We start from the raw sequence: 71137 nt of genomic DNA, 5'->3' as shown, positions 1-71137 counted from the left end.
GAAGCTGAACTCAAAGCACCTGAGGAATAATTGGACCTCCTTTCTGTCGTCAGAGAGCTTTTCTGTTCTGCCTGTAGTCAGAGGCATTAATGGAGGTCTGCTATGGTGGCTGACAGTGACATTATCTTTCAATGGATCCTGCTCCATTACAACCGCTACGTCAGCAATAAAATGACCCGTGATAAAATCAGAGCACAGCTGGACAGCTTAATGCAGCTGTGATGTAGCTTCTTTCATAATGTCTGTGGGAAGAAACATCTGGAAAACATCTTGGGTTTGGTGCCTTTATTTCTATTTTACACCTAAACCATGAGCATAGAGTAGAAAATACATTAAAAAGGGTCACGGTTAAAGTAGTTAATTAAAATTAGAAATAAGATGGAGAGAAAAAGAAAAGACCCAAAGATTTGAAACGATCTATACACATATATACATACACATATATATATATATTATATATTAATAGATAGATATATAGATATATATTATATATATATTATATATATCATATATATATATATATATATAATATATATTATAGTATATATATCATATATATCTATATCTATATACTATCTCTATATAGATATATATATATATTCTATATATATATAATATATATTGTTTATTAACCTACAACTTTGCAAAATTAATAAGCATGTAATTGTAGTTTAGCTTGTTTTTGTATCAGAACCTAACAAAGTGAGTCTGGTTCAGGTTACTGTAAGTTTTTATCCAGCTGAGTCGGTTGAACATCTCACAAATATATTTCATATTTTTATTTATCAAAATTAGCCCAAGATAAAACAACTGAAAATAAAAAACATATTAAACAGCAGCTGAACGCACAGTGCAGAAAGGATCAGTGCTAATAATATTCAAAGGCCTGACAGAGAATGTGTAAACAGATTTTGGATTGGTCAGCATTGTAGCCTTGCAGCAACAAGGTTCTGGGTTCAAATCCCGGTCCGGCCTGTTTCTGCATGAAGTTTGGATGTTTTCCCATCTATGTGTGGCGTCTTCTCATGGGACAGTTACTTATTTTGTTACTTTAAATTAGCCATAAACAAACCTAAAAACTAACCCATCAAAGCATGATTTATCACATAAAGCATAACAAATAAAATTTATGCACTTCTGCTTTTTAAATGACCAAAGTTTTAACAGAGATCAGATTTGACTCATTTTAGTTCATTTTCATGTTTTGAAAAGAAAATCCATCCATCCATCCATCCATCCATCCATCCATCCATCCATCCATGCTTTCTAAAGGTTTCTTTTTAGTTTTTCTTTGAACTTTCACTTTATAAACCATAAATCAAGACCACTGAAAAGATAATAAGAAAATCTGGCTCCTTGTAAAATAAAGAAATTACATTTAGCTTAAAACATCTAGACATCCCGGGAGTTTGAACAACACAAAAGTGAAATATACAGAACGTTGAGCTCACACAGCCAGAAATCATTAGTATGATTTAAAATCGGTCCATAAACGTCCTCAGACCCAGTGTGAGAGGTTATCAGTGTGAGAAACATTCCTCATGGAGGTGAAACAACAGAAGAACACACTTAGGTAAAAAACAAAAAATCCATAGACTGAGTTAGCACAAGAGTTTCTGATCAGTCTCTTATGTTTCTTGACACTTTATGCTAAAAACTCAGGAGGAAATAGAATGGGATATCTCTGATCTCACACTTCATAGTGTATTTTTAATTAAAATAAAACAACAGTGGGAACAAATTGTTACAGGATATTGTGTATTTCTCCTGTCAAATCAGTTATAAATGATGTAATTTTCATATGAAGATTCTGTTGTTTCTGGTTCACTGGAGCTCTGAAAAAGAGTTTAAATAAAAGGAAATCACATAAGACAAAGACAGGATCTAAGTATGAATGATTTAGTTTTTGTTAAATGGAAATAACAAAATGTTTTGGCCTGAATGGCCTGCTTTATGTGAAGCTAAGCTAATGGCGCTGGCCCAGATTCTGCATGTCTGTGTGAGGCACGGTGTTCTGAAAAAGATGGTGAATAGAATGATTTTAAACCTTTCTTGAAATGTATGCTGGGGAAAAAAAATAAACTAACTTTACTTTGGTTGCATATCTGGGATAACTTGTTCATTTCTGCCCAAACAAAAAATTTTAAACCCAGGATTTAATGTAAAAAGTACATAAACATAACAAAATAACACAATTTAATGTGTTTAGTCAGGATGTATGGATGATACAAAAATATGACATGGTATATTTTCCATAATTTACCGAGTTTTCTTCTTTTTTGAGGCTTTTCAGAACTTTGATGGCCAAGACGGCGGAGCTGATGGTGACGCAGAGCTCCAGGACAGACAGGGCAATCAACACGCCGCTGATGCCCTCATAAAGAACCTGAGGACACATTTAACAAGGTTAACTTTAACTGTTTTAACAAACAGTAGCTCATGCAGAACTTCATTACTTTGCATCATGTACTGATCAGGGTGGAAACATGCCATTTCATTTCAAAGAATGTTTGACTCTTCCCTGAGTCTCTTTCTGTTTCATTACCTATTCATACCGTCTCACTTATTCTTTCTGTTTTTTATTAATTTGAACTCTGGATTTTTAATCAGTTTTGGTTGATTTAGTTTATGGTGTTTATGTTTAAATAAAAAGATCTGTTTTCAGCTCTGCTGGTTGAAGGATCTATCCATCATCGGTTACGGCTTCATAGCCACATATAAGCCACCACTTCATGGCTGAGACTGTCTGCTGGTTTGTAAAACATCTGCTGTTATACCCCTGATGTCTTTGACCACTTCTGTCTGAGAGGATGCATTCATTTGTTCAGGTCCAGCCATGGATGGAGAACAAGGACAGAACTACGCTGAGAACAAAAGAGACGAGTAAAGTCTCTAAATTCCACTAAAGATGGGTACCTTTCATATTTGAACCGATACGATCCTTACCGGTATTCAGCGGTTGTTCAAGGAAGCATTCCCTTTGATAAATGTTCCCATTTTAGACACGATTAATCTATCCCTACTAAATGTACCGCAGGCTTTTAAAGTGCCTGTGACATGAATGGTTTATCAATCTGATACATATTTACAGATTAAATAAAAGGTTGTTGAGATATGTTCATAAATCTCACTAAAAATTACTATTTTTTCAGATTCTGTTGTGCTCCTTTGTGACATAACAAGGGAACCCTGGCACATAAACTGACTGCTGCTACGATGGATGACAACACAGAAAGCAGGGAGGAGTATCACTTCTCTGTAGAAATAACTCAGTCAACTATCAGCCTATCAGAATTTGACGGTATAAATAAATTTTCATTGAAAATTTAACTGGTTATTGGTTTTAGTTTTCCTATCTGTTACATTTTCCAATGTTTATTATTATTATTGGTTATTTTTAGTAGTTTAGATGAAGGTTGTTAGCTTAGTTAAAGAGCTCATTGACTAAAGTAATTTAACTGAAAGTTATTTTGTTTATAAATTCTTTTAGCATAATTTGGAGAGAAACTGTGTGTTCATTCTTTATATATGTGCAAAGCTTGTTGTTTGAGAACCCCAGAGCACAAATTCACCCATTCATCTATTGTTCTGTAGTACCACTCCTCACCTGGCAGGTGCATATTAATAATTGACAGAGCCTGAGAACTTTTTGGCTGCTATTTCCTGATAACTGGGGGTCCCCCAACTTGGTAATTTTGATCAAAATGACAAACGTTGTTCACATTTACCTGTCATACTCATTAACAATTATTCATACCCAGACTGAACCTTTTGTTGCTCATCTGTAGTGAATTGCAATATATGTGTTTCAGCTTCAGAGTATCTTTTCATGCTTTTACACAATAATGCTTATGAGCTTAAATTGTCCAAGCAGAAATCCAAAAGTCCAAAAAAGTAAAACAGCTCCAAGTCAACATATATCAGTGATATAACTGCAGAGATTTTAATGCCGGAGAGATCATTTCTAACTCTTACCTTGGAGGAACATTCAGAATAAGATGTACCATAATACCATCCACAGGGGGGATAAGGTTCTAGTATATACAAGATGTAGAGCACAGTGGCCACAATGGCCACAATAATCCCAACCAGGTTGAGAACCACACTGGAGATCACCTGAAATGCAATAATGACTTAATGTAATGAAAAACCAAAGGTTCAAGCAAATATAGTGACATAGTATAATGAAAAAAACGTTGTTCATGGTATGATATTGTAAGGATTATCCACTCACCAGACATGAACATGGGAACCTCTCAGACAGAATACACATGAGGCCAAATATAACGAACTAGACAAAAAGAACACTGAATAAATGTTCATTGTTCACATTTCCTGTAATGGTGAGAGGCTTTGATTTCTTACCAAAGGTCCCGTCCAAAACCTAAATCCAGATACCTCGAACCACCACCAATAGTCACTCTGAACAAAGACGATGTTGAGACTAAGACTTAAAAGCCCAATCATAATGTGCAAAGTCTGTGAAGTGGAACGAGAAGGAGGATCATCAAACATCTGTGGGGGGAAAACTCTTTAACTTTACAGTCTTTACATGTCTTTAAATATTAGGATCTATATCCATCCTGGCAGAGACCCTGCTCCAGCTTCTTCTGGGAGACCCAGTGGGGTTCCCAGGCAGCGTAATCTGGGTCCGCCCCATGGCCTCATGGCCTCTTGCTATCGGGATATCTCTGGAAAACCTCTGGAAGGAGGAACCCAGCGGAAACAATGATCAGACACCTGAGCCTACTCAACAGCTCCTCACCTTAAGTCTAAGACGAAGCCCTGCCAGTCATTAAATCAGAATCCATTCCTCAACACCGTAGAGAGTCAGAGCGTAGCAGACGTGTAAATAAAGAACTTTGTATTTTGGCTCACCTCCCTCTGCTCCAAAACAGGCACAAAGATAAGGGTAAAATCTGGCTAACCATCCTAACATCACCCATGAACAAGACACTAAGATATGTTAAGACCGCCACCTGAGGTATAAACAGAACCCTCAACCTGGAGAGAACAATCCACCATTTTCTGATTGAGAACCACGGCATCAGACTTGATGAAGTGAGTCCTTAATGCCAGGTGGCTGCCCACTCCACTCTACTCAGAGGTTCACAACCTGAAGACACCAACAGAACAACATCATCTAGAAAAAACAAAACAAAGAGAAGCCTCTTCTCCTCTCTACAACTACCTTGGGATCCAATCCGAAAATAACACAAACTGGATGAGTGACGGGGGGCAGAAATGATGATTAAGTCCATCTGCACCCGAAAAGAGTCTGAGTTTGTGGCCAGAGTGCCGAGTCAGCTCTTGCTTTGATGATTTGAGGACAGGGTAGGTCTTAAAAGCTCCTGCAGCCCCACTAACAAAAAAACCTCACGGCCGTAGGCCTTCTTTGGTTCTGAAACAGACGCAGACATGTCAACCAAACCGTGTCCCCAGTAGTTCCTGATTAAATGAGACATTTACACTGAACTAAAAATGACAGTAAAGCAAAGATTACAAATTTGGAAATAATTTTGATGAAAGACAGTTTCCTTCTTACCCCAAGTACTGTCAGGGGGGCTGGCTGGACCTTCCTAAGGTGCTGGGGAACTGAGCAGCACCCCGAGCTGGAGTAAAGGCCCTTCAGGATCTGACACAGAGGAGGCCAGGGACAGTTAGGGTCAGACACCACCGTGATCACAGTGACGCCGTCCTCTTTGCTCACGGTCACAGACATCTTTCCAGTTGCTGGAGGCTGACGTAGAACAGCAGAGCAGAGCGGGGGGGAGGAAAAGATATTGGGTCCGGACTGTGGCCCTGCGCATGCGTGGATCCATGGCGGAAGAGAAACGGGTCACGGTTTCTGGTCTTCACACACCAGTGACCATCACAACAGTCCTAATCTCTTCCTGGATGTAGATTAAAAGAAACAGGTAAAAGAGCATTTATTATAGAAATCATGCAAAGACAAGCTTCATTTGTTTACAGCAATTCATATCCTTTTCACTGAGGTTGTTAATAAATACAAATAAACTGTCCCCTGAGGGCTATTCATTCACAGCAGAGTCCAAAAAATTCACACACACACACACACAATGAGCAGTCACTGAAAAGTAATCCAGACATTAAACATTAAAGCAGCATTTACAGGATAATACCAGAAAGTTAATGTTTTAACGACAGTTCTGAATCGTGTTGTGTTCCTGATACTCTCAGTGTTTGTTTCCCCTCCGGTCAGGCAACGGCCCACGCTTTGGAAGCGTTGTGTCTCTGTCTTCATGCACTAACACGACAGGGGGAAAGGAATTACGATAGTCCTGCCTGCTTGGTGTCCAAGGATGGTGTTCTGCAAGAGGAGTCCTCTAGGAATAAAACATTTCACCTGGTGGGCACAGAGAACTGAGAAACCAGCAGAGAGACCCGGAAAACCCAACTGAGGGACATTTTGGAATGCCAGGGAGGACCTTTGACGTCCCAGAGACCTGGTGAAGCAGGACTTTTAGTTTGCCTTAGCTAAAAACAGTTAAACCTGCTTTCAGGTGGAGATACTGCAACCTGCATCGTTTATCGTATTGTGGAGAGAAGAATCACTTTGAAGCTCTCCACAACCCGTCCAACATGTCCGCTGTTGGGACGACATGGGTCCGAAATACATTTCAGCCTCAAAGGAAATCTTGAGCCAGTATTGTTGGAGAGATGCTTCCGCCAGATATTTGGACCTTACGTCTAAGAACCGGGTGGGTTTCACCCATTCCAGGGCTCAGTGGTCTGGGTCTTTATCCTAACGAGGCTGATTAGGGGTTACAGGAATGGGATTGCTACGTTGGTTTGAGGATCTGGAGACCTTGCTTCTACGTAAAATAACTCACGCTCAGGTCCTCCTGCAGATTACAGTGTGATTCAGGGCAGGGCTTTGACTAGACCACTCCAACATAAATGCTTTGGTTAAAATGTTGCACTTAAACAAGAACCTCAGACTTAGTTTCAAGTCCTGCTGCGTTCAAACTGATCTAATCCAGGGTCGCTCTGTATGACTTCATGATTAAGTTATCCTGTCAGAAGATAATTTTACCTTCACCGTGGGTCTCTGCAGCTCCTCCAGAGCCACCATGGTCCTCCTGCTTCTCTGATCAATGCTCTCCTGGTCCAGCCTGTCAGTCCAGGTGGACGTCCATTTCCTGGTAGGTCTGCAGGTGGTCCATCCTCTTTCCAGGTCCACATGATGATCAGAACTCTGGGAGGTTCTGTAGAACCTGATCTGCTTTAAACTGGACCAGAACTTCCTCCCTGACCCGTCTGCTGGGTTCCCTGGTCTTCGTGATTGAACTGAATTCCTTTATTGTCACAGTCAACATTGTCACCAAGATTTACTGTGAAAATTTGTTTAATGACTCCACATGGAATTAAGGCCTTTAAAAACAGTATGAACCCCCCAAAGAAATAAACAAAAAAAAAAAAACTACAATATAAAGTTTAAAAACCGTGCTTCCATAAATATGAAGATGCATTTAGGTGCAGTAATACAAAAAGCCCCCATTGCTTTTAGTGGCAGATTTTATTTGGCAAAATGTGAATTATGATGGTCGATCACATGAAGACTAAATTCAAAACAAGAACTTTGAGCTTTCAAGGTTACGGATATGACAAGGCAAATTTATTTGTAGAGCAGCTTTCAGTACAAAGACAATGCAAAGTGCTTTACATGATTAAAATACAGGAAAATAAAACAGAATAAAAAGCAAGTTGGAATAAAATGTAGAAACAAAAGACAATACACGATGCTAATTATTAACAATTACAAACAACCATGCGGCTCTCACTTATTTTTAAAAGTTAATGCATAATTTCCAGGAACATTGAGGAAACAAGTGAAACTTTAAGTTTTGACTTTATTTCCTTGAATCAACTCAACTGAATCTAAAGACTCTTTGTTCAGGTAGACATCAAAAACTTCCCCCGACCTGTAGAAATGTCAAACATTTACTTAAAGGGGGCTTTTTAAGGACATGTAACACTAAAAAAAATCCCCTTATAATGTAACTTCAAACTTGACCTAACAAAATATGAGACAAGATGTGTAGCAAGTTTTTGTTTTCATAGCCATTTGGATTTATTTATCAAATTTCTACACGGTTTAGTGCTGGAAAACTGGGATTACATAGAAAAAATACCTCATGCACAAATGTTCACCAATTCCCAACTTCAGAATACAAAAACAGACCAAACCCAAAGCAGCAACGATACAGAGAAGCAGCATTAAATGACCAGATTTAATTCAAAAGTGCACAAAACAATAGAAAAGCAGAATTTTTGGGAAAAAAAAAACTACATATATAAAAAATAAGGTGACTATAGTAAATGATTAATGTGGCTTTTAACCTCATCAGAGGAGCAAAGGTTAACAGGAAGTGGAAGATGTTCAGGCTGCAGGCTCAGTGGCGACTTCCTCCAGCAGCGGCTTGTAAAGCTCTGGATCTTCTGGGGTCTACAGGAGTAAAAATAAAAAAACACGTCAAGCAAAGAAAAAAAATTATAAAAACATAAAAAGACACAAACCAATGTTGTGTTCTCAGCTAATGATGGAGGTGCCAGCTATCATGTTGATGGTTTACCTCAGCCAGAACTGCTGACCTCATTAGAAGAAAGAAATTGAGATCATTTGATTGGTTGTTGCTTCTTAAGTTTGATTTCACAGAAGTATGATTGACTCGGAGTTATATTGTGTTGTTTACGTGTTCCCTTTATTGTTTTTGAGCAGTGCTTATTCAGACCTGGACACAGCTTCTCCTGCTACAGACATTTCCTTGCAGCAGCATCCAAACACGTTCATGGTCAGTGATGCGCGGCCTCAAAGAGGCACAACAAAGAGACGTGTCCCTCCAGCAGTGGGGAAACCAGATTCAGAGGGTAAATGGTGTTTCTGCTTTGTTTCTACACAGGGAGCATGATGGTGGGCAAACAGATGAAAGTTTACAAGGTTTGACTGAAACAGAGATAATCCGCAGAGGACTTAGGATAATGACGGCAGGTACATCCAGAGATATGTTAACCAGAAACTAGGGTGGTGATGTTTCCATAAAACTGTAGCCATTTAACTTCCTCTGACTTCTCCCAGGTCTGGAGTCTGTACCATTAGCATTTGTTTTCCAGGAGGTTTACTACATCACTGCTGCAGATATATGAGCTTTTCTGACCTTTTTGCATCAAACATCCGTGTTATAGTGTCACTTTGTAGCATCGTTCAGCATTTTGTTGTTTTTTGTGTTTATCCTGTCGATAAATGAGGTCTGGTCTGTTTTTGCTGAGCTTAAACCTCCAGCAGCAGAGCTTTGCTGAGATGAACGGCTGCAGAGAGGCTGAGCGTCTGTTATTGCAGCGCTGCGGTCGGAAGACGGGCGACAATTACAGCAAACATGAACGGGTCAGTTTGTATCAGATTTGAAGAATTAAATATTTTGTGTACGGATTTTATCGAACTACTATTTATTTTGACAACCATAGCGTGAAAGCACGTACCGTTACATGCCTACACGTTCCTCATAAATGCATTAAAGGTTTTCCACATTGTTTGGCACTCAAAAATCACCCATTAATGTTTTTGCCATTTAATATTTAAAAGAAATCTTAATTGTCCCATAGTTCACCTTGTCCCCCTTCTTGCTGGAGCGTTTCAGAGCTTTGATGCCCAGCACAGCGGTGCTGATGGTGACACAGAGCTCCACGGCTGACAGGACGATAAGGACACCAGTGATGCCTCTCATCAGCATCTGCAGCACACAAACAGCAGGGTTACTTTCAGATCTATAAAATAATCTCTCTGGATTACCTTCCTTTGGTTCCTTCTAATGAATGTAGAATAATCTCCTTCAGGCAAGCGTTTTATTTACGAAGATGATGTACACTGACACCATCTTTGACCATTTTTACCTCTAGATGCCCCAACATCACATGTCTAAGATCTGAAGTGCCCAGAGGGCGCCCAACAGCAAACATCGTTTTCTTTGTTAAAATAACTAACCCAGCAGTCCCAAGCATCAAAACATTCAGTTTAGGAAGTTCTGCAAATCTGAAAACATGGAATCGTCTTCAAAAGATCATTATAATGACTCTTTAACACCTTAGAAATATATAAAATAACACAAATAGTGTAATGTTGTATTGTTTCTTCTGTTTTACCGCAGTCAGAGCTCTGGCCTCCAAGCATCTTTCCTTGATGTACTGAGTATCAATAGCTGGACTTGGCGTTGTGCGTCTATATGACCAGTAGTAGTCGTCACTCCGCTCACAGCCCAACCAAGGATATATGTCTCCCATCGTGAAGCTGTAGAGCACTATGGCAGTAATGGCCAAAGCAACTCCAGCCAGGTTGACGATCACGTTGATGATAACCTGAAAGACCAGACGGATCACTTTATGTACAAACACCACCAATCATTTTGATTAATATTGAATAAAATCTAAGAATAACCGCTGAGACCCTGAGGAAACAGCAGAAGGTTGAACATTAAATCACTCACCAGACATGGACTTGGATACTTCTCAGACAAAATGCAAATGATGCCAAAGACAATGAACTAGAAAAAATAGAAAGGAAATCAAAATAGTCAAATTCTCATGGTTTTATTAAAGTGAATAAATGTCTCAGGGCGAGTTGGCTCCACATTGTTACCATGTGTTTCTATCAGGAAGTGAACCTCAGTCGTCATGGTAACGTGCGCTAACCTGACTCCGCCAGCTGTGTGTCGCTCCGCCTAGCTTAACTCACATAAATCTGGGACACCTCCCATAGGAATTGCCTTATCAAAAATCCTTGCATATGATTGGATAAGCCACTTGTCTGTCATCTTTATCGACGTGCTATTTCAACCACTCACACCGAAGCTAACCCGTGACGCTGATGAGAGCGACGCAGGAAAATTTTTTTGCCAAATCCGGTCGGGAGAAGGGCGAAAACATGGTTTCCACCAACAAAAGCCTTCAGAGGCGTTCTCTGATGTTCTTTTAATGAAACAATATTAGGTAGATTGGACAACACGGAAGAAATAGCAGCATCAATGTTAACGATTGCTTCCTCAACGAGCCGCCATTGCTATCCAAACAGTCTCACGTCATGGTCGAGTCTCCACTACGTCACATCTATGAAACTCCAGCCCTGCGTCCTGATTGGCCAGACCATAAAATTGGTTGGAGAAATCACTTTCAACGGGCGATGTCCCAGATGTATGTGAGTCAAGCTAGGCGGAGTGACATACAGCTGGCGGAGTCAGGAAAATAATTACTTTTTTTTTTAGTTAATTAGGCAACGAAAACTTTGAGGAACGAAATAAAACCAGTATTAACCGGTTACCATTATTTTTAAATAAGTGTTCCAGTTCCAGAACATAAAAAATAATAACGTTTCCGGTTTCGTTTCTATTCCCTGTAAAATACAAAAAGTTCCCGGTTTTCGTTTTCGTTCCTTGAACTGGTTTAAAGCCCTGGTTTCTATTTTGCTTCCATTTCATATGTATGACCAAACCATTTTAGAGCTTTAGTATTAAACCACAGTACATCTGTTTATTTCTCCTGGTTGTTCGATCTTTGACAGTTTGCAGAGATAATCAAAAAAAGCTAAAATGTCACATGCATTTTAAATAATGTGTATTTTTTTAAACTGAATTTTAGATTTTGCAATATTTTTATTGTTTGTGGTCCTGGTCCTGGTTTGAACCAGTTGATGTTTGTAAAATATGATTATGACCCCGAAGCAAATCAAGACAAGCACGAGTGACTTCCTGCTGGCAGATATTATTTTTTTAGGTTCACATAACTACATTTTTATGCAGTTGAATAAAAGGAAAATTTAAATGCAAACACCATAACATCTTTTGTTTAGGCCCAACAGGCTTTTTAAAGCTAGAAATGTGAAAAAACGACTAAATTACAAAAAGCAAGTCTTTTATTTTAAAAGCTAAACAACTCTTTTTCTTCATGGCTGCTTGTTTTTTAACTAACTTATAATAATCCTAACTAAAGGTGGGCATTTAAAATAATATTTATTTTTATTGTGAAATCTTTTATCATGATAAGATTTTTGTTTTGATCTTGGCAACAGATCAATCAAAATTGCCAGTATTGTCAATTTTCCTATTTGCATTATCAATAAATAAAAAAAATATGATTAAACGCAGTTACTGTGAGCAGTTTGGTGATAAGAACCACCGTGTAAATTAAATGTAACTAGCGTCCTGATGAAGTCTATTTTGAATGCAGTTTTTTTAAGAGCAGTATTTGGGTTTATGAGGCTATAATTGCTGCTACATGCAGGCTCCACAAACCTCCATCAAACTCTGGAGCCGAGGAGGGAGAAGAATCCCCCACCAGATGTCACCCTGGTCACTCCATGCTTCAGCATCCTGACTGCGGTCCCGCTTGTACCCGCATGTAGACTTTTAAACTTTGGTGACTTTGTTCTGAATTTGTCTGGGAGTTAAGCCTTTACATCGAGGCGAGTTACACTTTAAGGTCCTGATACGTAACAACCAACGCTGACAATCTGTAAAGCAGCAGCTCATTTGCTCACCACAGATGAAATCCCAAACATGACTTGGAGCAGATCATACATCCAAGGACCATAGTAAGTCAGGAAGAGGATGGTGCTGAGGCCAATTTGAAGCAGCCCGATCATAATGTGAATGGCCTGTGACAGAGAAAAGATGATCAAACCTGACATGCATGCTGGACAGCTTGGGATGATAATTATTAGTAATGAAAACACTGAACAAAAATACAGGACAAAACTAAAAAGTAAAATCATGATAAAATATGTTTATTTAGAACAAAACTAGCAGCTTCATTATATTAGAATATAAAAACTAAAATCATTAGCAGTGTAACAAATCATCCACATCAATTAAACGATTAACAACGATGCTAAATGAAAATAACGACCCGTTTTGTCATTTTTATCATATGCCTTTATTAGGAAATTCACAAGAGCTTAGAAACAAAATAGTCAAATCAAGGGCTGGGTGATATGGCTTAAAAAAATCTCTGCTTTTATTATACAAAATCCAATTAATTTATTTTTTTACCTCCTTGTTTCACAAAAAGAAATTAAAAACTTGTTGTTAAGTCTAGCAGTTCGTCTGAGAGTTGACCTGAATTCAAAGTGCAACTATATAGAAGCTGTAAAACAAGATGGCCGCCCTGCTGTAGTAAACAAAGACTGTAACTATGCCTAAACATATTCAGCTTGAATGAATGCACTGGCAAAATAAAATCCAGGTTTTACAAAAATCTTAAATTGTAAATTCAAATCAATCGATTAAATTGATTTATCGTCCAGCCCTAGTCAAACCATACATGTTTTTTGTTGTTGTTTTTGAGTTGATATCAATGTAAATAATAGACTTATAAATTGAATTTAAGGGTGAGAGGTAGAGAACCAGCACCCAGTGGCATCGCTTACACCTGCCAGGGAGGTGAACCCTGGAGTGGACCCATTCTCCCTGGTGGCCCTGTTGGTCCTGCCCCCCCCCCCCCCCCCCTTTGTAATAACTGTGTAAATCAGAAGAGAAAATGGAAACAGAACATATGTGAAGCATAGAGGCTGCAGCTCACCCCGAGCACGGACTGAGACGTCCCCAGGACGTTCCTCAGCGGCTGAGACAGGGAGCAGCACGCCGGGCTGTAGCACAGGCTCTTCAGGATCTGACACAGAGGAGGCCAACGACTGTCAGGGTCAGAGGTCAACGTGAACACGGTGACCCCATCGGCTCTGCTCATGGTCACAGACATCCTTCCTGCTGCTGGAAGCTGATGATCATAGTACAAACATGTTAAACAGGCGTTATTACTGATTTTATTAAGTTAAATCACATAACAAAATATATTACAAAAAGTATTTATAGTTCTTGAACATTCCCAATCGTAATATTCTATTATATTTGTAAGGTTTTAGATACAAATCACTGATTTTTATTTTCAAAATAAGACAACTGGGAGGGAAATGAAACACGGTTCTTAGAATAAGACACTAATATGAACCTGTAACCTGCTGCGCATCGTCGCCCCTTAATGTCGGTACGGTTCCCTCCAAAAGTATCGGAACAACGAGGCAAATTCCTGTTTTAGTTCTTCACTAAAGACATTTGGGTTTAAGATCAAAATAGGAGCAAGACGCCTGAATATCAGCTTTTATTCCCTGATATTTAACAACTCTGGACACGTCAACCACTTTTCAAGTGAGCAAAACCACTGGAACATGTGACTGACAGGTGTGTCTTGCTGACCAGGTGTTGCCTTTAAGGTTGACGGTTCAAACATAACAGCTCTGCATCACTAGCCTACGTTTCAGCCTGAGTTTAAACCTATAAAGTATGCATTTCTTGTTAAAGTGGATGAACCAACATGGGAGGAAAACCATTTCAAAGCTGAAAATCAATCACAGCCACTGGACAAAGATTGCGCACAACATCTGGAACGTCGGGAATAAGAAAGAAACTGCTGGAGCAACAGACGTCAAACAGGTCGGAAAAAAGAAAACAGCAGTAGTTGATGACAGAAACATTGTGAGAGCTGTGAAGAAACCCCCCAAAACATCAGTAAGCGACATCATGAAGGACCTCCGCAGTGAAGGAATCACTGTCCACTGTCGGAAGAAGACCCAGAGCGCAGAAACATGGGAAAATGGCAAAGACGCTCTGGGACACAATCTGATGAACGGATGAGACCAAGATTCATCTCTACCAAAGTCATGGAAAGGCCAAAGTGTGCAGGAAGAACGGAACACGTGATCCGAAGCACACAGGAAGGAACGTCATGGCCACTCCTGGATCAGGCTCGTTGATTTTTCTGGATGGCCTAACAGACGACGGTAGCAGCAGTGCGCAGAAACATTGTCTGCTAACTTCAGAGAAATACATCCAAACTAGTCGTGAGGAATTTCATCACGCAGCTGGACACCCAAAGCACTTCATGGGGGCCAAGGCCAACAATCGGCTGCCTTTACCCCCACAGAGCACGCATCCCCCTCCGGTAGAGGAGGCTGAAGGGAGAGAACCTCCTGAAAACAGACAAGAACTGACAGAAACTGCGATAAAAGCCTGAAATGCATTATTAAATGATTAATCGCTGATAATTGACACCTCAAAGGGCATTATTTTTATTATTTTTATTTCCTTACTGCGTATCGAGTCTGGAAACTTCAGGGAAACCACGTTAGTCAAAGATGAGTAAGCAAGATGGCGCCCTCTAACTAAAGTCGCAGGAAAACGGAGTAACTTCTGTTTACTTTCTTCTGCGTCTTAAACCGAAGAACTTGATCGCATTACATACCGTTTGACCCCAAGAAAAAGTTGAACAGCACAAACGTTCTCGTCACAAACTTTCAGCGTACTTCCTGTTCGGGGGAAAAAAAAAACAACTTCTTCTTCTTCTTCTTCTTCTTGTGATTTTTGTGGTGGGTGGGGAAACAACTTTAAGGCGCATTACCGCCACCTTCTGGATCAGCGGCGTTGTACAAAAATATTCTTCTCCACATACCTGTTAAAAACTAAAAACACCCTCAAAAACAAAGTCACCCGATGATCTTTATTATTATTATTATTATTATTAGGTAAGGTAAGTTTATTCATAAAGCACTTTTCAGTAACATGATGATTCAAAGTGCTGATAAAATAAAATAACAAAATAAATCATTAATTTTATTCCTTTGCAGTTTCCTGACTAACACTTCTCTCTCATGTGACTCTTTATTACACTCCAATAAATCGAGGTCTTTGGTTTCTGGTTGTCCACAATACTTGCAAAGGTCTGTATGATGTTTGTGAGTGGTCAATTAGGATTAATTTTAATCCTATGTGACCAAATCACATCCTTGATATAATAAAGTACAGTTCTTTATTCTTTTATATTTCCAAAACTCACCCACTTCCCTTTGGATATATAAACTATATTATTATCTCCTTACAACTTGTTAGTGCACTACTTGAGTCTGAACAAATTAGGACCTTTGTTTCCCTAATTTCCTCAACCCATTCTAATGCCATCAGAATTGCCATTAGTTCTCCTCTGTACACCGTTAATTTATTGTTTATTTTTTATTACTCATAATATCCAAATCTAGAACCACAAAAATGTACCTACTGTATTGGTAGTGTATGTATACCTACTTTGTTTTTCCCTTTTACACCACATGTCTATCCATTGACATATATTGCTGTTGAATTAATATCAGGCTGTAATTCTGTACCAGTAATGAAATTTTTGTGAAATACCGGCTCAGAATTCACATATAATTGATTGATTGATTGATTGATTGAAAGCAGCATCATCAAAGAGAATGCTCTGGACATTTTAGGAACATTTTAAGGATAGTTTTCAAACAATGGACGCAGATTCTCAGCAGAGTTACAAAAGCAGAAAATCTTCTAAGCAGCAGTCCTGACCAAAGTGGCAGACTAGTATAATAATTCTACTTACTGCAGTTAGATTTTTTTCTCGTAATGAATTTCATCTCCAAATTCATTTGTTTTCATAGCCATTTGTATTTATTTATCACATTTCTACATGATTTAGTGCTGGGAAACTGGGATTACATAGAAAAAATACCTCATGCACAAATGTTCAACAATTCCCAACTTCAGAATACAAAAATAGACCAAACCCACAGCAGCAACGATACAGAAAAGCAGCATAAAATGATCAGATTTAAAGTGCACAAAACAATAGAAAAGCAGAATTTGGTGGAAAAAACCTACATGTATAAAAATAAGGTGACTATAGTAAATGATTAATGTGGCTTTTAACCTCATCAGAGGAGCAAAGGTTAACAGGAAGTGGAAGATGTTCAGGCTGCAGGCTCAGTGGCAACTTCCTCCAGCAGCGGCTTGTAAAGCTCTGGATCTTCTGGGGTCTACAGGAGTAAAAATAAAAAAACACGTCAAGCAAAGAAAAATTATAACAACATAAAAAGACACAAAACAATGATCATGCAGAGAAGCTTAAAAGGATTTTAGTGAGATTAAAGGCCATTTTGTTCCTGTAAAAGTGTCAGACAGAAGTTATATGACTCCTTTATAGTATAACGCTAACAAATAAGGCCCAAGTTAAGTTTAAGAAGTTATGAATTCCTGGCATGAGTTCATTTTAGATCAGACTAGTTTGCTCGGTTTTTCTTCCTCTTTTCATTCAGAAACTAGGGTGGTGGTGTTTCCATAAAACTGTAGCCATTTAACTTCCTCTGACTTCTCCCAGGTCTGGGGTCTGTACCATTAGCATTTGTTTTCCAGGAGGTTTACTACATCACTGCTGCAGATATATGAGCTTTTCTGACCTTTTTGCATCAAACATCCGTGTTATAGTGTCACTTTGTAGCATCGTTCAACATTTTGTTGCTTTTTGTGTTCGTTTGCCTTATAGGGAAAGTTCTGCCAACGCTTTTGTGTTTATCCTGTCGATAAAGAGGGTCTGGTCAGTTTTTGCTGAGCTTAAACTTCTAGCAGCAGAGCTTTGCTGAGATGAACGGCTGCAGAGAGGCTGAGCGTCTGTTATTGCAGCGCTGCGGTCGGAAGACGGGCGACAATTACAGCAAACATGAACGGGTCCGTTTGTATCAGAGTTGATGCAAATGAGAGTCCTTGAAGAGTTAAAAAAATTTTGTGTATGGATTATATGGAAGTACCAGTTATTTTGACAACCATAGCGTGAAAGCACGTACCGTTACATGCCTACACGTCCCTCATAAATGCTTAAAAGGTAAACTTGAACATTTTCCACATTGTTTGGGCACTTAGAATTATTCATTAATGTTTTTGCCATTTAATATTTAAAAGAAATCTTAATTGTCCCATAGTTCACCTTGTGCCCCTTCTCGCTGAAGCGTGTCAGAGCTTTGATGCCCAGCACAGCGGTGCTGATGGTGACACAGAGCTCCACGGCCGACAGGACGATAAGGATACCAGTGATGCCTCTCATCAGCATCTGCAGCACACAAACAGCAGGGTTACCTTCCTTTGGTTCCTTCTAATGAATGTAGAAGAATCTCCTTCAAGCAAGCGTTTTATTTACAGAGATGATGCTGGTTGTCTTTATGTCGCTCAGGTAAACCAATACAAAACCCAACCCCATGAGTTGGTGCTGCGCTAGAAATTATAATCTTCAACGAGTGGCCACACAAAAGATCTAGAGGTAGAAATTCCAATGCGCAATTTAAAATAATCTACACTTATTTGTATTTTATTCTATACCCCTAGAATAAAATCTGAGAAATAAAATACAGAGAATTCCAAAATGCTAAAACCAAACAATCGCAGCAATAAAACAGTTAAGACCATCAAACAATAAGGACAATAAAAGCCAAAATATAAAGTTAAATTAAAGGACAAAGAAGAAAAAAAAGAGACGATGATGTAAGGATGCCTGTCTGAATGCAGATGCATCCACAGTCTGGGGCCGTGGTGGAAAAAAACCTGAAGCTGGGTGAAAAATGCGGCAGCTCCAATCAGGAAGCTGAGGCCTGACTGCACGACACGGGAGCGGCACGGCAAAATGAAACAGCGTCACACATCTCCACGTTAAAAACGGGAGTTAAAACGAGATCTAGAACGCGCTCACTTTGTAGCGTTGGACCAAACACAAACTGAACAAGATTAAAAGAGTCAATGAGACATTAAAAGTCTTTGGCCAAGGGTTTTACTGTACATCACGTCTATTAACACTCGGTTTCCCGTGGCGTCTGAACCTTTTTCGTGTCGGTGGCGCCGGGCTAAGGTAAAGGTAGGCCGATATTCCAGAGAGAAACAAACAGACCGTTTTCTGGCTTTCCTGAGCCAGATTTCCCACACAGGCTCAAAGATTTAGCAGAGCTTGGCGGCCATACACCCACAGGAAGTTGGTATTTCAAATGAGAAACAACAAAAAGGTTTCCAAAGATGGCCCACGTACACCGACACCATCTTTGACCATTTTTACCTCTAGATGCCCCAACATCACATGTCTAAGATCTGAAGTGCCCAGAGGGCGCCCAACAGCGAACATTGTTTTCTTCGTTAAAATAACTAACCCAGCAGTCCCAAGCATCAAAACATTCAGTTTAGGAAGTTCTGCAAATCTGAAAACGTGAAATCATCTTCAAAAGATCATTATAATGAATCTTTAACACCTTATAAATATATAAAATAACACAAATAGTGTAATGTTGTATTGTTTTTTCGGTTTTACCGCGGTCAGAGCTCTGGCCTCCAAGCATCTTTCCTTGATGTACTGAGTATCAAGGAAAGATAGACTTGGTATCGTGCGTCCATATGGCCAGTAGTAGTCGTCCCTCTGCTCACAGCCAAACCAAGGATATATGTCTCCCATGATTAGGCTGTAGAGCACTATGGCAGTTATGGCCAAAGCAACTCCAGCCAGGTTGACGATCACGTTGATGATGACCTGAAAGACAAGACGGATCACTTTATATACAAACACCACCAATCATTTTGATTAATATTGAATAAAATCTAAGAATAACCGCTGAGACCCCTGAGGAAACAGCAGAAGGTTGAACATTAAATCACTCACCAGACATGGACTTGGATACTTCTCAGACAAAATGCAAATGATGCCAAAGACAATGAACTAGAAAAAAAATAGAAAGGAAATGTATAGATTAAAAAAAATAATAATCAAAATAGCCAAATTCTCATGGTTTTATTAAAGTGAATAAATGTCTCAGGGCTTCATATCATTACCATGTGTTTCTATTTTACTTCCATTTCATATGTATGACCAAACCATTTTAGAGCTTTAGTATTAAACCACAGTACATCTGTTTATTTCTCCTGGTTGTTCGATCTTTGATGGTTTGCTCAGATAATCAAAAAAAGCTGAAATGTCACATGCATTTTTAATAATGTGTCTTTTTTAAACTGAATTTTAGATTTTGCAATATTTTTATTGTTTGTGGTCCCGGTCCTGGTTTGAACCAGTTGATGTTTGTAAAATATGATTATGACCCCGAAGCAAATCAAGACAAGCACGAGTGACTTCCTGCTGGCAGATATTATTTTTTTAGGTTCACATAACTACATTTTTATGCAGTTGAATAAAAGGAAAATTTAAATGCAAACACCATAACTGTCATGATTTGTTTACCGAAGAACTCAGGAAGCGCACACGGGACTAAAGTTTAAGAGTTTTTATTTAAAGGAAGTGTGCTGGATGGCGGATGATGAAGACCGGAGGTTCAGAGCTGCAGAAGGTCAGGGATGTAGGTGATGGCAGGAGCTGACGGCCCGGAGCGAGAGTCCATAATAATCTAAGTGGCCAGGAAGCTCAGTGCTACTTAGTTAACAGATTACAGGAGACACCAGGGCACTGAGCTGAGCTTCTCCAGGGCGGCTAGTCAGGTTAGCAGATCTCTGGAGACACTGTGGCACAGAGCTGAGCTTCTCCAGGGCGGCTAGTCAGGTTAGCAGATCTCTGGAGACACTGTGGCACAGAGCTGAGCTTCTCCAGGGCGGCTAGTCAGGTTAACAGTTCTCTGGAGACACCGGGGCACAGAGCAGAGCTTCTCCAGGGTGGCTAGTCAGGTTAGCAGCTCTCTTAACAACAGGAGCAAAAACAAATCTTCCAAGGCAAAACGGGGACTGGCATGGAGAGGTGGATAACTGAAGACGGTCCAGTGCCGAACTGAAGGCAGAGGGAGGTTTAAATAGAGCACTTCACAGGTGGAACAAGGGTCTGGCTAATGACTGGTAAATTGTTAACAGGTGTGACTGACTGCTGAGGAGGTGAAGTGAAGATGACAGAAAATAACAGATGACAATGAAAACTAATAAATAAAGTCAAACCAAACCCATATGAGATGAAAAAATGAAAATAACAGAAAAATGAAGTCAAACCAGAACTCAACCATGACATTACCTCCCCCCAAGGCCGGACTCTGGACGGCCTAAAAAACAAAACAAACTACAAAGTGACCGAACCAGGGTGGGTGGAGGGAAGGCAGGATGGAGGGCCAGGGTCAAAACCAAAAACTGATCTAACCAGGGTGGGTGGAGGGAAGGCAGGATGGCGGGCAAGAGTCATAACCAAGCTGATCTAACCTGGGTGGGTGGAGGGAAGGTAGGATGGTGGGCTAAAATCAAACCAAAACTACCCACTAGGGCGAACTAAAAAGGGTTTCTAACAATCCCTGATAAACCAAACAAAGGACATCTAACCGACGTTGACAGGCGAACATCGCCACAAGGCTAATGGGAAGGAACAGGCGTTCTAACGCCAGAGGGAAAGGACAGGCGTGCGACAACGCCAGAGGAAAGGACAGGCGTGCGACAACGCCAGAGGGAAGAACAGGCGTGCGACAACGCCAGAGGGAAGGAACAGGCGCACGACAATGCCAGAGGGAAGGAACGGGCGCACGACAACGCCAGATGGAAGAACAGGCATACGTCAATGCCAAAGGGAAGGAACGGGCGCACAACAGCACCAAAGGGAAGGAACGGGCGCACGACAGCGCCAAAGGGAAAACCCGCCGGGGCGTGAGGGAAACGCCGGGGCGCAAGGGGAACCGGAAAACCTAACACTATAGGTACCTGAAGGCATCTAAACACGCCGAGAAAACTGGATCTAAATGCCAAGAATCTAAACACCAGGGAACCAAGAAATCTAAACACCAGGAGTCTGAGGGCGTCCTAACACGCCGGGAACACTAAATCTAAACACCAGGAATCTAAACACCAGGGAAACGGGAACAAAGGGCGTCCTAACACGCCAGGAAACAAGAGCGGAGGGCGTCCTAAAACGCCAGGAGACAAAGGGCATTCTAACACGCCGGAAAAAACACAAAATCTACAGGGGTCAGAGGGCGTCCTAACACGCTAGGAAACCAAAATACCAGGAACTAAGGGCGTCTAAATTCCGGAGAATTGAGGGCGTCAAACACGCCAGGGGACTAAGAGCTAGGGGGCCAAAACAAAACTAAGAAGCGCTGGGACCTAAAGAGCGCTGGGAAACTAAAGATCTAAACCAAAAACTAGAAAACCAGGCATGAACTAACCTATAGAACAAAACCAGAAGAACTAGGGTAGGGATAACAAAAGAAAAACCGAAGCAAAAGACTAGAAAATCAAAATAAAACAAAAAAAAAACTAGGAAAAAGAGCAAGACATACAAGAAAAAAAAAACTATAAAACTAATGCAAAAACCAAAATAAAGAAACTGGGACAGGAACGAGTAAACTATTGTAACACTAGATAACTAAAGCTAGAAAAAAACTAAAACTGAGAGAACAAGGCAAAAAACTAGGATTCTAAAGCAAACAGAAATAACCAAAGCAAAAACCGGAAGACTAAAGGCAAACCTGGAACACCAAAACAGAGGTGGAAAAACAAACGAAAATAGAAACTCAAGTACTCTAAGAAAAACAAAGAACCCCCTAAATAACTCTAAAACCCCAAAAATCCTAAGTAAACCAAAACTGAAATCGAGCCCAAAAAATAACAGAAGGCACTGGCCTTAAGGGCTCAGGCAAGACGGCTGCTAAGCCACAAAGAAAAAGTCTTTGTGGAGGTCGTCCTGGACGAGGCAGGCGGCGGAGCAGCATCGCCCTACTAAACCCTCGAGGAGGGCGGCCCTGACGAGGCAGAGTCGAGAGGCTCGAAGTCCGCGGTCTGCGGCTCCGGCCGAACAGATCAGTCGTAGGCGGTGCCAAGCTACAGGTCTCGGCGGAAACCGAGGCCAGAGGCGGATCGTCCTGGACCTCCTCTTGAGGACTGGGCGGAGGCAGGTCCTCCTGGACCTCCTCTTGAGGCTTGGGCGGAGGCAGGTCCTCCTGGTGGGACTTGGATGGAATACAGACCTCGGAGGGTAGCGCCGGGCTACAGGCTTCGGAGGGCGGCGAGGTTGGAGGCAGAAGCGCGTCCTTGACGGACCTTCCGTGCCGGTGGTTCTGCCGTCCTTGCTGGGAGGAGCCAGATGAGGAATCCAGAGCCGTCTCGGGGGTGGCAGCTGGCCAGCAGGGCAGAAGGTCGTCTCGGTCACCATAGTAGAACTCCCACAGCTGGCTCTCCTTAATGCGTGGGGCTCTGCTAGGTGGAACGATGAGCCTCACTCGAGGGCCCAGCTGCGAGTCATGGAGGTGATGTCCGAGACGACGAGAGGCTGATCGGCTTCCCTCCCTGGGCTCCGGGGTAGCCGTAACAACGCCCACGTGGACCACCAGGGGAGTGGAGTCAGCCAGGATCGTTGGCGTAGGGTCCCGGGCAGAAGCCATCTTGGCATATCTCTCCTTCATCTGGCGTTTGCACATCTGCACATATGCGAGGATCTCCGGGTCGTCAACCCCTGCAGGTAAGCCCCATGTGGTTCCTGAGTTCATCTTTTGACTGGGCCGTACTGTCATGATTTGTTTACCGAAGAACTAAAGTTTAAGAGTTTTTATTTAAAGGAAGAGTGCTGGATGGCGGATGATGAAGACCGGAGGTTCAGGGCTGCAGAAGGTCAGGGATGTAGGTGATGGCAGGAGCTGACGGCCCGGAGCGAGAGTCCATAATAATCTAAGTGGCCAGGAAGCTCAGTGCTACTTAGTTAGCAGATTACAGGAGACACCAGGGCACTGAGCAGAGCTTTCTCAGAGCGGCTAGTCAGGTTAGCAGATCTCTAGAGACACTGAGGCACTGAGCTGAGCTTCTCCAGGGCGGCTAGTCAGGTTAGCAGTTCTCTGGAGACACTGAGGCACTGAGCAGAGCTTCTCCAGGGCGGCTAGTCAGGTTAGCAGATCTCTGGAGACACTGTGGCACAGAGCTGAGCTTCTCCAGGGCGGCTAGTCAGGTTAGCAGATCTCTAGAGACACTGAGGCACTGAGCTGAGCTTCTCCAGGGCGGCTAGTCAGGTTAGCAGTTCTCTGGAGACACTGAGGCACTGAGCAGAGCTTCTCCAGGGCGGCTAGTCAGGTTAGCAGATCTCTGGAGACACTGTGGCACAGAGCTGAGCTTCTCCAGGGTGGCTAGTCAGGTTAACAGTTCTCTGGAGACACCGGGGCACAGAGCAGAGCTTCTCCAGGGCGGCTAGTCAGGTTAGCAGTTCTCTGGAGACACTGAGGCACTGAGCTGAGCTTCTCCAGGGCGGCTAGTCAGGTTAGCAGATCTCTGGAGACACTGAGGCACTGAGCTGAGCTTCTCCAGGGCGGCTAGTCAGGTTAGCAGATCTCTGGAGACACTGTGGCACAGAGCTGAGCTTCTCCAGGGTGGCTAGTCAGGTTAACAGTTCTCTGGAGACACCGGGGCACAGAGCAGAGCTTCTCCAGGGCGGCTAGTCAGGTTAGCAGCTCTCTTAACAACAGGAGCAAAAACAAATCTTCCAAGGCAAAACGGGGACTGGCATGGAGAGGTGGATAACTGAAGACGGTCCAGTGCCGAACTGAAGGCAGAGGGAGGTTTAAATAGAGCACTTCACAAGTGGAACAAGGGTCTGGCTAATGACTGGTAAATTGTTAACAGGTGTGACTGACTGCTGAGGAGGTGAAGTGAAGATGACAGAAAATAACTGATGACAATGAAAACTAATAAATAAAGTCAAACCAAACCCACATGAGAAGAAAAAATGAAAATAACAGAAAAACGAAGTCAAACCAGAACTCAACCATGACAATAACATCTTTCTTATTACATGTTTAGGTCCAACAGGCTTTTTAAAGCTAGAAATGTGAAACCTGCCTTTATAAACGACTAAATTACAAAAAGCAAGTCTTTTATTTTAAAAGCTAAACAACTCTTCTTCTTCATGGCTGCTTTTTTTTAACTAACTTATATAATCCTAACTAATGGTGGGCATTTAAAATTATATTTATTTTTATTGTGAAATCTTTTATCATGATAAGACTTTTGATTAATCGACAAGGGAGTTACGCCTTTACATCGAGGCGAGTTACACTTTAACGTCCTGACAGGTAACAACCAACGCTGACAATCTGTAAAACAGCAGTTCATTTGCTCACCACAGATAAAATCCCAAACATGACTTGGAGGAGATCATACATCCAAGGACCATAGTAAGTCAGGAAGAGGATGGTGCTGAGGCCAATTTGAAGCAGCCCGATCATAATGTGAATGGCCTGTGACAGAGAAAAGATGATCAAACCTGACATGCATGCTGGACAGCTTGGAATGATTTTCATTAGTAATGAAAACACTGAACAAAAATACAGGACAAAGCTAAAAAGTAAAATCATGATAAAATATGTTTATTTAGAACAAAACTAGCAGCTTCATTATATTAGAATATAAAAACTAAAATCATTAGCAGTGTAACAAATCATCCACATCAATTAAACGATTAACAACGATGCAAAATGAAAATAAGGACCCGTTTTGTCATTTTTATCATATGCCTTTATTAGGAAATTCACAAGAGCTTAGAAACAAAATAGTCAAATCAAGGGCTGGGTGATATGGCATAAAAAATCTCTGCTTTTATTATACGAAATCCAATTAATTAACCTCCTTGTTTCACAAAAAGAAATTAAAAACTTGGTTTTAAGTCAAACAGTGGAAGCCCAATGAATGCACTGGCAAAATAAAATCCAGGTTTTACAAAAATCTTAAACTGTAAATTCAAATCAATCGATTAAATTGATATATCGTGCAGCCCTAGTCAAACCATACATGTTTTTTTGAGTTGATATCAATGTAAATAATAGACTTACAAATTTAATTTAAGGGTGAGAGGTAGAGAACCAGCACCCAGTGGCATCGCTTACACCTGCCAGGGAGGTGAACCCTGGAGCGGACCCATTCTCCCTTGTGGCCCTGTTGGTCCTGCCCCCCCCCCCCCCCCCCCTTTTGTAATAACTGTGTAAATCAGAAGAGAAAATGGAAACAGAACATATGTGAAGCATAGAGGCTGCAGCTCACCCCGAGCACGGACTGAGACGTCCCCAGGACGTTCCTCAGCGGCTGAGACAGGGAGCAGCACGCCGGGCTGTGGCACAGGCTCTTCAGGATCTGACACAGAGGAGGCCAACGACTGTCAGGGTCAGAGGTCAACGTGAACACGGTGACCCCGTCGGCTCTGCTCATGGTCACAGACATCCTTCCTGCTGCCGGAAGCTGATGATCATAGTACAAACATGTTAAACAGGCGTTATTGCTGATTTTATTAAGTTAAATCACATAAAAAAATATATTACAAAAAGTATTTAAAGCTCTTGAACATTCCCAATTGTAATATTCTATTCTTTTGTAAAGTTTTAGATACAAATGTGTAATGCCAGTTCAGATGTGACGACTGCATTCCCCATGATGCAATGTGGTCAAGATGGCCACCAACTTTTAATTCCCTCTGATCAAAAGACTGGGAGCCGCCTTATCTCCCAGTGATCGAAGAGGACCCCGCTTTGTCTGGCCAACAAAGCGACTGTAAGCCCGGAGGAAGAGACAAAGGAGCCTCCTCATTCCGTCCCCGCTGCTGTTCGCTCCTGTCTGCAACCGCCGCCGCGCAGTCAAGACGCATTCAGGACGCCGCATTCAGGACGCCGCGTTAGTCGGAGCGCTCGCGGACCCCGAAGCCGGGACTTCACTCCTGAAACACCTCAAAGTATTTCTTTTTCACCCACAGGGTGTTTAGAAGTGCCTGGGCAGGTGTAGGAACTTTGTAGGTGTAGGTTAATGCTTTTTACCCCAAGACGAAGTTGGATTTATTTTGCTGAATATTTTCTTTGTATGTGCATGCATTTGTGAAAGTGACTTGGCTGTTGTTGGTTGTTTGTGGTCCGTGGAGACTCCGCCGTGAGTCGATTCTTCAACTTTTTCATCCTTTTCCTCTCTCTTTGTTCCATCTTTGCTTTGCTTATCAGCGGGTGCAATCTTTTTGTCCGAGCTCAGTTCGCGGTCTCCGTTTAAACTCCCCAGTTAGCCACGCCCTCTCGAAGCGAGGTATTACCCCATCAGCGTAAGCGTGGTTACGTCATTAGGACCTCCCCTCACGCATCACGCAAATTGGTAGATCATACGTCATCATAGTCGCCATCTTGGAAGGGTGTCGGGTGACTGAGATGTGGTGTTAAACGACCGTGAGCTGGACTTAGATTCGCTAGCCGCTCATGTTAATCCATTTGTTTTTGTTTGTTCTTTTATTTCCACATATATATTTTGCATGTGTAGTTTAGTAGTGAGTAAGATTTCCAAAGTCGTTGAATCAGAGAATTACTGTAACAGGGAATTGCTTTTGGTTCAATAAAAACAACAACTGCAGAATAGAAATTGTTTTGTGTTCAATCTAATTCACAGTTGCCTGGTTATTCAGAATTCAGAGCTAACCTCCTTTGGAGTTAACATCTGATATTAATACAGAGACAATATCATTGGATGGTGATAAGGAATAAGGATTTAAACTCTAATTGCAGTTATATTGGGGTTCTCACAGCCTGCTGGATAAACCTCGTCGGTTAAAAGTCCGACCAGATCATTTATTCCAGCATAAATGAGTTCATAACAGCTGATTAACTAATGCATTAGTGGTATAAATTCTTACAAGCTTCTAGCTAACATCACCACCATTTGAACTATATTTTGTTATAGCGGAATTTTGAGTTGAATGATTACTTAAATTATAATACCAAATTATAATTATTAATAATAATAAGCATATTCAAACAGCTTCTGGCATAACAAATCACTGATTGTATTTTCAAAATAAGACAACTAGGAGGGAAAAGAAACACGGTTCTTAGAATAAGACACTAATATGAACCTGTAACCTGCTGCGCACCGTCGCCCCATAATGTCGGTAAGGTTCCCTCCAAAAGTATCGGAACAACGAGGCAAATTCCCGTTTTAGTTCTTCACTAAAGACATTTGGGTTTAAGATCAAAATAGGAGCAAGACGCCTGAATATCAGCTTTTATTCCCTGATATTTAACAACTCTGGACACGTCAACCACTTTTCAAGTGAGCAAAACCACTGGAACATGTGACTGACAGGTGTGTCTTGCTGACCAGGTGTTGCCTTTAAGGTTGACGGTTCAAACATAACAGCTCTGCATCACTAGCCTACGTTTCAGCCTGAGTTTAAACCTATTAAGTATGCATTTCTTGTTAAAGAGTTTAAACCAACATGGGAGGAAAACCATTTCAAAGCCGAAAATCAATCACAGCCACTGGACAAAGATTGCGCACAACATCTGGAACGTCGGGAATAAGAAAAAAAACTGCTGGAGCAACAGACGTCGAACAGGTCGGAAAAAAGAAAACAGCAGTAGTTGATGACAGAAACATTGTTAGAGCTGTGAAGAAACCCCCCAAAACATCAGTAAGCGACATCATGAAGGACCTCCGCAGTGAAGGTGTAACCCACCTTAAATCTTAAAAAAAAAAAAAAAAAAACTTAAGTGGGGATAATATGATATTGTGATCAATAATTGTCACAACACAAAGTATAAGTTTTCTATGTTTACCCTATAAATCAGACACCAATAGTTCAGGTTACGCCACTTTGTGTTAATTAATTCTAATTCTCAACACTTTTCAGCAGTGGTAAACATTTTGCGGTAATGCCCACTAGGTGGCCACTGTGCAGCGCTGGTGTTCTTTTCTGAACCTGTTGTGGAGGGAGTGTCTCTACCCAATCCGTACCATCAGCTCATTTGCGCGTGCGTGAACAGAATAACTTCCGGTGGGAAATATTTCGTTTTTCTTACTTTTTTATTCTTTTGTATTTTTTCGAGGCAGGGGTTTCTTTTTGTATATCTTTGTATTTGCGGCAATAATGCATATTCTAAAAAATGAACAACAGAAATACATAAAAAAATACGTTGTTTTTTGTTTTTTAATAGCAAAAATGTTTCCTAGTTGAGGTTAGGGAAATAAAAATATATAAACCATTTCTTAAAGTACACAAACCCCCCGCTATAAACACATATAGTAGTACAGAAATGTATTTTATTTTGAATTTTTTTGAAGTTTGAAGTTTCTTTTATCATTTATCTGAATTGCATATGTATGTATTTTGTGCCTAATAAATGTATTTTAATAAGGTATGTCTTCGCTTTGTGTGTGTTCTTTGTCCTATTCCCTGTTCGTTTTTGTAAAAAAAAAAAAAAAAAAAAAACAATGCGGCTACTATAATCACGAGGTCTTCTCTAGTTTATTATGTGTACACTAGAGGGCGCTAATTTCTCAATCGATAATTTTAACTTTCTAATAAAATAAATGTTTGTTTATGTTTAGAACAAGATCATTTGTATAACGAAATTCACCGTATAATTAAGGATTAAATATTTTTTTCCAGTCCTGTTTTAACAGAGTGCATTCAGACACGTACAGTTAACGTACAGATAAACGTTATGCAATGATAAATTCCCGGACTGGAGGATGCTGGAGCATAATCCGATGATGACGTCAAGCAATACAATGGAGAGAATGTAAAACGTTTCAATTTCTTTCAGAAAAGTCTTTAATATTTTATTTACGATATAGTTTAGCATTTTTTAATGATTTAAGTATAGAAATAAGTATTTTCATTACCGTAATTACATTATTGTTTTGGCGACCCGGAAGTTATTCTGTTTGCGCTTGCGCAAATGAGCTGATGGTACGGATCGGGTAGTGACAGGGAGAAAAAGCGAAGGCGTAGCTCTGAAAGAAGAAGAGAATAATATCCTGAAGAGTTAGAATTATTTTATTCTTTCTTTTGATGGCGGCATCTGAAAAAAACTTTTCTGTTAACATAGGACATATATCATGGTTATTCCTAACTTTTATCCTGTACAAGTTTTAAAGACTGCTGTTCGTGTACAGTTGAAAGGAGGGGCACCATCTTAATGGCTGCTGTACTGACTCCTTCTAGAAGTGTGGGTCGTATGTTGATGTCAATGTAGTTGCTAAACTGTTTCATTTTATACAAATTATTAGTTAAGACATATGTGGCCAAATGTTAAATTTCATTGCTGTGCTGACTTTAGAGTTGAGTTCATAGTATGCCTGTATACTGCTGTAGTTTGATCTAAACGTAAAGAACTGTATTTTCTGTTAACATAGTTATAGGCTACTGAGGGATTGAGTGGCGGACTGTGAGCGAGACAGTGGGTACGACAGAGGAGCGGTGTGTTTCCATTCCATAGCGGGTGAGAGAGAGAGCGTGATGGACAGCGGGCTGGACTCTGAACTTCAGGCCTGAGTTTGGAATTTCATCTTTACCGTCTCATCAAAGGAGGATTTTTTTTTTGTTTTCCTCTTGTGGTGTTGGAGGATAATATCGGATTACATTTTTTTTTTACTGAGCTCAAAATAGGTATTGGGTTGTGCACAACTAAACTAAATTGACTATTGCTGCAGCAAAACTTAAACAGGTAGTTTTGTTTTGTTCGTTTGCTTTATTTTTTTTTTTTCTGGCTAGAATATATGTCATTATTATCTGATATTTTGGATTAGTAAGTGACAGTGTCACATTTATTTCTGGACATTGGAAAATATATATTTTTTTCTTCAAAAGAGTTAAAGTGCAGTTGTGTTTTCATTTCTATGTGTGAAGTCAATAATCATTGACAGTCAAAGACTAAATGGTTATTAAGTGCCAGTTCATTCGATATCTATTTCATCTTTAAATCCCTCAAACCGGGACATTGCTCAAAGTATTTAAGTAGTGATCCCAGACCTTGAGGTTATTTTTTTTACAGGTAATGTTGGAGACTGCACTGCAAAAAGAACTAAAAATGAGTAAAATTTTCTTGAAATGAATGTATTTGCCCTTGATATGAGCAGGTAAATAAGATTATTTGCACTTAAAATAGGACCAGTTCATTGATTATGTTTTCCATGTGATTCTTTTATTAAACCAAACCCCTAAAAATTCAAATTGCTTCACTCTTTCTATTTCTTGATTATATAATTTTAATTTACCATAATTCATTTTATTCCTTGAAAAGAACATTGTTTTAGTCTTATCTACTGAAAATTTAAATCCCCATTTTAATGACCATTCTTCAACTTTAACAATAGCTTGTTGCATCTTTTTAGTAATAAATTCCAAATTTCTCCCTCTCTTCCACATAGCTCCATCGTCAGCAAAAAGAGAAAAACCCATTCCATTATCTATATTTTGAAACACATCATCTATCATTATCGAAAATAATAAAGGACGTATTATACTTCCCTGTGGAGTACCATTTTCAGCAATCTATTTCTCAGAATGATATTTACCTATTTGAACTTGTATTTGTCTTTTAGTTAGAAAATCTTTGATCCACCAATACATCCTACCTGTAATACCCATCTTCATAATTTTAATTAATAAACCTTCTTTCCATAACATATCATATGCCTTTTCAAATCAAAAAACACTGCTATAATACTTTCTTTACTAATTTGAGCTTTTCTGATTTCAAATTCTAAACTCAAAATTGCATCCATAGTATTCCTACCCCTCCTAAAGCCACTTTGGTATTTTGATAAATATCCGTTTGATTCTATATAATAAATCATTCTTTCATTAATCATTTTCTCCATTATTTTACAAATATTTGATGTTAACGCAATTGATCTATAATTTTCAGGTTTTGTATAATCTTTTCCTGGTTTACGTATTGGTATTATTACAGCCTCTTTCCAACTTTCTGGTAATTTTCCATTTTCCCAAACTTTTTTATAAAGTTCCAATAAAATTTCTTTAGATGTTTCACTAAGATGCTTTAACATTAAATAACAAATTTGATCTTTTCCTGGTATAGTTAATTTAACTGTCTGAAGTGCTCGATTTAATTCCGATTTTGTGAAAGGAACATTCAATAAATCATTTACATTCTCTGTCTTCTCTAATATATGTCTGCTTTTTAATATTGTCATTTCTCTCCCCCTTTTTCCTTCCAGAGTAATATTATCTGAACTATTTATTTTACTAAAAGTCTTTGCCAACATTTCTACCTTTTCTTCATCCTTAACTGCTATTACCTTACCATCACCCAGGACTGGATAACCATATTCTCTTTTAATACCATTCATTCTTCTTATCATTGACCATACTTTATTAATCTGTTTCTCTTCCCACCGAATTACAAAAATTCCTCCAACAATCCTTTTTTGCATTCTTTGTAGTTCTTCTCACAAGAGCCTGACATCTTTTATATTCTATAAGATTCTGTACACTGTGATTCCTTTTCAACCTTTTAAAAGCTTTATTATGATTTTTGATTACTGTATTGCATTCCTTTGTCCACCAAGGAACAATCTGCTTATGGATCCTCCCTTCTCTTTTCTTTATGGATTCATTAGCAGCTTGTAAAATAGCATCACAAACATAGAAGTTGAAATGATCAATTTCCATATTCAAATTAATTTGTCCCAGTTCCTGCTCGCTTATAAATCTAAATCTTTCCCAATTGGCACTACTGAAACACCATTTCTTTAAACCCCCCACATCATACTTTTCAATATTCAAGTTTATTTCTGTCACTATAGGATAATGATTGCTTCCTATTGTTACTTCTTTAATTATTTGCCATGAACCTACACCTGCCAACGAATTTGAAATAATTGTTAAATCTATTGCCGATTCTCTACCTGTTTTTATATCAACCCTTGTACCCCTTCCATCATTCAAATATACAAGATTTTTATTCTCCATTAATTCCTCAATAACTATTCCATTTAAATCATTTTTAATACCCCATAACGAACTATGTGCATTAAAATCACCACACCAAACAACCTTTCCATTTAAATAATTATCAATTTCATTCAGTGTTTCATATTGGATCCTTTTCCCAGGATTATAAAAAATTATTACTTTATTACTTTCGCTATTGGTCTGTAATTTTGTGGGTTTGAATTATCTTTTCCTGGTTTAGCTATTGGTACTATAATTGATTCCTTCCAGTTCATCGGTAATTTTCCCTCCTCCCAAATTTTATTATATAATTGCAATATTATATCTATTGATTTTTCACTAAGTTGACTTATCATTCAATACCAAATTTCATCTTTACCTGGTGCTGTATTTTTTGTCTTTTTAAGTGCATCATTCAATTCAACTTTTGTAAACTCAACATTCAATAAATTATTTGTTTCTTCAATACTTTCTAATAAATCTTTATATTTAAGTTTTGTATTTTCTCTTCCTTTTCTTCCCTCTTCACTAATATTATTTGAACTGTGAATTTTACTAAATGTTCTTGCCAACATTTCAACTTTATCTACATCTTTTATTATATTTATATTATCTATTTTTAATATACAATATTCAAACTCTCTTTTTATGCTATTCATTCTTTTAATTATTTTCCATATTTTTTCTAATTTTGTGTCTCTCCCTATTGTGCTACAAAAACTTCTCCAATACTCTCTTTTTGCATTCTTAATAGTTCTCCTTACTATTGTTTGCTTTCTTTTATAATCAATTAAATTCTTATGAATTGGATTGGTTTGTAATACTTTAAATGCTTTATTTCTTAACTTTATTGCTTCTTTACATTCATTTGTCCACCACGGTACCATTTTCTTATTTTTTTTACACCCTGTTTTCTTTATAGAATGACCTGCTGCTTCCATGATTATCTTACAAATGTTTAGATTTACATAATTTATATCCATTCTCATATTTTTTCCAAGTTATTTTGACTCAAGTACCTATTTAATCCATTCTGCCTTATTGAAATTGAGTTTTTTATTGACCTTTATATTCTTATTATTTAAATTTAATCCTACTCTAATTGTTATGGGATAATGATCACTACCTATTGTTGAATTCTTATCAATGAACCACTCACAATTACCAGCTAAAACATTTGATACTATTGTTAAATCTAAATCTGATTCCATCCCTGTTCTTACATTGATTCTTGTTCCCCTCCCATCATTAATACAAACAAGATTTTTCATTTCCATTAATTCTTCTATAACTTGTCCATTTTTATCATTACATTTACCCCATAATGTACTATTTGCATTAAAATCCCCACACCAAATTACTTTTCCTTCCAAATATTCAGTTAACTACTCAATTATTTCAATTGATAATGTTTTACATGGATTATAAAAGTTTATAATTTTAAATTTACCTTCTTGTTCCCATATCTCAATTACTATATATTCAAGTTCTTTGCCTTTCCCTAATACATGGTATTGTATCCCTTGTTTTATAAATTTTCCACATCCTCCTCCACTCCTGGCGATCTCTTCTTATACTATTATATCCTTTAATCACAAAATCTAACGTTTTTAACCATGTTTCCTGAACACAATTCTCCATTTATTGTTCTAGAATCTAGACAATCTCTTCAAGTTGTTCACTTTTGCACCCACAATACTTCTCTTAAGTTTCTCAAGATCTTCATCTAGACTCTAGAGCACACGTGTCAAACTCAAGGCCCGTGGGCCGAATCTGGCCCGTCGGAGCAATTTATCCGGCCCTTCCAGAGCCAAAAAAGGCATAGCATGTCATAAAGTAGAGGCATATATACTTTTAAAGTGTATAAAGTGGCTAAAATTATGCCTCCTGTAGCAAATGTTTTTTTAACTGTGTAGTTACAGCATCCTGCCACTAGATGTAAGTTTTCCCACAACACATTAAAACCCCCGAAAAGAGAAAAAAACCATGCAGAATTATGAGTTTAAAGTGCAACTGATCCCAATATCAACCTTTTTTGTAGATAAACTGTATAAACTGGGCCTAAGGGTGCTACTTTTATGTTACTGTGCATTTTTTTATATTTCTATGTGAAGAGAAATGAAATTCTGAAATCAAAAGTATCATCTATTCACGTGTAACCGGCCCTTTTAATGACTTCTTGATGCCAAAGTGGCCCGATATAGAAATGGGTTTGACACCCCTGCTCTAGAGGGATCCCATAAATCACTCCTCTAATCTTTTTATTTTCTCCCAGCACTTTTTTCTCCAACACAGTTTTTTAACAGATATTATCCACATTTAAAGCCTTATTCATTTGTTCTTCGTTTTTACAAACTACCGATAGGTTTCCATCTCGCAAAATCTTTACCATTTCGACATCTCCAATTTTCTTTTTTATTTCTCTTGACACCACAATGGGGCTGATGTTATCCCTGTTCCTGCTCATTTTTAAGTTTTAATATTATTTTAAATTCCTCCCTCACAAGTTTCCTCCTAACTATCCTTTCTTCATCCGAACTACTTCCTTCCAGTTCTCGTTTACTGCCTTGACTTCCCTTTCCTTCATCTGTTTTATTTCTACCACGTCCTCTTCCTCTTCCTCTCCCCACTGGCGTCCACCCTTCTAAATCCATACCTTCCTCAATTTCTACCTCCATTTCCACCAGAACCATTCACATACCAGTTTATGCCAAAATCCGCCTTTTCAAAATACGATATAGTTTATATTTTGTGTTTCCCGCGCCGCTCCATTCCACACCTTCTCACTCCACGCCCTCGCTCACCTGAGTCCCCAACAACCTCTTCTTCTTCTTCTTGTGATTTTTGTGGTGGGTGGGAAACAACTTTAAGGCGCATTACCGCCACCTTCTGGGTTAGCGGCGGTCTACAAAAATATTCTTCTCCACATACCTGTTAAAAGTCACCCGATGATCTTTATTATTATTATTAGGTAAGGCAAGTTTATTCATAAAGCACCTTTCAGTAACATGATGATTCAAAGTGCTGATAAAATAAAATAACATCAAATAAATCATTAATTTTATTCCTATGCAGTTTCCTGACTAACACTTGTCTCTCATGTGACTATTTATTACACTCCAAGAAATCGAGGTCTTTGGTTTCTGGTTGTCAACAATACTTGCAAAAGCCTGTATGATGTTTGTGAGTGGTCAATTAGGATTAATTTTAATCCTATGTGACCAAATCACATCCTTGATATAATAAAGTACAGTTCTTTATTCTTTTATATTTCCAAAACTCACCCACTTCCCTCTGGATATATAAACTATATTATTATTTCCTTACAACTTGTTAGTGCACTACTTGAGTCTGAACAAATTAGGACCTTCGTTTCCCTAATTTCCTCAACCCATTCTAATGCCATCAGAATTCCTATTAGTTCTCCTCTGTACACCGTTAATTTATTGTTTATTTTTTATTTCTCATAATATACAAATCTAGAACCACTGTATTGGTAGTGTATGTATACCTACTTTGTTTTTCCTTTTTACACCACATGTCTATCCATTGACATATATTGCTGTTGAATTATTGTCAGGCTGTAATTCTGTACCAGTAATGACATTTTTGTGAAATACCGGCTCAGAATTCACATATAATTGATTGATTGATTGATTGATTGAAAGCAGCATCACCAAAGAGAATGCTCTGGACATTTTAAGAACATTTTAAGGATAGTCTTCAAACAATGGATGCGGATTCCCAGCAGAGTTACTAAAGCAGAAAATCTTCTGAGCAGCAGTCCTGACCAAAGTGGCAGACTAGTATAATAATTCTACTTACTGCAGTTAGATTTTTTTCTCGTAAAGAATTTCATCTCCTAATCATTTCCTGAATCCGTTTCACGTGAAGGCGGTACGGATGTGATCTGTATTCTTCTGCAGCCTCTGTTGGAGGAAAAATCACTCAAGTTTCTGCTCAGCCGCATAACTTTACTTATCAAAATACAACCTGCCGATGGAGATCTCAGCTTCTGCTTTTGGTTTTTGTTGATAAAATCTGTTAAAAGGATTCGTTCCTGCATGTTTGAGAATAATGGCTCCCCCTGATGTGTCACTTATTAAAAGGTAAGATTGAAGAGCTGTTGGTGAAATAAAAACAAATAAACGTTTGATATTTTCTAAAGCAAAAAATGTTTTTTATATGTCAGGAGAAGCCAAAGGCAGGAGGTACTGTATGATCCAGAACCGAGTGCAATAACTGATCTTTCAGTCTCACTGAATAACAGCTGCGTGTTTGGATTTGATACCATATCAATGTTTACTTTCCTGACTTTGAGACATTCCTGAACTAACTCATTCTCCTCTGCACATACCAAACTCCTCCACATTCATAAGAAGCATCTAACTTTAATCCAGTGAGAGTCGATCTGCTGCAAACCTTCAGAGAGAGCTCTTAAAGTCTGTAGATTATCTAATTCCTGATCAGTTCTCTGATGATTCCCAAAATGAACCCAAACTTAAATGTTTGAGCCAGGCACTGACACCTCAGCTCAGATTTCATTTACGGTTCACTTTTTATGCTCTTATGCTCATACAAGGAATTGAATTACAGGGAATTCTGTACCTGGGGGTCTTTTGTGGAAGCGAGCTTTTAATTTGAAGTAATAGTGACAGGAAGTGTGATTTTTGTTTCTGCTGCCTGAGCCAGATGTTGTCAAAGCAAACTGTTGGAGGCGACTGAAGTAGCTCACCAGGTAAGTTTACTGCATCAAAATGCTTTTATAAAAAATAATTATAGTTTATTCCTGACTTTTTGAACCATGACCCAGGAACTAAGTGACTTTTTTTTCATGCGTCATCCGCTGCATAGAATAAACAGGTGGGGCATTTAAAAGATGTATTTGTTATGTATTATGTGTTTTTACATTTTTGTTGAAGGGAAATTTTAGACTTTTATTTTATTTTGTGAAATAAAATTAAATAAATTTTAATACAATCATTAAGACGTGAGAAAAGTAGAGTATCAACTTCTTGCAAAGTTCACATTACAAACCTGTTTGGGCTTTACCTGAATGATCTTACACAGCAAGACCTTCACAAGTAATTCAAAACTTAAATAGGTGCCACGACGGGGGCTGAGAAAAAGACCATCAGGTGATCCAGCTACACCAGCTGATCACTTTTTTAGGTAAATACGGTGAATTGCTTAGGGACACAAATGGTGGATAATTTTCTACCACATCAGAATGCGGAAGAAAGTTACCGAACGTGTTCTGCCTGTTTGTGTCAGGCGGGCTGTTCCTTCTCTCAGGTTTACAGAGAGAATTAAAAAAATGAAACTAGCAGCATTAAGCAGCTGCTTTGTGGATGAAAAAGCATTGGTGATGTAAGAGGCCGATGGAGAATGGTTCCAGATGATAGAAAAGGTAAAGGTAGATGATAACAGAATGGAAACATCCTGGTTTGATGCAGGATCACAACTTGGTGTAAAATATATAACATATTGATCCATGCTGCCCTGTGTCAACAGTCCTGGCAGGTTTTGCTGCTAATGGTGTTGGAGATATTTTCTTGGAAAACTTTAAGCCTCTTAGCATTCGATTAAATTCTGTTTCAGTTCAGTATTCAAAGTTATTCATAAAATAAATCTAAAAAAGTAGAATATACTGCAATAATCAAATAGGGTAGCTCAAATTATTAAATAAAATAAATTATTAAATTAACAATTGGATAATACTTATTGATTTTAATAAGATAAGAATTCCTTTATTGTCCTGCAATGGGAAAATTCAGATGTGACAGTGGCAAACACACAGACTGTTGCACACAATTATTAGCGTTGGCAAGAGGAAGAAAAAAAATGTCTAATCAAAATTAGCCAAATTAAAGGACTGCCAGGAATAGGAGATAAAAAGTAAATACGATAGTAAAATATTGCACAGTGTAAAATAAAAACAGTGGAAAGACTCCAGCCTTTTTACATAACATACGATAATACGATATGCATTGTGCGTGATGGTGCAGGGTCCTCACGAAGTAGCTGAAGCGTGTGCAAATTACCTCAGCATCTGGGAACGGTGTCAACGTTTAACGATCGGATCAGAACCCCTGCAACCATCAGCATGATATAAACAGTTATTAAGTTTGATGGGAGCGGCAGATATTATAAGGTCTGACAGCAGCTGGGAGGAAGGACCTGCGAAAACGCTCCTTAGAGCATCTGGGATGCAGCTCTGCAGCAGCTCCACGGATGAGCAGGGAGACACTGTCAATACAGAAAATAACTACCCTGGAAACCATTTCTTTTAAAATCTAAACTTCCTTTCCATGTTTCAGGTTTTAAAGATGTCCATCTCCGTGGCTACAGAGAAGGGAGTGACTGTCGTCGCCATTGCAACCGACAGTCAGAGCATGTTGCCACCATGGTGTCAAATCATCAAGGCCCTCTTCTCCTGTCCGTTGGGCCGTTCGGTGAAAAATGTGATGATGCCGAGCAGCGTGGTCGTCGCTCTCGGGGTGAGAGAGGAACCGAAGGCACTTAAACGTTGCATTTTTTGAAGAGTAACACAACTTTAAGGCGTTGTTCTAAAACGTTCCACAGACTGTGCAGGTCATGGTCGGCTTGTTCAACATCGGACTCGGACCAGAACGTGTAGAAGCTTATCCTTACTGGCTGGGTGTTTTTGTGAGTACAAAACTAAAATCCTTTGAATCGGTTGTTAAGTTCAGCTTCTCCTTTTATTTGTGTGACATTTTTATTTGTGAAGATTTCTACAAGCTTGACAGGTTCTATCATAACTGAAATATGGCAGATATCAGCAAAGCTTTTAGTTTTAAATTAAACATAGTTTTCTTACTCATACCCAAATAGTTGAAATGTACAATGAAGTAATACACACACAGCTTGGTTGTGACTAAAGGTCCCTTTTCCACTAGTACTCTGTTAGCTGTGACATCTTCAGGGGAGGCAGATCATCCACTATTACCATCTAACATAGAAAGTACTCCTGGGTCAATGTGAGCTTCTGAGCTTTCTGTGTCTCTGCTCTGTCTTCTCTAAGCCCCAGTGGGTGGAGGCAGATGAGCGTTCACACTGAGCCTGGTTCTGGTTCTGCTGGAGGTTCTCCTCCCTGTTAAAGGGGAGTTTTCCTCTCCACTGTTGCTTGATGAATGCTCAGTATGAGGGATTGCTGCAAAGCCATCAACAATGCAGACGACTGTCCACTGTGGCTCTACGCTCTTTCAGGAGGAGTGAATGCTGCTTGGAGAGACTTGATGCAACCTGCTGGGTTTCCTTAGAGAGGAAACTTTCTCACCAACCTGGAGGATCTGATGGAGTCTGACTTTGGAAAGAGCCTTGAGATGACATGTTTCATGAATTGGTGCTATATAAATAAAATTGAATTGTACTGATGTCTACTGATATTTGAACAGATGTTCATCATCCTTAGTATCCAGGTTTGAAGCGACAACATCCGACGTGAATGTGTGGGAGAGAGGGGCTATTGCACTTTGGGAGCTAGGGGGCAGGAGTTCTAGACATCTTTATGGTGTCAAGATCTGCTGCAGATATAAAAGCAGTCCTCTTTCCTTCCCATTCCTGGGCCCACATGGATACTTGGGTCTCTCTACTTTTATATGGTGATTGGCTTATGCTTGTATAGCACTTGTATTTATAGTTCCATGACCCCAAAGTGCTTTTCACTACAATCAATTCACTCATTCACACCCTGACTGGGGTGAGCTATGTTAGGCAAGGCGATTTTTTGTGTATAGCACATTTCAGTGCAAACACAACAAAAAAGGGCAAATAAAGAGAAATTAAAAACAGAATAAAAGCAAGTTGGAATAAAATGTAGAAAAATGTAAACAAAATAACACATGGGAAAATGGAAACTAATGCAAATATTAAAACCAGTTGGACTACAAACTTAAACTAAGGATGTTTCAGTAAAACAGTTTAACTAGAACAGTCAAAGGCAACCCTAAACTAATGTGTTTTTAATCTTGATTTAAAGGAACTCTGATTCTCTTCCTGACCGCTTCACCGCTTGAGAATCAGTGCCTCCAAATCCGAGACCATGGTCTTGAACCGGAAAAGGGTAGAGTGCCTTCTCCGGGTTGGGGAGGATGTGCTGCCCCTAGTGGAGGAGTTCAAGTATCTTGGGGTCTTGTTCACGAATGAGGGGAGGATGGAGCGGGAGATCGACAGGCGGATTGGTGCAGCGTCTGCTGTGAAGCGGGCGCTGTACCGATCCGTTGTGGTGAAGAGAGAGCTGAGCCAAAAGGAGAAGCTCTCGATTTACCGGTCGATCTACATTCCTACCCTCATCTATGGTCACGAGCTTTGGGTCGTGACCGAAAGAACGAGATCCCGGATACAAGCGGCTGAAATGAGTTTTCTCCGTAGTGTGTCTGGGCTCTCCCTTAGAGATAGGGTGAGGAGCTCAGTCATCCGGGGAGGACTCAGAGTAGAGCCGCTGCTCCTCCACGTCCAGAGGAGCCAGTTGAGGTGGCTCGGGCATCTGGTCAGGATGCCTCCTGGACGCCTCCCTGGAGAGGTGTTCCAGGCACATCCCACCGGGAGGAGGCCCAGGGGAAGACCCAGGACACGCTGGAGGGACTATGTCTCTCTGCTGGGAACGCCTTGGGATTCCTCCTGAGGAGCTGGCCCAAGTGGCTGGGGAGAGGGACGTCTGGGCCTCCCTACTGAAGCTGCTACCCCTGCGACCCGACCCCGGATAAGAGGAAGAAGACGGATGGATGGATGGATGGATGGATGGATGGATGGATGGATTTAAAGGAACTCAGGCTTTCAGCACTTTTACATGTTAGTAGCCACAGCCAGAAGGCAATCAGGATGAAGTGCCTTGCTCAAGAACACATAACAAAGACTTTTTGACAGATAAAATGCCAAAAGAAAGAAGCTAAGAATAATCCAACAGTTTGATGCATCACTCTTAGTTTGGTGTGATTTGGTCGACAGAATTATAAACCATGAAATAGTCGATTCAAACAAAATAAACTCAACTATACTGGCCCAGCTTCAGGAAATACAGATGCTACAATGACAAATACTACAGAGTTGCTGTCATTACCAATTCTCAGGTTACCAATTACCAATGGTCAGGTTCTGTGTGAAGAGACTCCATCCGTCATCTGACAAGAAGCTCCAACGTTGTCGGGCATCTATACGACCGTTTGGGGGCCACACAGACCTCTGAGGACCACCTTGACTAGCTGCAATGACATTTCAGCCAATTGGACCGTCAGTTTATCAGTGACACTTTCTTGGTGACGTCTATGGGTTGATGGTTTTTCTTTTTCATCAAACGATGTGGCATCCGTTTGTTCCCAACACGTTACCCATTCCTTTCCAGGATGGAGATCCAGCAGGATTGTTTTATAACTTGAGATCCGATGTGTTTCCAAAGTGCTCCTTTAATTTTCAGAGCAGGGTATCTGGCTAAAATTAGTGAAATAAAACAAATACTTGAAAGACGGTGAAACCAAAATAACTTTTTGTTGCCTTCTTTTCAGTTCACTGTAGCCGGAGCCGTGTCGATTTTTGCCGGCAGGTTTCCTTTGCCCTGCCTGGTAAGTAAAGGAAATAACTTTTTTCTAACTGTGCAGCAGATTTGATGAACGAAATAAACATATTTCTCCTTCCAGGTGGGCTTTTCTATCGTTGTCAACATAGCTGGATCCATCCTCTCCATTGTTGCTGTTGTGCTGTACGCTCTACATTTGGCCAGTTTCACTGTGGTTCAGATGTGTGCGATGCAGGATGATAGGAACTCCGAAAACTGCATCTTCTTGGCTGGATTAGCTCAGGTAACAAACAAATCTTTGTTTTTTCTTTCTGTAAATGCTTTGATTTGTCGGGTGACTGCAGCTCAGGATGCTGGTGTTTGATCTTCCATTACACAGCAGCACATCACAATTTGAGTTAAGATGGTTACAAAAACACATTATGTGAGGTAAAAATGTCAATATTTGAATATTAGTCATAAAATAAATCTGTTTATGGATAAATCTCACATCTAACCTAACTTAGTCTGAACGTGTCCAGGTTAAGTTGTGTGTCCCTGTGGGAAATGGACAGAAATTTATTCTATATACTTTTCTTATAATCCAAACAACTAAAGTGGTTTCAGACTGGGTACAAATGCTGGATCCAAAATATCAGATTTAACATGAAAAAGACACAAAGTGAACTATGGTGGCAAGCCTGGAAAAAAAAAAAAATCACAGTGGCTCCAGGAACATGTAAAGATGTCATTTACCGTTGCGCCTCAGGCTTGTCTTTTCTCAGCTTTGTTGTTTGTTCTTTAAACAAATATGCAGCACAGTTAGCATGAGGATGGCCATATTCTAAAGTTTACTGACGGATCAGTCATTGTGTCCATGTGAGTGTGGATGCCCTGACTGGCCGTGGCTCTGTGGTTTTCTGGAGTGGCTGCAGTTGTCCTTTCAAGGTGACAAACACATAGACTGTAGGAAGCCTCCTCCCCCTCTCCCTCCAGTCTTTAATAAGAGACTGCCAGTAGAGAGGGTGCAAAAATACAACTTATTTTGCACAATGATGGACATTAAACTGAAGTTTTAGTCCCAGGCTGATGCAGAGTGCAGAAGAGCGTAAGATGCTCTTCAAGGCAGAGAACCCGATTCTCATGCTAGACACAGTGTTTATTCAGACGTCCTGAAAACACAAGAGATTGCTGCTGCATGTAGAAAACAAGCAGTGATGGATGCGTAAATTCCTGCAGCTCCTGCATTTTGACCTTTGGGTCTTTATCTAGTCTTCCTGACCATCTCGCCTTTTTAACATTTAAAGAGGAAAAGCCTTATTTCCCTTTGTGTTGTCACTTATTTTTCCTGATTATTGATTCCTGACTTTTCTGTTGTATTGTGCGTACAAGGCTGTTAAATTTATTTTGGATTCTTCTCCCAACATATTTCTTTCTGTAACAAGATCATTTTAATCCTTTGTTGTCTCTTTGGAAACCGTGACCTGAGCTGAAAGAAGCAAATAAGTAAAATTTCAGGAAAGTCCTAAACTTTATTTCAGTTTCATATGAAGTTCTCTTTAATTGACGCCAGTTTTAAACTCAAGAAGACAAAATACTGAAATTGGACCAAATATTCAAACACTTGCAGCCACATTATTGTAGCTTTTTTTTAATGTGGAGGGACTCTTTGATTGAGTTTTTTTCTTTATCTGGTGTTTCAGAGACTGCTGAGAGCCGTGGACATCACTATGATCGTCATGTCCGTCCTCCAGCTCTGCGTCTGCATCAGCCTCACAGTTCTGAGCATCAAGGCTTTGTGCTACAGAGGGAAAGATCAGGTATGCACAAAAATCACAAATCCAACATAACAGTAACCGTTGGTTGAAGTTGTGTTCTGCAACATTTATCGTACTATTACCCCAGAAATAAACTTCAGAAATATGTTCAGAGTGTTTAAACCGACTCGGTTGTGCTTCCACAGGATGTCACAGATGTGGAGATGCAGCCACTGTTGGAGGAAGATCACCTCACCAGTCCTGGACCTTAAAACTAATTAATCTGGTAAAATTATGGGGAGCCAAAGTTGGTCAGGGGAGCCCGTCACCCACAAAGCTCACCAGTCAAGCTTCAGTAAGCTGCTCTTATCCTCAGAGAACTGCTGCATCTAGAAACCGCCTGCTTATGTACATTTTTGGATCGAAATATAAATGCACCATTAAGCACTTTATTAAATGCAAAATAAATAACTCAAAAAGTGTCACTAATCCTGCATGATATTCTGTCTTTAATGGCCTCATGCTTTAAACAATGCATATCTAGGCTTCACAAAACCAACACAAGAAGCAGAAGAACATATGTATTTCACATCTATCTATCTATCTATCTATCTATCTATCTATCTATCTATCTATCTATCTATCTATCTATCTATCTATCTATCTATCTATCTATCTATCTATCTATCTATCTATCTATCTATCTATCTATCTATCTATCTATCTATCTATCTATCTATCTATCTATCTATCTATCTATCTATCTATCTATTTATACACATATATACTGTGAAATATTTTCCACTGTGCAGTATTTACTCTGGTATTTACTCATTATCTTCTATTCTTGCCACTTACAGCTAATTTTAGATTAGACTAGCTGGTTCTTTTAACATTTTCTTTTTCTTTACATTGCTAATAATTTAGTGTAACTGTCTGTGTGTTTGCCACTGTCACACCCAAAAACAACAAATAGAAATAAATTAGATCCTTAATTGCTAGGTTACAATGAGTCTGAAATATGAAAGTTAAATTATAAAAAAAGTATACACTAAAATATCCTTATTTCTTATTTAATTTGAGAGGTTTTCTTTGTGGAGGTCATCACTGCATGCATGGATAAGTGTGAATATTGAGACATGAGATACTTTTAAATCACTCTTACTGATTTATTTTCTTAGTGGACATCTGAAAGTCGTTTTGTTTCAGTTTTCTCTATTATTGTCTAAATTTGCTAAAATGTGAAAAACCTAATGAGGAATATAAAAAAGGTTTTCCAATGCACGTGTTCTTTCTATTTTATTGTGTGTTCTTAAAAATGTATTGCAAGAATTTATATCTTCAGACAAAAAACATCTCGACTGATTTTACGTGACGTCGTTACATCATTAACCACTAGATGGCGGTAGATATTCTGTTTCATTTCTTTCATACTTACCTCGTGGTTTGTTTGTCTTATCTTATGGTATGATTGTAGTAATAAACTACCAGGCAATTATCTCTCTAGACAAAACATTGTTCTACGTTTCGTTTTGCGCCCAATAAATCGGCATTAGATCATTTATCATGAAGATGTACACTTTATGCATTAGTTTTGAAAATGTAACTGGTTAAATGAAGAATCGTTTTCCTCATTGTGTTTAAGAACTTGTTCTACCTTTCCTGTTGATATTATAAATTTTTACAAAGAAATCACAATACATTGTATTTACATACAAGCAACGGTACCACTTCCAATAGAAGCAAAGGCAATATTAATACATTTATTAAGTAGGTTATTCATTTATAATCCATGTTTATCCATAAATTAAACTGTTTTTACACTGTTTGGAGATTAAGATCCACTTTGAAAAAAAGTAAAGAAAACGCAGAGGAAGGTTGGATGACATTTGGTATAAATAATAACATGGAGTTGGATTAAAGGCAATTATCAGGGGCGGATCCAGGATTTTTCAAAGGGGGGTGCGCACCTAAGGGTCATGGGGTCAAGGGTCATGGGGTCGAGACAATGTGAGGCTAAACGACCAAAGAATGCCATCTTTATTCTTTCACACTACCCTAATTATTCATCTAAGGATTTTTTAATTGATAATAATTTTAATGGATGAACATAAGTGGAATTAGCATGATTACCTTATTGTAATTGAAAATGGGTTTTTAAGTCAAAATATCGTGCTTTTTACAGCATGCACAAGGTTAAAAAGTAGTTTGAAGAAAAAATTATCCTTATCAACAATTAATCAAACAAAGATTTTCTTTATTTCCAGAAATGATATGTATACAGAAAATGAAATAAAAAGACCCAAGGACTAAAGAACAGTTTGGTATAGTTCAAGTGACAAAGGATTTTTTAACACATTTTAACAAGATAAACCATGTTGAGAATTTTTTTTTTTAAAGTAAGTTAAACCAATGAACATGTACGGTGAAGTTAAGCCATAAGCCTATAATAGAACTGTGAGACTTGACAAAGAATATTGTTCTCTTCTACAACACCTTCAACTTTATGATGATGATGATAATGGGTTTATGAATGTCAACCCTCTAGGATGCTTCTGGGCAAATGTGTGTATGATTTTGTTGATGTCTAAATGAATGTCCTTGTGGACATACATAAGTAGCAAAGCCACAAACCTTTCCTGTCCCATTGTTGACCTCAGCAAAGTTTTCACTGCTTTAAGGCCCGAGTTATGTTCCACAGAAGCACTTGTAAAAGGTATAACTGACAGAAGGTGACGAATCATAGAAATGTTTGGGTAGCACTTCATATTTGTTATCCTTAGAATTTCAGGGAGAGAGCTGGGTTTTTCCACTGATGATGACCACTTTGTGTGCCACAGCTTCACTTCCTGCCTGAATGTTGATCCTGATGGTAGATCATCTTTATATGATGTAAAGATCTCTTTCTCACTCTCATCGTTCATCATATGCAAGTTGCTTGGCAGCAGTTTTAAGCCTAGTATGTTTTCATAAAGGAGACGATTCTTAGTTTTAACAATAAAATGCATGTGGCACTAAAAGGTTTAGATCAGACAATACAAACTACACAATAACTATTGTATGGGTGTCAATGTCCACTATTTATTTTACGTACACTCTTTTTTCATTACTTCTCAAAAACTGCAACAAAATGTAAATTTTCATAACTTTGCCGTTACTTGAAAAAGTTTTCCTGAAATTGCATTACTTTACAACTTTACACAACTTGTGAGAACTCCATGTTTTCTCATTATCAACATTTTCTAACGATCATCATACTTTTTTTCTGTGGGGGTAATATAAGATTAAGGTTGATCCATACTCCAATCTGGAAGGTGGTGGTAATGCACCTAAAAGTTGTTTGCCAACCACTATTAAAAAAGAGAAGAAGAAGAAGTAGTAGTTAGTTATAGGCCCATAGCTCTTACTTCTAATTTATGTAAATTGATGGAGAGTATGATAACTAGGAGATTAATGTAAGAAATAGAAAAAAGAGGTCTTTTATCTCCTTATCAGAGTGGTTTTAGAAGTGGACGGACAACGGTAGATCCAATTGTTTGTTTAGAAAATGAAATAAGAAAGGCTCAGGTAAATAAATAAATGCTCTTAGCTACATTTTGATATTGAAAAAGCGTATGATATGCTTTGGAAGGAGGGTTTATTAATTAAGATGGATAAAATGGGAATTAAAGGAAAAATGTTTAATTCGATTAAGGATTTTTTAAAGAATAGAACAATCGAAGTAAGAGTTGGGGTAAATTATTCAAATATTTATGCTATACAAAATGGAACTCCTCAAGGTAGTGTATGTAGTCCATTGCTTTTTAATATAATGATTAATGATATTTTTGATAATATAGATTTTAGAATTAGTAAAGCATTATATGCAGATGATGGGGCATTATGGGTGAGAGGAGGAAATATTAGTGATTTAAAAAATAGAATGCAATCAGCAATTAAAACGGTTGAAATATGGTCACATAAATGGGGGTTTCATTTGTCTGTTGAGAAGACACAAGTAATATGTTTTTCAAGGAAAAGGGTTAATCCAACAGTAGATCTTATATTATATGGGCATAAATTGAAACAGGTAAATATCGTAAGGTACCTCGGCGTATGGTTTGATGAAAAACTTTCATTTAAGATACATATACAGAAGATCATTGATAAATGTAAAAAAGGTATTAATATTTTGAGATGTTTGTCAGGGAATGACTGGGGGGCAACTAGTACATCTTTGAAAAGAATATATGATGTTTTAATTCGATATGTGTTGGACTATGGATGTATCGTTTATAAGTCAGCTGCAAATTCTTTGTTATTAGATTTAGATAGAATCCAAGCCAAAGCGCTTAGAATATGTTGTGGTGCTTTTAGAACATCTCTAATTCCTGCTCTTCAGGTGATTACTGGAGTAATGCCACTGGACTTAAGGAGAATGAAACTGTCAATAAATTACTGGTTAAATTTATAAGGACATGAGGAAAATCACCCTACTAAACAGATATTCAGAGAATGTTGGGAATATGGCCATCACATAAGGAGTTTTGGATGGGAAGGAAATATTTATGCAGAGTATTCTGGTATAAGTAATATAGCATACTGTAATTACATCTAAAATTGCTCCATGGTTATTTGAAATGTCAACAGTAAATTTAGAAACCAAAAAAATAGAACAGTCCTGTGGAGGTTTGTATCAAATTATGCAGCAGTATTTAGTTATAAGGTATAAAAATATGACACAAATATATACAGATGCATCAAAACAGGAAAATGGTAAAACAGGAGTAGCAGTATATATTCTGAAAGAAAAAATTTCTATAAAAAGAAGAACAACAGATAATTTATCAATTTTTTCAGCAGAGATGTTGGCAATTATTATGGCATTACAATGGGTGCTGGAGGTGAAGCATAGAAATGTAGTTATCTGTTCAGATTCATTGTCTTGCCTGACTAGTTTTAAAAGTGGAAAATCTGAAAGCCGTCAAGATCTTCTAGATGAAGTCAGTTATTTAATATATGGTATAAAGCAACAAAAAATAAGTATTCAATTTACATGGGTTCCAGCACATAAAGGAATTTTAGGAAATGAAAAAGTAGATAAATTAGCTAAAGAAGCAGTTAAGGCAAGAGAAATTGAATATGATGTCCCGCTAAGTAGAAAAGAAATAAAAGTAATTATTAAAGATAAAATAAATAATATATGGCAGGAGAGATGGAATTTAGAAGAAAAAGGAAGACATTTATATAAAATACAGAAAGATATTATCATAAGATATAATAGTATAATGAATAGAAGAGAGGAAATATAGATAAACAGGTTCAGGATAGGGCATACTAGTTTAAATACTGGTTTAAAAATAATAGGGAAACATCCAACAGGTAATTGTTCTTATTGTGGAGAAATCGAAGAAGTAGAACATGTTTTGATTTATTGTAGAAAATATATAAAAGAGAGGAAAGAACTGGAAAGGGTATTGGGGAGTTCAGTAAAGATGGCTGATTTATTAGGGAAGCATCAATCAGATAAAATATTTAAAGCACTTATTAAATATTTAAAAGATACAGAGTTAGCTGGGAGGCATTAGTGTGTATGTGTGTGTGAGTGTGTAAGTATAGATATAATTTAGTTTCATTAAGATATAAAGATATATAGGAAAATATATTTCTAAATTACATCTCCGTCCAGCTGATGGCGGTAATGCACACAGGATGTAAACTGCCAGAAAACACAACAGAAGAAGAAGAAGAAGAAGAAGAAGAAGTAGTAGTAGTAGAAGAAGAACATGCAACCTGTGTTTTCAGCCTTTAAAAACCTTCTAATGGACAACCACTTAAGGACCTTAAAACGGATAAAAAACAAGCATGGACTACAACTCCTGAATGCCTATATTGATCTAAATTTTTTTGAGAACTAATGCCCCATTGTTGTTCTTTTTTTTTCTTGTTTTGTTTTTTATTTATTTATAAATTTTTTATTTTTTTTGTTTGTTTTGTCTTCTGTTTGCTTTTCCCGTTTTTTGATTTATCATTATCTTCTAATATGTGTGCCTTAACCTTGTACAACCTCATTTCTTTATATCTGTACATGCCACGTTATTTTGTACATTTGCTCAAATCTTTAATAAAAAAAAAGAAAAAAAAAAGGAAAAAAAAGAAAAAAAAAAAAAAAAAAAAAAAAGAAGAACATGCTCGTCACTGCGCGCTATTATCCAACATGGCGACGACCGGTGCGGCAGAGAGTGATTATTTAGCGATAGTGATGGAGTTTCATGGATTTATCATCATCATCTGAGAGCGATTTGGAATATATAGAAGACTTTCTTGACAGCAACCTGATTTTTGACAAAATCCAGCCATACCAGTTTGAGGCAAGGAGACCAAAAAGGAATGATGTGAGTTGAATCTGTCTGCTGCGGCAGCGGTCTCCTTATTTTTGAGATGTTTTTTCCACTTTTACCCGATGTATTGCAACATCAAACCGCCATGCACGTGGGCATTGTTGCTTCAATAATAGCTCTAGAAAATTTCAATGGTGAAGTCCTCTGGGAATCTGAAATAATTGTTGTTTATCACACCTGTGTGAGCGCAGTGCCTCTGCTAAGAAACAACACGTCAGGCCGCCATTACTGCCCATATTTGGGCACTAAATGCCGCCGCCAGTATCGGTGATTGCGACGACAATTTATGCCGCGCCGGCGTCACAGTGCGTTCTAAATGACAGGTACTGGCTTTTAATCCTAATTCTATGAAGGATGTTTAAAATTTCGGGCTCTTTAAAAAATACTTTTGGTCTCCAAAAGGGGGGTGCGCGCGCCCCCTGCGCCCCCGCCTGAATCCGCGCCAGATTATTATTATTATTATTATTATGAAGCAGCTTATATTATGTAAAAAGATGATTTATCCGCTGCCTACAGCTTTAGTATTATTGTTATAAGAAAAAGGCAGAGAAAGATTAATTTAGTAAATCCCCTCAACATTGCTAATTAGACTGCTTTGTGTATGAATAAACACAACTATGAAAACATCCAGTTTATTATTGTTTTGTACTTATGTTCTCTTTTTTTCAGATAAAAGTAAAGAAAAAAATAAATTAAGCTTGACCTAATTGCACAATGATGCAATTCAACATCCCCAGCGGTGACTCCATAACCTTTCTGTTATGACATTTAAACCGGTCTAATATCAGCTTCTCTGAGATCAAAAACATCAGATCCACAGTCTCACAGAACCACTGAAACCTTTTGTGCACAGACGAAATGTTCTGCTCCGACTAAAACTACAGCAGGTGCTGTGAATGCACCTGTTGGTTCACAACAAATCCCTGTTTCACAATACATTTAATACAGCGGCTCAAAGCCCAGCCACAGGTATGTCTGTGTTTTTAATGTCAATTTAATCCCTATCAGTGAAGCTTAGGAAGGCTGCATAACCTGTATGAGCAGAAATTATATCGCTCATGAATATTTAAAGCTATACACTATACTGCCAAAACTATTCAGTCGCCGGCCTTGCCTCACAAATGAATTTAGGTGATGTCCCATTCTTAATCCACAGGGTTCAATTGGACGTAGAGCCTGCATTCGCAGCTATAACAGCTTCAACTCTTCTGGGAAGGCAGTCTGCAAGGTTCTGCAACCCAAATGCTTTCCGTCGGTCAGAACTCTCTGCCAGCCAGTCATGGTCATCAAAATCCAAAATCCTGTCTTTATGGACCTTGCTTTGTGCTCTAGACATGTTGGAAGAGGATGTAGCCATCTCAAAATTGTTCCCACAAAATGGGAAGCATGTAGGTGTCCAAAATCTATTGGTGTGCTCAAGCATTCAGAGTTTCTTTCACTAAACTGAAGGTCTAAGCCTGGCCCCTGAAAAACAAGCCAGAGTACCCGGAGAGAACCCTGGAATGCACAGGGAGAACATGCAACCTCCAGAAAGATGGAGGTTGGTAGCACTCCTGCAAAGCACCAGTGCTGCCAACTGTGCCACTGTGCATGCTTTGTTTTCATCTATCACGTTAAATTCAAATATAATCCATTGAAGTTTGTAGTTGTAATCCAACTTTGAATGAAGAAGTTAAACGGAAAATACTTTAACAAAGGAGTGCAATTAAACCTCTCATGTCTTTTCTGGTTAGACTGGACTAATATTGTTCTGAGTGTGACATCAACAATGAGGCTCAACAGAAAAGCTTTTCCTTTGAAACAGTAAACTAGAAATACCGTAATCACTTGTTGAGTCTTGCCCGGACTTTGGTATGTACTGAAAAATGGCAGCGATAACAAACATGGAGAAGGGACCAGGCAGCTCAGTGCGAGAACATGATACCTGAGTTTAAAGCATTAAATTAAATGTTTCCTCACAGAGCTCGTTGTTTCAGTGGAAAACTTAGAAACTGAATTTACTGAGAGTTCGGTCGCACGGGGCAGCCCTGAAAAACGTGAACATTATATATGTAGGTTATCATGTAAGAAACAAAAACCTTGTTCAGAGGTGACATCGGCTTCTAGGTGTCTGGGATAAATGGATCATAGTCGGACGGATCAGAATCAGAATCAGAATTCTTCCAATTGAAGAAGGCCTGATTGCTGGGCCTTCTTCAGAACAGTGAGGGCTGTGTCAGGTCCAGAGAAAGGATGGTTCCTAGGAACAGAAAGCAGATCACAGCAGCTGCAGTGTTGTTGAGGACAGTGAGGGGAGGCCACAGTCTTTAGTGGGTTGAGCTCCACAGGGTTCAGACCGTACCAGTGGACCAGTCGATTCACTTCTCGTATATATGCAGACTGTCGTCGGTCAGACCAGTGACAGTGGTGTCATACACAAAGTTCTGGAACTTCACAGCTGAGGTGCAGTCATCTGTGTACAGGCAAGAGGAGTAAGGAGAGATCACACCTCTGAGTAGCAACAGAACACGCGATTCTTGTTGGGTAGACGGTTCTCCCCAGTCTTCCCTATCTATGCCCGTCAGATCTACTGGCAGATGGAGGCCGGTACTGTGAGCTTCTGGTGGAGGATGACTGGGTTGATGCTGTTGTAGGCCGACCATCAAATCCAAGTCCACTATTCCATTCAATTACATTTTATTTATATGCCGCCAATCCATGATGCATGTCATCTCAAGGCTCCTTATGAAGTCAGACTCCATCAGATCCTCCAGGTTGGTCAGAAAGTTTCCTCTCTAAGGAAACCCAGCAGGTTGCATCAAGTCTCTCCAAGCAGCATTCACTCCTCCTGAAAGAGCGTAGAGCCACAGTGGACAGTCGTCTGCATTGTTGATGGCTTTGCAGCAATCCCTCATACTGAGCATGCATGAAGCGACAGTGGAGAGGAAAACTCCCCTTTAACAGGGAGGAGAACCTCCAGCAGAACCAGAACCAGGCTCAACGTCACCGGTCATCTGCCTTAACACACTGATCAACATCTGTTGCCTTCAAGATCTCATCTCTTCCAGAGACATCCACGTTATGTCCATCACGACAACGGAAAACCACATTCTGCACACTTCGTCAAAGGCACGAGGAAGAAAGGAGTTCCACAAATCGACAGGTCTGCAGTCATTTCCTGTCCAGCAGTGCAGATTCTTGACAAACCAAAAAACTTTCCAATGACATAGACACCTTACACCTTAAGATATGTTTCAAGGTGTTTCCAAATAACACAGGAAACTCTTCATTGGTTGGTGTCCTCAATGAGAAACTGGGTTTAACCGGCTAGTGGAAAGAATGCAAACGTTCAATTGTAACCAAAGCTCTGTAAACCACTTTGCAAAGTGGTATACAAAAGGTGCAGATAAAATTAATCAGTTTAGGATTAGATCCATGAAAGCAAAATCCTCTTAGAAAATGCTGCACTCTGGAGAGACAGGCATACATAAGCTACACCTACTATTTCTGGACATTTAAAGCCAAAGTCTTCTCAGTCATCAATGTTTAAAAGTTGACAGCTTTAAAGTGCAAATCTTATAGAGCTTGGACTTATGCTGCATTAAATAAACAAAGACCACATCCTTAAAAGGACTTTAGGGATGAAGCTGCTGGATAAAGCAAACGTTGTTGGGTCATTGTTGAGGATTTGTTCATTCTGTGCCAAATGAACCGGCTGACTCATGTTTGCTATGACAGAAACTCTGCCTCACAAGCTTAGCCCCTCCCACCCATCACCTGACACACACCACCTGATTTAATTACGGAACAGATTTTTCTAAATCAAAGTTTACTGTGGTTTTTTTCCCCCCACAATGAACGATTAATGGAGGGTTACACTGAGGTGACCGTCGGTAGCTTAGTGTCTTCTTGCAAGGCGTGCGAATTTTCTCCGCTGACACGTGATGTTTTTCTGCGTTCCTGAGGTCACCTGATGGGGCCGGTCTCAATGCAGGGCTGTTTGGCCAAATAATGTTCACGGAAGAGTAATTCTGTCCTGATTAAAACCATCACTTCGCCTATTCTGCTGTCACGGGTCAGGGACCGCTTACCCACCTGGGCGTGGACAGAAAGTGGCCTTTAGCAGCAGTCTGGTGCGAAAAAGGATCAGGCTGTAGAGCAACATTTGCTGATCAACAAAGACAATTTTAATAGAGCCTGAATTATGTCTACCTCATATTAATATACAAGTGGAATAATAAATATATTAATGGATTTATTTTACTGACATAAAAATTCGCTGAATCTATTTTCCGACTTTTGGTTAATTACCTTCAATTTTGCATACAGCAATAAGACATTACATATTACAACCAAACTGACAAGTAAATCTCTCTTTCTCTATGGTTTTCAAATGGTGAAGAAAGTATAACTTATTGTATGCAAGCTCCCTCTAGTGGAATTCATAAGAAATGTCTTAATCTTACGGGTTTGGCTAGCAGCTAACAGCTGAGGCTAACCAGTGTCTTCCAGCAGCGAGCTTTGCCCTTTAGGATAAGGGAGGGACATTGACTTTCAAATTTTCAGCAAATATATTGTTTCTAAACCATAATAAAGATAGCAGAAAGGAATGGTAAGTGTTGCTCAGAGCTAGCGAACGAGATGAGATAGATGAGCAGACAGGGTGAAACGAAGGAACAGAGAGTCACTGTCAGTACAGGTAACCATCCCCACATTGATATATTGAACTAATAAAGATATTAAAAAAGCCATACATGCACCAGCAACCTTTGATAATGTTTTTACTCTTAATTTCTGGAGCATTAAACATCTTTTGTTTGCACATGATCTAGAAATAAAAACTAGTAACCACTGATCTGTCCCACTTTTAGACCAGATTTAAGGAACATTTTAGTCTGGTTTGTTGAGTGAGTCACTGGAGTAATTTCCAAGCATGCATTGCTGCCTATTATTAGAAGAAGCCATGCCTGCCTAGGACCTGTAGCTGTTGGTGTAATATTAAAATGACCTTCCTGGTGCTTTTCCAGAACTGGTACCAGAACTTCCTGCAGCTTTTTCAGTGTTAATCTCTGCTTCTTGGCCAGAGCTTCTTGTATTATATCATTTTTGAGCAGTTTTCACTTTTTGTGAAGTGACTGTTGTCCACTATTGCTTTGAATGAGTGATGGCTGCAGTTACTGAGGCACAGTGCATTTATGAAACGCCATGGAGTTTATGTTGTGACCTTATCCTGACTGATGTCTTTGTCAAGTGAGATCCTGATGATTCTTTATAACAAACTGGCTTTAGCTAAAAAAAAAGCAAATGTCCTTACTGGGGCTGATTGACTTTATTTCACACTATAAGTGATGGCAGGGATGAAATCATAAAGGCTAATTCCAGTCCAATGTATTTATAAAGAACATTTAAAAACAACAAATAGCTGACCATAGTGCTGTACATTCAGAGAAAAAGTAAAATTGGTCAATAAACTCATGTTAAATGACTCATGCTGCACTAAATACCAAGGGAAAAAGATAAACCTCTACAAGGGGTTTAAAAGGAAAATGTGAAGGAGTCTGCTCAACATGTAGAGGCGACCTGCTGCAAAGCTGCAAAAGTCCGATTCCCTCTGAGCTTCATCCTCATCTTTGGAACAACCAAGGGCCGCTGGTCCAGTAATACCAGAGCTTCTGCAGCACCAGGATCCAGGAAAGAGCCACCAGCACAGGAGTGAGGCGTCCTCGCCTGTGAGATCGAGTTGGAAGGTCAGCAGCTGCATTTTGCACAAACCGAAGGCGAGAGAGGGCAGCCTGTCTGGCCTTGAACATAAATTTCGCTACAGTAATTAAAGTGTTAGATAATAAATGCATCAATTATGTTTACAAAATCCTGCCTAAAAAAATGGTCTTGATTTGCCGCCGCAGGAAAAAGTTGGTCTTTGCTGTGGAGTTGACCTGTCTGTCAAACCTCAGGTCCAATTTCACCCCCAGATTGATGGCAGTGGATTTCAACTTATAAAACCAAAGATTCACATAAAAGGTGTCACAAAGGCCACTTTGGTGAAATAATATGAAAATATTAATTCGAAGCGTTCAAGGCCATCCTAGGACGTTATTTAGGACTTCCAGTTAAGGGTGAACGACGTGATGATCGTGTTTTTAAAGGAATGTAGAAGTTGACATTTAGTATAACGATGAAAAGAAATTCCATATCTCCTAAAATACTGAATTTAATCAAAAGTTTTAGTTTAAAGTTTTGAAACAGATTATAGCAGATGAGATTTCAAACAGTCAGATCTGCTGTAAGTCCGTCTTGGAGGGCAGGATCTCTTCTGCCATCAATCTGCTGGGGTACAGCATCAGAACCAGGGAATTAAAAAAAAGCTGGGACTCATCTAGAACCTCTGAAGATGATTTTACAAACAAGGATTCTTCATAAAATGAGGCAGTGAGGCTGAAGGCTGAAGCTTTGATAAGATTCTTTTAGGATGTTAATTGGGAGGAATGAAGCTTAACGAGGCTCTTCGTTTACCAAGCAGCGCTTTCCAGAGGTCAGTAAAGAGTTATTTATTTCTTAAATTGATAACTACACCACCACAGAATGTATCTTCATTCCTGTAAAACTAATTCTCAAATAAGCTGCAGAAACTTGATGCAGCTTCTACCTGCTATTTTAAACAGCTGATCTACATTCAGTTGTACTAATTATCAGTGGAATATGTTTTGAATAAAACTGTGAGTCACATTTAAGGAAAAGTAAACAAGGTATAAGACATTTCCCTTTGTTATGCCACGTTGTGCTTAGAAGACAAAAAATAAATTTAACCAAACATTTGCCACTTACCACTGACACGGCAATCCAACGTCTACACTTTATAAATTTTAAATTTCACATATAAGATAAAAATCTTTATGGCTAGTAGCTCAGACTGCTAACAGTTTATGAAGTTATCAGCAGATATCAGCACATTTCAACAGCCTGTTGCTCTGTTTCGGTCTCAGAAGACAATCAACCAAGTGGAGGAAAAACCCAAAACAAGATGTACCCGTCGTTCTGTCTCTGCTCCATCCGTCGGAGGTTTTACTACATCAGCTTTGATAAATACTTTTGTATGTTGATCATTTAAAGCAACTCTGAGTAAAGCGAGCAATATAAACAGTGTTTTTTTGTGTGTACTGTTGTACTTTGTGGACAGGTTTGGTTTAAATCAGCTGAGGTTTACTTCCAGGACATTGAATTTTAATTAAATGATGAAGAGTTTTATCGTTGATTCCTCTGCAACAATTTAGCTGAGTTCTTCCAATATTTATAGGTATCTCAGCTTTCAGGCTAAGTAAGCTTTTCTTGCAGAACTGCTGAGGAGGCGGTGAAACTTGGCAGAGGAAATCAGGAGCGCATCGGTTTGTTAAGTCCGAGCTGAAACCTCTCTCCCAGCAGACACAGGTATTCAGCCAACAGGGTCTGTCAATGCAAATTAAATGAGAAATTTACTGCTGCTATTGTGACTAAGACTGTTCCAGCGTGGACAGAATAAAACTCATCTTACAAACTCGTCTGATGGCATTTGATTTTTATTCATAAAAGAAAAGGAAACAATTCAAACACATTACAGTGGGACTATGGCTAACTTTATAAAAAAACAAACAGTAAAAACAGCTGAAGACAACAAAGTCAGTTTTATTTCAGCTGCAGAAAAACAGAAATAAATGGGCCTGGGTCTGGTTTAATAAATTGAGCTAAGTTGATCTACATATCAGCAAATAGTTTGTCATAAACTCTTAATAAGCTGAAGAAAGATACATGCTGATCATTTTGTTTTACAGGTAAAGTTTATTCAAAGGGTGGCCATAAACATGAGGAATGTGAACAATTTACTAAACAAATGGCAGCTGGGCTGAGCAGAAGGCTTAAAGTAGAAGTAGAAGTTGCTTAAAGCCAAGAGCTACTTGGCTTTAAACAACAGCATTGTTATATATTATAATGTCAGGAGTTATTACAGCAACATTTTCAGTAATTTTAGTACTACAGAAATATTAACATGTGACCATTTTAAAGCCATGCTGACATTTTTTTTTGGCTCACTATATCTAATTGTGGATTAGACATTATTCAACTTTGCTCATATTGACAAATCTTACTTTTATTGCACATTTTCTACGAGTCTGGATTCATCCCCTTACAGCAATCAATGCTTCATTGGACAGGCTGCAACTTAAAAGGAAGCTGCGGATTATTTATCTGAGTTTCACAGTTTTCAAAAAATATAAGAATTAACCCAAACTTTTGTTTTTGCTTCTACATTAAAATGCAGTTAAACTGACTTCTAACATTATTAGAGCTCTCTACGCTGACCTAAGGTGTGAGTGTGAATGCTTGTTTAACCTGTGATTCTCTGTGTGTATAGAGAATAGATAGAATATGGGTGATGGATGGAAATCACTAATTCTATTAATAAAGATTTAGATTTCCTGCATTGACAGCAGAATTCTTCCTTAAAGCCAATTTTGAAATAATAAAACAGTAAAAACAGTATAGAGCAACGATCCTCAACACCTTGTTGTTGCACTTGTTCATATCTGCTGAGCTACTGTAGAAAACTGAAGGGACATGAGTGTCTGCACGCCGAAAATAGAAACGCCACAACCACTTGATTATAGGGCGCTGTGGGTGTTTCCAAACCGGAAAACCACTGAACTGTTTTCTTTTTTTACACCATGCTGGAAGATCTGTCCTCAGAACAAAATAACCTTTCTCAAAAATCCAGGAATGTAGGTTTACATGCAAAATGTTTACCTGGGTTTCGTTTTTGTTTATGCATTATTCTAATTTTTTGTTTTCAGAATGTAATGATCCAAACACTGTTCTTTTAAACCTGTTGCTGCTCTGATCCAGATCCAAACCCAGTCCTCTGAAGACAGGGAACTGTCTTCTACAACAATCAAACACAGTGAACTTATCAAAGCACACATCCCTGCCATTATTAACCTCATAAAAGTCAGTTAAATATTTTCAGTCCTAATCTGCTGTTTAGGAAACTGGATGATGAAGCATCCCAGACTTCACTTTCACACGCGTTTAACTTAAACTCAGGCAGTTGTGCTTCACAAAAAGGAGATAAACCAGCAATAATCAGTAAATTGCAAACACGTTATGCATTTATTCAAAAGATTTATTATATTTTTTTGTTACAAACAACCAGTGCAGCCGAAAAACATTGAACTTCCCAGACACAGTGAAAAAGTAGAGGTATGCAAAAATAGCAATACTTCATTAACTTTTCTAAAATATCATTATTGCTATATGAATAGATATTTTCAATATATTGTAAAAGAAGAAAACTAAACATGACTGAGGAGCAGAAAACCCACAACTAATCTGAATACTCGATGCATCTTACAGTCATATTCAATAAATTTTAATTTTATTGAAAAATGTATTTTAGGAACTTGATTCACTAAGTAAAACACATTATATAGATTAATTACATATACAATGGTGTTTCCGTGTCATTATTACTGCAAATTATATTGATTTTCTGCTTACAGCTATGAAAACAAAAGCTTTAGGTTTAGAATATTACACCAGACCAATAAAAAACATTTCCAATACAGAAATATGGGCTTAGTGAGAAAGTATGTTTAACACCTGCTTAAAGGTTTAGTTTGAAAAGATACTTTTAATCGACAAACAAACCTCATTGGTTTGCATATTCTCAGTTATTGAATGTGACTGTATTCTTAGAAGGTAGTGTGAACATGAACGTCAGATTCCAAACATTTTGATAAAAAAAAAAACGACCCCAAACCCCGAGTTAATCAAAAACTCTACTAAATGCTGCATAAGTTAACAATGAGCTGTACAGATCAAGCGAGATGTTTGAGCAGGACGACGCTTTGCTGCACAACGACAAAGCTAATAAAAGCTGCTGATGAAGGCTTGGTGTGCGCTGATCACAGACAACAGGTGACGTTTCCTCCTCTTTTAGGCCAGCCAAGAATGAAAAGTGAAATCCAAGTGAAGGTTTCCAGTTTTTCCTGTGGCTTTGGTACAAACGGCTCATTTAGTGTCAGCTCCAGAACATCCCTAAGCATTTTCACTTCCTAATCCCCACAAGTTCTTGTTGAAAATTTACATCTAGGCAGATGGATATATTGTTACAAAGCTCAAATCAGAGTTTATCTCAAAAATTTACCCCAAGAAATTTGTTCTGGAAAAGGTAAAGCATAAAAAGATGTTCTTTAATCTTTTAAGACCCTATCATTTAGTCCAAACATATTTTAATGCTTGCAAATTAACAGTTTCTCTTCAAAAATCAGATTTTTTTTCTCCTGACAGATCTGTAAAGTAGGCTGACAATTAATCAAACATGGTTGAAGAGAAACTGATCTATTTCAAGCTTTTTTTCAAGTGTCTAAAAGCCTGTTTGGACTAAAGTTCTTGGTTCTTAAGAGACTAAAGAGGCAACAGTGCAAAAGAGGGATAAATATTTTTTATAAAATAGATTTGTTTAGAGTACTAACGGGATTCCAGGACACCAGTCAGGTAAGTAAAGCTAACAGCCACACATAGCATACCGTAGGCCGATGACATTTAATCATCCCAAACAACAGCAGGCAAAATCCACCTGGTCCAAAATATATGCTCTAGCAAAAAAAAGGGATTTTTAATCTTAAAATGAAGTTTAATTTCTCCATACACGTATGCCATGTTGCTGTGCAGCATGTGTAGCATGGAGCTGTCCCACCCCGGATCGGCTAACAGGTGTTTGGCCTTCTCACCTCTTCTTGTGTTGAATCAGGTCTGGACGATAATTCAATAACAATATATATCGCTCGATGGACGTATATCAATGATAGAAAAAAGGGTCAATAAAATGTTCAATAGAATAACAGTTTTCCTTCCTCATGCATTTTAGCCCTATAGGTCTATATTAGTCATTACATCCTCCTGACCAATCACAACGCAGACCCAGGAAGCTCCGCCTCCTTTCAAAGAGGTAAGAGAGCATGTGTTCTTTTTTCTTTTTTAAAAACTTGTAGTTTTGGTAAAAAGGTAGTTAATTAAAGGTTTCAGTTTGAATTCAGTGTTTGTGTGTTCTGTATCTAAAAATAGATTGCTAAGCATGTTTTTTTTTCTATATCGTCCAGCCCTATGTTGAATAATGCAGGCAGAACCGATCCGTACCCAGATAATCGGTCATTTCTACCGTTTTTTTGCTTTGGGATTGGAACAAGGAAGCAGCACAGAAACGCAGATGAGTCTGGCTGAGAGAACGGTGACCAACCAAATAATGAGAAGTGAAAATGGTTCATACAGCGCTCGCTCAGACTAAGATGTTAGAGTAGCTATTAGCTTGATGTCCTCATGAAAATATCTCAGGTTCTCCAGACTGAGATCTCTCAGATCGGACCCACCTGCACAGAAGTTACTTACACCCCGTAAACACGCACAAGTTCATAATATCCAAACATTTTAAGACCCACACCTGTAAGGCCAGAGGACAGTGGCAGCATCAGGCTGCTTTAATATGTCCAAACAGGAGGAATACATTAACGATTCATTTGGAGAGTTTTTCTCGATGTTAAGCTGAATGAACGCATACATAGAAGTTCTTGTGCTGCTCCCAGTAGTGAAGCTCATCGGTGAAGCTCCAGGAGCAGGCCAGGTCCTTGCTGGTTTTGACCGTGTGGACGACACAGTCGCCCGGTAACTCCTTGAACAGGAACTCGGCTACACCCACCACGCTGAGTTTCTTCTGACTCTGGATCAGCTGCTGGATGTGATTCTTATCCACGGGCTCAGGCGAGGAGCTGTACGACACCCAGACGTTGAGATTCTCGTCCGTTGTGGGGACCTGGAAGCGGCTCTTCCCGGTCGAGCAGTGGAAATCCTTCTTGTTGGCGAACAGCCCTGTGGGAGACCTGAATACGCGCACAGACCAGCCCACCCAGTCGTACTTCCTGCTCAGCTTCTCGATGATGGCGTCAGCTAGCTGCTGGCTGGTTTGGGTGGCCTGGTCTCTCACCAGCCGCCGGGAGTCCTGCTCAGCTTGCGTGGGGAAGCTGACGATGCAGTCTTCAATGACAGCATTCATTTTGGCTTGGACGGTGTTCATCTTTTCGCCCCACTCTTTGAGAAGAGCATCCTCTTCGTCGTAACCCTTTAGGGCAGCGTGCCCCAAAAGCGCTATGAGCCCGACGCAGAAGAGGTTCTTCAGCCGAGCGCAGAAGTCCTCTATCGGCCGGCGGCTTTTCTCCTCATAGTTCAGGATGATCTCCAGGATAGGCTCCGCAGAGAAGGTTTCTCCGGTCACCGCGTTGTAGAGGGTGTTCAGGTTTTTGTCTCCGCCGGTTTTGCCGAAATGTTCCAGGAAAAGCTTCTTCTTCACCTCCTTGAACTTGGGCTTGGCGTTGAGGATGTCCATGTACTTCCTGAACTGGTTGGTGATGTTTTCCTCCACTGAGAAGTACATGGCGTCCATTCCGCTCTTCTTGATCTGGTCGTTGATCCGCTGGATCTCCTCAGAGACCACCTCCAGACGATCTCGGACCTTCTGGAACTGCTCCTTCATGAAGGCGGCCTCTTTGCTCTCCACGTTGTCCAGAGCTAGCTTGACAAGCGGAGCCGCGATGGAGAACACGGGGAAGAGGTCCCCGGCGATGCTGGCCACCACTTCGGCTCCCTGCTCGAACACCTCCATCACCGTCTCCACCATGTCCTTCTTCTCCGACACGAGCCTCTGTAACTGGTTTTCCATCGTCGCCAGGCGCGTCTCTCAAACTGTTCCTGTGAACAGACAAAAGTGATAAACAGTTATTGGAGCAGTCAATAAAGCAAGCCCTTATCAGACGAGAGACATACAGACAGCGTGAAAAGATTAGCTGTGAGAAATCGTTGTTCTTGGTTCGGTAGATATACTTACAGCTCTGTAAAGGTCCTGCTGGACGGCGGCCTTCTCTCCTTGGTCTTCTAAGAAAACTGCAAAAGCTGATAAGAGGAGAGAGAAACAGCCAAAGTGAGCTTCAGTTTAAGCTGCTGGTCACACCCAGTGAGGACTGAGTCGACGGCACCAAGGGAATTCAGGAGTGACGCAACAGCTTTATGGGCTGAACCAGTTTTATGTCATGCTAATGGTCACCACAGGTAAACATGGAGGATTACCACATTCAGGATGGGGGGGGGGGGTTGCATGTTTTTAAACAGGAATCCAATACTTTCTCTGCAGAATGCAGAGATAAAGTCAGTAAAAAAAAATAATAATCTGTTGGCGGCTTTCTGGAGCTCTTTACAGGAAAACATTCAGGATGGAATCAGCTGATCTACTCCTGAAGAAAAATACCATTCTGCCTTTAGTTGTTCTCCATCAGGCAACAACCTTCTGCTGGTGATTATCTGTGGATGGTGCATTCCCAGCATCAGAGGGATCCAAGCAAAAATCTCATTTCTGGAGCGGTTTTACCTCCAACCTCATAAACTAAGTCTTTCCCAAACAATGGCTTAACAACAACTCTTATTCACTGGTGATTTTTTTTATTCCTTAAAAAAATTCTCATAAAATAAGGGATGTTTGTCCCCAATACTGTTTCAAGCCATGTAGGAATAGTTATTTTTGCCTAAACTGAGCCTTAAACACAATAATACAGACATTATACCTTTTAACTTGTAGATGGGAATGTATGAGGTTTGAACAAAAAAAATAAGCATTCAAAATTATTAGGAAAACTTTGTTTCTCTGTAGTTCTGCCTATCTTTAAAGATTAAACAGCTTTTTTTCTCTGCTCAGTAAACATAAAGCTGCAAGCTACTTATTAATTTACAAAATCAACAAAATCAACAATGAGGCACTTGGTTAGACAAGCTTGGAGGTCAGTAGATTCATCTCCCAGTCAGCTCAGCAGGGTTCTTTATTGTAAACTAAAATAGGTTTTGTGTTTAGTTTATTATGTTTTAAACCTTGAGACCTTACAGGGAGGTGGAGAGGAAATCCTTTGGATGATAATTTGGTATCTGAAGGCAAAACAAACATTAACTTCCAGTAATTCCCAGAGAATTAAAATCATTTCTAAGCTGGGACCGTACTTATCATGCAATTCAGGTATGACGCACGTAAAATAAATTCAGCTCAGCTGTAACATAAAAGATTTGCGATGCTCGGCTCTGAAAGCTGTAATGGTTACCATAAGTTTACTCTGAACGTTCTCAGTCCTACAGTGAGACTTCTAGATTTTAATTTCAGTATAGATAAAAAGCAGCAGTGCTGAGCAGCTTTATTCACGATGGTGCTTTGCTTCTTTTCTCACTTTATTCCAGTTTAACAGAAGTCAAGCGGAGCTGGAAAATCCAGGAAAATAGTTCTCCCAGATGCCAGGATCAGATAAAAAAAAAGGCCGACTTGGAGAGCCGCTCTGACTAAATCCGTGAACATGTTCCGACATGTCCTTTTGGAAACTGTAAACTTCTGGGGAAATCAAATTACGGCACAGAATTACTTTACAGCGCGGAAACTCCTCCAGCTCGTTATGTAGGTCACATCTTCAGTCAGGAGCAGGACTGGGGACCAAGCATTACCTCGGTTTGCTGCCGTATTTATTCCCCCTCTGGTCGATATGTGAGCAGCGGGCGTGGAGAGTGATTAAGTACGAGAGGTTAAACTTGCTGGACGAGCCGGTGCATTTTCCAGAGAAACTCAGCAAGTAACCACGACAACAAGACAATGGAAAATAATCTGTCAGCTCGTCTGTCTCTCCCTCCCTCTGCTGATGTGGGTTCTCTCCAGAGGGCTTTATCTGGCTGGACTGCAGGAGGCTGCGGGGAGCAGATAGCAGCCATTCCTCAGCCTGATCCATCAAACGCCTCCGCCGCCGTCAGACACCAGCGAGGAGGATCTGCTCTCCGTTTCCCACTCAGGACCCCAGTGTCTAAACAAAGATGCTGGAAGTTTTTTGTTTTGTTTTGCATAAATCCTATTATCATCATAACAAGTTTCTTGCTGTTAGTAAAGTCAAAGAGGAGCACAAAATACTGCTGAGTCATGTTTCCAGACGCCATTGATAGGCTGAAGTAATTAGACAGCTTAGCTTTGAGCTTGATGCTGCTTCCATATAAAAGCTTCTCATTCATTGTTGCTTTTTGCAGCAATCCCTCTTATTGAGCATGCATGTAGCGACAGTGGAGAGGAAAACTCCCCTTTAACAGGAAGAAACCGCCAGCTGAACCAGAACCGGGCTCCGTGTGAACTAGCCTGGCCAGCCAGACTCAGTTTAGCGTTGCTATACAGGGAACTGAGTCTGGAGCGGCTCCGATTGGGCCCTCTTTCCTGATACCGACCAATCACAGGCGTGGGCGGGCTTTATATGTTGAGTGACATACGCACAGACTTCTTCTTTCCTTTGGCCAAAGCCAGACCCAAGTCCGCTAATCTTTCAAAGGAAGTTTGTGGTTTATGCTGGTGAAGATTCTCAGTCATCCAGGTCATGGTCATTCCAAAAAAAGTAAAAAACAAAACAACTGGACTTGATTTCCGAAGTTGAAGACGTTTCGCTTCCTCTCCAGGAAGCTTTCTCAACTCAAAAAGTCTGGAGTAATGTGCAGTATCAAGCTTTATACTACTGCCCAACAAAGGCCTTGTAATGGCTTAGATGACATGCAAATTCAACAGAAACAGGTCCCCCTCTTAGTAATAGGAAGTCATTAAAGTCATTAAGGCAGCAGATTGACCCAAAACTGGTCCACTCCTCTGTAATATTGAATTGCACTGCTGACTGTTTATTTACAATTGTTTACATATACATTTGCAATACCGTACTTTAACTGTAATATACAATTACCTTCCACTGCACTTTAATTTAAACAGCTTCTGTCCAAACTTTATTTATACATTTTATAATAATAGCTGCCTGTATATCATGCTCATAATTCTAAATTTAGTTAAATTTAACTATAAATTTAGTTCACAATACTAGTTATCTATATATTAATCTCATAGGACAAATTTATCAGTAAAATTCTGTTTATAATAGTATCCTTCTCTATATTTATTCAGTAAAAATCCATGTCCTGTACTTATGAAACCATTGATTATCCTGCACTTGCTGCTATTGCACTTCTGGTTAGACCTAAACTGCATTTCGTTTCGTAGATTAACCTCAGTCGCATCGAAGAGAAGAAAGAGTTAGTCTGACCGGTCAGGCTCAGTGTGAACGACCAGAGCAGATACAGAAAAACACAGAAGCACACATTGATCCAGGAGTACTCAAAACGGTGGTGGCATAATTTAGTAAATATCAAAAGGATTATTTTTTTCCTCAAACGTGTACTCAAAAATATTCAAACATTAGCTACGTTTACATGGACAAAAGTAATCGGAATAAACGGCAGATCGGAATAAAAATGCATAACGTAAACAAGCCAATCGGAATATTGTGATTGTATTAAGTTCAATCGGAATGAAATTGAAAACCGGAAGAGAGGGGTGGTTTATGCCGATTGATAATCCGATTAACGTGTAAACACTTGTTAGGATCAAGTTAGAAGTTAGAAGCTGGTGCAAGTCCATCCTGGGCACTTGGAAGACAAACAAACTCGTATAAAACTGCTTTGTTTGCTATTTTTTGCTGTCCAGGAAACACAGAAGTTCTTCTTCTGTGTTTTTTTTTTAGGGGAATGTGATAACTGTGCATGTCAGAGTGATTCTATTCTGAATAAAGCCAGGTGTGTGTATAAACACACATTATGATCAGATTAACTGATTGTGCGCCCATATAAACGGGTCAATCCGATTAGTTTTTGTCTTGTAATCCGAATACATTTCAATCCGATTGTGAAGTCTTGTGCATGTAAACCTAGCCATTCATTTTAAAATACCATCTTTTAAAAGTTCTCCACCGAGCGTTAACGATCAGAACACAAACAAGGTGATTAACAGAACATTCATGTAAAAATAGGCAGAAAATTCCCCCCAGAAGGTAAAGCTTTTCCAGTAACTGTATCTGATTTGATTTGAATGTGTGAAAAGTCTCTCTCCCTTCTCCTCCGCCTCTCGTGGGTTATGTCGTTACACGAAGCACTTCCACACAGACAATCCAACACAGGAGAGCTTTAAATAAATCACATTTTCAGTAACAGGAGCAGCGGATGCTCACTGAACAGAGCTGGCAATCTCAGCTCATCGCCTTTAACTTTCCTGCTTTTCCTACGATTCAGTCAGACTGAAGACTTCCTGACTCATGTTCCCATTTTATCCTGATTTATGTTGGATCACAGAAAAAAGATGTGAGCTACAGGAGAAAATATTTTTAATTCTGTATTGCTGTTTGTAGCTACTATAAATTAAATATTTTGTGCAAACGGTTGGGAATTGCTGTGATGACAACTTAAGGAAGCCTTGAACGTAACACTCCTCAGACTTTAATTGATTACTTTACACAAAAAATGTCTCTTACAAGAACCTAAAAATCAATACATTTCTAAATTGAGTGAATGTCTCTATAGACGTTTAATGAGAAAGCAGATTTTTTGTGTGCAGGGTTGCAGTGTGACTGATTATTATCGTTTCCCAGGCATTTACTACTCCTATAGTTGTCCTGTAAAAACGCTGATCACTATAAAACATCCTGGAGGACATCTCACATCCTACAGTGAGATAAAAGGGGAGTGAAGAGAAGAAGAAGAGGCCAGCAGGCCGGCAGTCATTCCTATTTGACTCAGGACTGTTTAACATAACGGTTCAGATGCTGAGACGTCTCGTTAGCTTAAACGCAGCTATTATTGATCGTTGCCTCCTATTTATTGTTCTCTATCTCAGTGACACAGGGAGAGACACTGCGGATGTACAGAAGTGTCCTGAGTGGCTGCAGCTTTAAAGGCCCCCAGAGCAACAGATTAACAATCATTTACACAGAAAAGTGAGCCCAGAAACAAAATGCTGCTCACCAAATAATGCAGCTGCACTCACACTCATGTCTTTTTCTGCAGCGAGAGCAGTGGTTTTATTCTCACACTTAGCTCACAAAAACAAAGGCTGCAGACATGGACTAGGACTCTAAAGAGTCCAGACTTAGACTTTCTTTATTGTCATTTTGTATGCACAGAGTGCATACAGAACGAAATGTAGTTTTCATACAGCTCAGAAAAATTGCAGTAACTCTACAGGACACCTTGCAGTGAATTACAGTACAGGATAAAAATGCAGTAATAAATTGCAGTAAGTTACAGGATAAGTTTCAATTGACTTCCGGATAAAGTGCAGCAGTGAACAGTAGGCAGTTGAAATGTAAACAATTATGCAGTAAGTTTCCGGACATGTAGTCTGGGTCTCATTAAATTTATCTAATGTAACGAGGAGTTAAAGCAAGCTGGTTTGTCAGCTACAGACTACAGCAGGGAATGCACCCTTTAACCTTAATCCTCATGTTTTCCTGTGAAAGGGAGCGCTCGATTTATTCACCAGAGCCATTCCCAAACCGTGGGCTGCTAATTACTTAAAACAGCCTGGTTATGGTCAGCTGGAGCCTCATAATAATGACCAGCCAGATGTTTCTCCAAATAAACTCTGTATTAAAATGATTTTGGGTCATTTCAGAACAAAATAAACAAAAATGACTCCCAACGTCTCATTTTCTCACTGTTAAGCCAACTGGATCATTACAAAACACCTCATACATATCTGTTCTGTTCATTCAGAAATTCAACCCCCCTTATTTACTCTTTATAACGCCCCTACATCAGTATGTTGTAATAGATAGATAGATAGATAGATAGATAGATAGATAGATAGATAGATAGATAGATAGATAGATAGATAGATAGATGTTTCCTTTAATGCATATTTTAAATTGGCAAATAACTTTCTAAAGCAGCTCATAACAGTTTTATGAAACTACATTAAATGTAAAAAAAAATTATAATAGTAAACAATGGCTGCTAAATATTTATGCAATAATATTAGCTTCTGAACAAACAGCAGACAGGATGGTTTCCTAACCTAAGCCAATGCAGAGTTGGAGGCGGGCTACGTCATCTAGACTTTGATTTCAAGAAAGTCTAGATGCTCTAAAATAAAATATAGAGAAAAAGGGATGAATCGTGGCTTTTATGCCTGAACAGAAACTATGAGCATAAAGAGCTGCGCAGAGCTGAGGTTTAGCTCTGCCTGTGCCAGTTTACGCAGACATCCCAGCCTGACCGCTGAGGCGGAAATCCCTGCGCCCTCTGTTAATGCGCCCTCTTAATGTAAAACGTATCGATCAGTCCGCAGAACAAGCCCTCTAATTGGATCATTTTACAGCAGAGAAACAAACAAACGGCGCACGAAGCACCACAGATCTGCTCCGAGTTTCTGCGCAGCGCAGCAGCGACCCAAAAGTATCCAGCAGACACTTCCTGGAAACACTGAGCTGCCAGCACAGAAGACAGAAGAAGAAAAAAACGCCCCGAAAAACTTTAAAAATCTTACATTAAAGCTGAGAGACATTCAGCAGATTCTTCCCATCACCCATCTGACGTCAACAAATCAAACTATTATTGTGAAATATGCGCTTCAAGCGAGGCCAAAGGCGCAAAAATGGGGGAAACGGGCTCGATTATGTAACAACAGACCGGAATGAAGTAAAAAAAAAAAAAAAAAAAACACAAAACAAAACAGAAGAATCGATTATTTCTTCACTCTCTAACCCGATCAACTGTTCTTAGCTTTTCTTGTTTTTATTTAAAGTGTTGACTATGTCAGATCTGGACCAGAAACGGACTCACCTTGTAAAGTTTGCGGAAGAAATCTAAAGTTTGTCTTCCTATTGGTCATGTGGCTCTGTACGGGGAAGAGGCACACCCAGCCGCAGCGAAAACCTGGGTGGTGAAAAAAAAGGGTGTTGCTCCTCTTGTTCAGGCTACAGATCAGCCTCAACTCAACCGACAAAACTTAAGAGTGTAAAAAAAAATCATTAATAGAGAAGATAACTACTTAAAGGCATGTTTTTATGAGTGCAGGAGGATTTAAACCCTATAAGAGCAACAATAAATGACGGAATAATGATGACCAGGTGACAATAACCTTCTTATTCTGTTCTTTATTACAAATCAAAGTTAATTATACATATAGAAATGATTGTACTTGGTTTTATACAGCTTGGTCACAATATTGCACCATATATATATAAGTAAACGCTAAAAAGATTTATTTGTGTTTTATTACATACTCTGCACTTTAAACTATTCTTAGATAAAATAAAACATCTCACATACAGCCTAATCACTCACCTGTCCTGGCGCTTTTAACCAGAGGACAGGTGGAGTTTATCTGATATTCTGCAAAAAGGGAAGTTCTGTATTATTCCAAAATTCATTCTGAATATAAACTTAAGGTGGATTTTAATTCCACAGAAACACTGGGGGCGATAAGGGCAAACTGGCTGGACCTGAACATCAGAACATCGCTTCTGAACGCACGAGGAAGACAATAAGTCGTGGTTTCAGACTCGTTGAGGTTGCTGCTCCCATCTGCATAATGACAGAGTAAACAACAGCAGGGAGTACCTCTAACCGATGTTTCTGACTTCAGTTTGCATTTAGAAGCTGCTGCAGATTTGATTCTGGGATGTTTAGCAGAGCTGCAGCACAAGACAACCTATAATGACATATCGATTTATTGTAAAATCATTAAAAAAATATGAATCAGAACAATGTTTTTATTGTTTTTTTTGTCTAAAGGGACATATTAAGAGAGTTTATAACTCTCTTAATTCAACACGTTCCAAAGCAGATTTCTGAAATTATAGCACAAAATAAATCATTGTGGGTTACAGTCTTTAACGATGGCTTTCTCATTTAAAACATCCGCCAACAGATAGAGGAGCAATCACGAAAGTAATGCTGAGAAAAAATAAAATGAATAAATGATTTATTTAACTTTGATTCCAACACTCCATTACTGAGGGAGATATTCTGAAATGCGTCTTGCTTGAAAGGTCAGTTCTTTGTTC

The 71137-nt window shown here is 39.2% G+C and overlaps 5 protein-coding genes across 12 annotated transcripts in view; 1 reads left to right on the top strand and 4 right to left on the bottom strand.

Moving 5' to 3' along the window:
• LOC105939765 overlaps positions 1-5778 on the bottom strand; it is a 14420-nt gene extending 8642 nt beyond the window's left edge. The window contains exons 1-2 of the mRNA XM_036128507.1: positions 5477-5778; positions 2264-2386 (exon numbers count right to left, since the gene is read on the bottom strand). Coding sequence (XP_035984400.1) covers positions 2264-2386; positions 5477-5722 — 369 coding nt within the window. The 5' untranslated portion in view covers positions 5723-5778. The remainder of the gene's footprint in view (positions 1-2263; positions 2387-5476) is intronic.
• A 1743-nt stretch (positions 5779-7521) lies between these two features.
• Positions 7522-15410, bottom strand: LOC105939783. 2 transcript variants are annotated; one of them, XM_036135477.1, is made up of 7 exons: positions 15304-15410; positions 13588-13782; positions 12548-12664; positions 10503-10559; positions 10162-10374; positions 9630-9752; positions 7522-8470 (listed from the first exon to the last, which is right to left on the bottom strand). In XM_036135477.1, the coding sequence occupies exons 2-7, from the start codon at positions 13762-13764 to the stop codon at positions 8405-8407; spliced, it is 753 nt and encodes a 250-aa protein (XP_035991370.1). In that variant the 5' UTR covers positions 13765-13782; positions 15304-15410; the 3' UTR covers positions 7522-8404. The 2 variants fall into 2 exon arrangements, with proteins under 2 accessions (XP_035991370.1, XP_035991371.1); XM_036135478.1 differs by lacking the exon at positions 15304-15410 and adding an exon at positions 15152-15283.
• A 1084-nt stretch (positions 15411-16494) lies between these two features.
• Positions 16495-35672, bottom strand: LOC110366573. 3 transcript variants are annotated; one of them, XM_036135474.1, is made up of 8 exons: positions 35667-35672; positions 33319-33323; positions 25866-26061; positions 24950-25066; positions 19534-19590; positions 19189-19404; positions 17827-17949; positions 16495-16882 (listed from the first exon to the last, which is right to left on the bottom strand). In XM_036135474.1, exons 3-8 carry the CDS (start codon positions 26040-26042, stop codon positions 16817-16819), a joined length of 756 nt encoding a protein of 251 aa, XP_035991367.1. In that variant the 5' UTR covers positions 26043-26061; positions 33319-33323; positions 35667-35672; the 3' UTR covers positions 16495-16816. The 3 variants fall into 3 exon arrangements, with proteins under 3 accessions (XP_035991367.1, XP_035991369.1, XP_035991368.1); XM_036135476.1 differs by lacking the exon at positions 33319-33323 and adding an exon at positions 29827-29830 and having other exon boundaries at positions 35667-35671; XM_036135475.1 differs by lacking the exons at positions 33319-33323; positions 35667-35672 and adding an exon at positions 35252-35342 and having other exon boundaries at positions 25866-26060.
• A 1549-nt stretch (positions 35673-37221) lies between these two features.
• Positions 37222-44324, top strand: LOC105939776. The gene is made up of 7 exons (XM_036128432.1): positions 37222-37288; positions 38871-39050; positions 39136-39219; positions 42075-42131; positions 42207-42368; positions 43768-43884; positions 44028-44324. The coding sequence occupies exons 2-7, from the start codon at positions 38880-38882 to the stop codon at positions 44091-44093; spliced, it is 657 nt and encodes a 218-aa protein (XP_035984325.1). The 5' UTR covers positions 37222-37288; positions 38871-38879; the 3' UTR covers positions 44094-44324.
• A 16999-nt stretch (positions 44325-61323) lies between these two features.
• LOC105939775 (protein rapunzel) overlaps positions 61324-71137 on the bottom strand; it is a 13536-nt gene continuing 3722 nt past the window's right edge. The window contains exons 2-5 of one of the 5 annotated variants that reach the window (XM_021308406.2): positions 70416-70463; positions 69912-70004; positions 63085-63149; positions 61324-62948 (exon numbers count right to left, since the gene is read on the bottom strand). In XM_021308406.2, the coding sequence (XP_021164081.2) occupies positions 61744-62919 (1176 nt within the window). In that variant the 5' untranslated portion in view covers positions 62920-62948; positions 63085-63149; positions 69912-70004; positions 70416-70463 and the 3' untranslated portion in view covers positions 61324-61743. Of the gene's footprint in view, positions 62949-63084; positions 63150-69911; positions 70005-70209 lie in introns of those variants that run through there. The other 4 variants (XM_036135473.1, XM_012882073.3, XM_021308407.2 and 1 more) reach the window with 4 other exon arrangements.

The sequence above is a fragment of the Fundulus heteroclitus genome, chromosome 3, assembly GCF_011125445.2.
Source record: "Fundulus heteroclitus isolate FHET01 chromosome 3, MU-UCD_Fhet_4.1, whole genome shotgun sequence".
Taxonomy (NCBI): Eukaryota; Metazoa; Chordata; class Actinopteri; order Cyprinodontiformes; family Fundulidae; genus Fundulus; species Fundulus heteroclitus.
The sequence above is the reverse complement of the archived record's forward strand: the minus strand, read 5'-3'. Positions and strand labels throughout refer to the sequence as shown.

Bases quoted from the DNA above. Each gene is read 5' to 3' on its own strand.
- LOC110366573 (XM_036135474.1), bottom strand. From the start codon at position 26,042: ATGTCTGTGACCATGAGCAGAGCCGACGGGGTCACCGTGTTCACGTTG. The intron at 19,591-24,949 runs GTGAGCAAATGA...TTTTTTTTCTAG, and splicing joins TGTTTGGGATTTTATCTGTG to TTCATTGTCTTTGGCATCAT. The intron at 19,405-19,533 runs GTGAGTGATTTA...CTTGTCTTTCAG, and splicing joins AGTATCCAAGTCCATGTCTG to GTCATCATCAACGTGATCGT.
- LOC105939776 (XM_036128432.1), top strand. From the start codon at position 38,880: ATGTCCATCTCCGTGGCTACAGAGAAGGGAGTGACTGTCGTCGCCATT. The intron at 39,220-42,074 runs GTGAGTACAAAA...CCTTCTTTTCAG, and splicing joins CTTACTGGCTGGGTGTTTTT to TTCACTGTAGCCGGAGCCGT. The intron at 43,885-44,027 runs GTATGCACAAAA...GTGCTTCCACAG, and splicing joins GCTACAGAGGGAAAGATCAG to GATGTCACAGATGTGGAGAT.
- LOC105939783 (XM_036135477.1), bottom strand. From the start codon at position 13,764: ATGTCTGTGACCATGAGCAGAGCCGATGGGGTCACCGTGTTCACGTTG. The intron at 12,665-13,587 runs GTGAGCTGCAGC...TCTCTGTCACAG, and splicing joins CGTCTCAGTCCGTGCTCGGG to GCCATTCACATTATGATCGG. The intron at 8,471-9,629 runs GTGAACTATGGG...TTACTCCTGTAG, and splicing joins CCAGCAAGAAGGGGGACAAG to ACCCCAGAAGATCCAGAGCT.